At 35.7% G+C, this 72,089-nt stretch overlaps 4 protein-coding genes, 2 long non-coding RNA genes and 1 pseudogene across 6 annotated transcripts; 3 read left to right on the forward strand and 4 right to left on the reverse strand.

The window, feature by feature from the left end:
- Nucleotides 1–16,797: 16,797 nt before the first annotated feature.
- LOC133324145 (polymerase delta-interacting protein 3-like) lies at nt 16,798–17,922 on the forward strand (annotated as a pseudogene).
- A 19,962-nt stretch (nt 17,923–37,884) lies between these two features.
- LOC133324152 (uncharacterized) lies at nt 37,885–42,479 on the forward strand. The gene is made up of 2 exons (XR_009754116.1): nt 37,885–38,006; nt 42,271–42,479. It is a non-coding gene; the product is annotated as an uncharacterized LOC133324152 (long non-coding RNA).
- LOC133324151 (uncharacterized) lies at nt 40,165–40,950 on the reverse strand. The gene is made up of 2 exons (XR_009754115.1): nt 40,449–40,950; nt 40,165–40,381 (listed from the first exon to the last, which is right to left on the reverse strand). It is a non-coding gene; the product is annotated as an uncharacterized LOC133324151 (long non-coding RNA).
- On the reverse strand, nt 41,060–42,367 carry LOC133324149 (uncharacterized). Its single transcript, XM_061533034.1, has 2 exons — nt 41,837–42,367; nt 41,060–41,378 (listed from the first exon to the last, which is right to left on the reverse strand). Exons 1-2 carry the CDS (start codon nt 42,365–42,367, stop codon nt 41,160–41,162), a joined length of 750 nt encoding a protein of 249 aa, XP_061389018.1. The 3' UTR covers nt 41,060–41,159.
- LOC133324148 (proline-rich protein 36-like) lies at nt 41,409–47,723 on the reverse strand. Its single transcript, XM_061533033.1, has 2 exons — nt 46,405–47,723; nt 41,409–42,840 (listed from the first exon to the last, which is right to left on the reverse strand). Exon 1 carries the CDS (start codon nt 47,721–47,723, stop codon nt 47,046–47,048), a length of 678 nt encoding a protein of 225 aa, XP_061389017.1. The 3' UTR covers nt 41,409–42,840; nt 46,405–47,045.
- An 18,637-nt stretch (nt 47,724–66,360) lies between these two features.
- On the reverse strand, nt 66,361–67,278 carry LOC133324147 (protein catecholamines up). The gene has a single exon (XM_061533032.1). It carries the CDS (start codon nt 67,276–67,278, stop codon nt 66,361–66,363), a length of 918 nt encoding a protein of 305 aa, XP_061389016.1.
- Nucleotides 67,279–70,468: 3,190 nt separating this feature from the next.
- Nucleotides 70,469–71,416, forward strand: LOC133324146 (WD repeat-containing protein 82). The gene has a single exon (XM_061533031.1). The coding sequence runs from the start codon at nt 70,469–70,471 to the stop codon at nt 71,414–71,416; it is 948 nt and encodes a 315-aa protein (XP_061389015.1).
- The last annotated feature ends 673 nt before the right edge of the window (nt 71,417–72,089 follow it).

The raw sequence follows: 72,089 nt of genomic DNA on the forward strand, positions 1-72,089 counted from the left end.
GAAACACTTCTTACGCACCTTGGAGCCTGTACATACAATTCGGACAAAATCGGTGCAGAAGTTCTTGAATTACGTGCAGAAACACAAAAAAAAACTAAATATTGCGCCATCTGTCGGATGAACTTCAAACTACACAGAAACACTCCTCACGCCCCATAGTGTCTGTACATACAATTTTGTCAAAATCGGTGCAGTAGTTTTTGAGTTTAGCGATCACGAACATACACGTAATTTTTATATATATAGAGATAGAGATAGAGATGTTTTTGTAGTCAGTTTCCTTTAAATTTATTAGCAAAAAAATTCCGCACAAAATGTCATCTCATTCTCCCACGCCGTATAATCCAGAATAACTAATTTTTTTCCAAAAGCGGATTTCCAACTTCATTCAGAATAAGGCCAGAATGCGAAAAAAAAATCACTGTGGAATTCACTTAGAATAAGTCGAAGGTGAAGATCGAGTAAATTCACGTGGGATTGGCATCTATAATAAGACATGACTACTATTGTGCAAAACCAAAAAAAAACTGTTTTTCATATATTATAAAACTTAGTATAATTATTTATTTATTTTATTTTTTTATTTTTTGAGCATATTGATAAAATTCTTATTTTCCATCTCTATGCCGACTATAGAAAACGGCAACTTTTTTGTTTCTAAAGGCGGCATCAAAAAATTTCAATATTACAAATCGTCATCGTAAATGCAAACGGACGTAACTACACTTTTACTAATTTTACAGCAGAAGCAAAAAACGTTATAAAATCTATACAAATGGAGCATTGCTCGAAATTTTTTCATATTTTTAAAACTTCGGTAGTGTTTATTAGTGGGGAATGTATGGCATTGTTTGCCGAGGGGTAAGGCAGGGAAGACTATAGTTTCGGATGACGATGTAAAGATGTAAAGAAATAAGACAACTACATATCCAGCATGATGTAATGCAAAGAAGATTGAATAGAGCCAAAGTGATGGTTAATGGATTACCCGATAGAATTAAAGATCTCAGACAACCAATACTAAAAATTGCTTCCTTATGTGTTTTAGATTTATTTCCCCTTGACATACAACATTGTTGCTATTTTTTAAATGGGAAATCGGTATTAATAAAATTCAACTCGATTTATGTTCGTGATACTTTAATGGCGCAATATCACAAAGGAGGCACTCTTTATCTACGGGATGTCACTGGTGATGACATAGGCAGCAGAGTTTTTCTAAATGACCATCTTAATTCAACTTCTTCCAAATTAATGTAGGGTAAGTGCACCAATAGTCGGCATTTTAAGAATTTTCGCTTTTTAAACGTTTCACCATTCCAAGTGCATCTTTTCCACGATATTTTTACTTTCCGATGGAATACAAATTTGTTTAATTAACTTGTATTAAAGTAGATTGAATTAATAATTATGTAAAATAATGCCTTTGTGCCAATAGTCGGCACATTTTTCCAATTGTCGGCATGTTATGTTCCAATAGTCGGCACGTCACATTTTAGTTAAACAAAAATTATATATTTAATTGATTTTTCTGCTATTTGCAATAATAAATTATTACTATGGGACGTTTCCATCAGTGTTGTATTGAAAAAGTTATATAAAATGATATTATTTATTAAAATATTAGAATTATAAAACATGGTGCCGACATTGGGAACCTGTTATCCAATTCTCGGCATGGCTAAATAAGGCATTTCAGAGGTTAAAAGTATTTGAGATTAAAATCGTGTCTTCTAATATATAAAACACTCAAAACTATTTTTTTATAAGATAATCGTTATTTAGAGGATTTATTTAACATTTTTTTTCTTCATTTTGAGCCAAAATGATCGAAAAGGTGCTTATTATTCACCCATATGCCGACATTAGGAAAACCTTAAAATGTTTTGTTCCTAAGGTTGGCATCGATAAAAATATCATTATTAGAAATATTTTTTAATGATTTTAAATTCTAAAGTATTCTCCTCTATGTTCTTTACAATTATGAAGGAGATCCTTGTGAAAAAATATAATTTTAATATAGTTACAAGTCTTTTGAAATCGTCATGCCCACTATTTTATTTCTTAAGAAACATGAATTATAGCTAGTGTTGACAAACCTCATTGACAAAATGCCAATTTTTGACTGAATAAATGAACTTAGCTGGATTTAATTTTATACAGAGATAGATTGCAGTGTCATTGAAGATTATTCAAGGTATTTTTCATATTTAGTTATAGAATTTTGTCGTTATTTGAAGTTATATAAAACAGATGCCGATTATTGGTACATGCCGGAACTAGGTGCGTTTACCCTATCTATCTATCTTCTATATATATAAACATTACGTGTATATTCGTGATCACTAAACTCAAAAACTATTGCACCGATTTTGACAAAATTGTATGTACAGACACTATGGGGCGTGAGGAGTATTTCTGTGTAGTTTGAATTTGGTCAAAATCGGTGCAGTAGTTCTTTAGTTACGCTGTAAAAACATCAATCTAGGTTTTGTAAAAATTAACGAATGCATGAAAAATATATTTCAGAAACTTTTTAACAAAATATACATTTTTCAAGATTTTCGCGTATTTTTCTCAATTTTTTTTTTTCACAAAAACTCTTAGTCAAATCGGTCCCGCCGTTCTCAATTAATAAGTTGCTATACATTGTTAACATCATTTGTATATTTTTTTTTCGTTTGACTCCCACGCGCTTTTCACGAAGACAGATTATGTATGAATTGGTCGAAATACTTAACGTCGATTGCAGTGGTTCTTGAGTTACGGTGCAAAAAGACAAATAAATAAATACTGCGCCGTCTGTTGGATGAACTTCAAACTACACAGAAACACTTCTTACGCACCTTGGAGCCTGTACATACAATTTGGACAAAATCGGTGCAGAAGTTCTTGAATTACGTGCAGAAACACAAAAAAAAACTAAATATTGCGCCATCTGTCGGATGAACTTCAAACTACACAGAAACACTCCTCACGCCCCATAGTGTCTGTACATAGAATTTTGTCAAAATCGGTGCAGTAGTTTTTGAGTTTAGCGATCACGAACATACACGTAATTTTTATATATATAGAGATAGAGATAGAGATGTTTTTGTAGTCAGTTTCCTTTAAATTTATTAGCAAAAAAATTCCGCACAAAATGTCATCTCATTCTCCCACGCCGTATAATCCAGAATAACTAATTTTTTTCCAAAAGCGGATTTCCAACTTCATTCAGAATAAGGCCAGAATGCGAAAAAAAAATCACTGTGGAATTCACTTAGAATAAGTCGAAGGTGAAGATCGAGTAAATTCACGTGGGATTGGCATCTATAATAAGACATGACTACTATTGTGCAAAACCAAAAAAAAACTGTTTTTCATATATTATAAAACTTAGTATAATTATTTATTTATTTTATTTTTTGAGCATATTGATAAAATTCTTATTTTCCATCTCTATGCCGACTATAGAAAACGGCAACTTTTTTGTTTCTAAAGGCGGCATCAAAAAATTTCAATATTACAAATCGTCATCGTAAATGCAAACGGACGTAACTACACTTTTACTAATTTTACAGCAGAAGCAAAAAACGTTATAAAATCTATACAAATGGAGCATTGCTCGAAATTTTTTCATATTTTTAAAACTTCGGTAGTGTTTATTAGTGGGGAATGTATGGCATTGTTTGCCGAGGGGTAAGGCAGGGAAGACTATAGTTTCGGATGACGATGTAAAGATGTAAAGAAATAAGACAACTACATATCCAGCATGATGTAATGCAAAGAAGATTGAATAGAGCCAAAGTGATGGTTAATGGATTACCCGATAGAATTAAAGATCTCAGACAACCAATACTAAAAATTGCTTCCTTATGTGTTTTAGATTTATTTCCCCTTGACATACAACATTGTTGCTATTTTTTAAATGGGAAATCGGTATTAATAAAATTCAACTCGATTTATGTTCGTGATACTTTAATGGCGCAATATCACAAAGGAGGCACTCTTTATCTACGGGATGTCACTGGTGATGACATAGGCAGCAGAGTTTTTCTAAATGACCATCTTAATTCAACTTCTTCCAAATTAATGTAGGGTAAGTGCACCAATAGTCGGCATTTTAAGAATTTTCGCTTTTTAAACGTTTCACCATTCCAAGTGCATCTTTTCCACGATATTTTTACTTTCCGATGGAATACAAATTTGTTTAATTAACTTGTATTAAAGTAGATTGAATTAATAATTATGTAAAATAATGCCTTTGTGCCAATAGTCGGCACATTTTTCCAATTGTCGGCATGTTATGTTCCAATAGTCGGCACGTCACATTTTAGTTAAACAAAAATTATATATTTAATTGATTTTTCTGCTATTTGCAATAATAAATTATTACTATGGGACGTTTCCATCAGTGTTGTATTGAAAAAGTTATATAAAATGATATTATTTATTAAAATATTAGAATTATAAAACATGGTGCCGACATTGGGAACCTGTTATCCAATTCTCGGCATGGCTAAATAAGGCATTTCAGAGGTTAAAAGTATTTGAGATTAAAATCGTGTCTTCTAATATATAAAACACTCAAAACTATTTTTTTTATAAGATAATCGTTATTTAGAGGATTTATTTAACATTTTTTTTCTTCATTTTGAGCCAAAATGATCGAAAAGGTGCTTATTATTCACCCATATGCCGACATTAGGAAAACCTTAAAATGTTTTGTTCCTAAGGTTGGCATCGATAAAAATATCATTATTAGAAATATTTTTTAATGATTTTAAATTCTAAAGTATTCTCCTCTATGTTCTTTACAATTATGAAGGAGATCCTTGTGAAAAAATATAATTTTAATATAGTTACAAGTCTTTTGAAATCGTCATGCCCACTATTTTATTTCTTAAGAAACATGAATTATAGCTAGTGTTGACAAACCTCATTGACAAAATGCCAATTTTTGACTGAATAAATGAACTTAGCTGGATTTAATTTTATACAGAGATAGATTGCAGTGTCATTGAAGATTATTCAAGGTATTTTTCATATTTAGTTATAGAATTTTGTCGTTATTTGAAGTTATATAAAACAGATGCCGATTATTGGTACATGCCGGAACTAGGTGCGTTTACCCTATCTATCTATCTTCTATATATATAAAAATTACGTGTATATTCGTGATCACTAAACTCAAAAACTATTGCACCGATTTTGACAAAATTGTATGTACAGACACTATGGGGCGTGAGGAGTATTTCTGTGTAGTTTGAATTTGGTCAAAATCGGTGCAGTAGTTCTTTAGTTACGCTGTAAAAACATCAATCTAGGTTTTGTAAAAATTAACGAATGCATGAAAAATATATTTCAGAAACTTTTTACCAAAATATAAACTTTTCAAAACATATTTTTCAAGATTTTCGCGTATTTTTCTCAAAAAATTTTTTTTACACAAAAACTCTTAGTCAAATCGGTCCCGCCGTTCTCAATTAATAAGTTGCTATACATTGTTAACATCATTTGTATATTTTTTTTCGTTTGACTTCCACGCGCTTTTCACGAAGACAGATTATGTATGAATTGGTCGAAATACTTAACGTCGATTGCAGTGGTTCTTGAGTTACGGTGCAAAAACACAAATAAATAAATACTGCGCCGTCTGTTGGATGAACTTCAAACTACACAGAAACACTTCTTACGCACCTTGGAAGCCTGTACATACAATTTGGTCAAAATCGGTGCAGAAGTTCTTGAATTACGTTGCAGAAACACAAAAAAACTAAATATTGCGCCATCTGTCGGATGAACTTCAAACTACACAGAAACACTCCTCACGCCCCATAGTGTCTGTACATACAATTTTGTCAAAATCGGTGCAGTAGTTTTTGAGTTTAGTGATCACGAACATACACGTAATTTTTATATATATAGAGATAGAGATGTTTTTGTAGTCAGTTTCCTTTAAATTTATTAACAAAAAAATTTCGCACAAAATGTCTCATTCTCCCACGCCGTATAATCCAGAATAACTAATTTTTTTCCAAAAGCGGATTTCCAACTCCATTCAGAATAAGGCCAGAATGCGAAAAAAATCACTGTGAAATTCACTTAGAATAAGTCGAAGGTGAAGATCGAGTAAATTCACGTGGGATTGGCATCTAGAATAAGACATGACAACTATTGTGCAAAACCAAAAAAAAAAAAAAAAAACAGTTTTTTATATATTAATAAAACTTAGTATAATTATTTATTTATTTTTTGAGCATATTGATAAAATTCTTATTTTCCAACTCTATGCCGACTATAGAAAACGGCAACTTTTTTGTTTCTAAAGGCGGCATCAAAAAATTTCAATATTACAAATCGTCATCGTAAATGCAAACGGGCGTAACTACACTTTTACTAATTTTACAGGAGAAGCAAAAAACGTTATAAAATCTATACAAATGGAGCATAGCTCGAAATTTTTTTATATTTTTAAAACTTCGGTAGTTTTTATTAGTGGGGAATGTATGGCATAGTTTGCCGAGTGGTAAGGCAGGGAAGACTATAGTTTCGGATCAGGCCACTAATCCTCATCAGTTCCCTTAGTTTTTTCCCCACTAATAAATAGTGGTTTTTTATAAAAACAACAAACTGGGATTCAGCCTGAATATTTTGCAAAAACAAAAGATTTTTAAGACTGTTTAATTTAGAATTGTATAAAAACTACTTTTTATTGGCCCCCTCTTTTGGTCTTTAATTATTCATTAAAATGTATGCGCTACGGTTTATTACAACCTTGGGTTAGCGCCTTTGACATTTTAACGAGTAATTACTTGCCACTTGCCGCCTCCTTTAAGCATCCGGGGGTACCATACTGTCATTCGGACAGATAACACTGCAATCTCGTTTGCAAGCACATATCGTTGTGCATAGAAAGGTAATATTGTTTACCACTTCTCAACCAACTAAATAAACCATAGAATATATTGCATAGAAAACTCTTGTGTTTTTATTCTATTCTCTATTTTCACGGTCTCACTACACCCCTCCCTTACGGTCCACTGCTCCACGCATTCGGCGTATCGACTCCCATCGGCGGAGCCCCTCTGAGCTAAACATTTGGTCCAATTGAACCGGATTCCCCAGCCCAATTGGCCACTACTTGGAATCCAACAACATACAGTCCATTACATTAATTTACAAGGTACGTATAGTGCAGTGTTTGTGAGCCCGCGAAAATAAATGGTCGCGACCATAGCAAAACAATCGGTTCTGTTCAAAGGTCGCTTTGCAACGTCATAGAAACCCCTTTTTTGTTTTCGCGCCAATCGTGGCTTCTAATTGGATGCTTGCATTCGGCAGCATCATAATCGAAACAAAAATCGAAAATTCCATTGTTGCCAAAATCGTTCTCCTGTTTGTTTGGTTTCTTAAAACAACAAAACACATAATAATTCGTTTCCTTGATTCTCTCTTCAAGCATTGTTGTTGTTAAAAAGCTAAATTTTCTCCTTCAGCTTTTCTACATAAAGCAAAAAACTGCAATATTATTTCGTTTGTTTGTGTTCAATAATATTGCTAATTGTTGTTGTTACATTTATTCTCATTTCTTTTCCTTTTAGCAAGAGTTAAATTTCTCGTTTGTTTGCTTTGTCGTAAACAACAACACTGTTGGACCGTCCACCTACATCACTGCTAGCATTGTTGTGGTTCTCTGATCAGCACTTGTTGTTTGTGCTTTGTTAGATCAGTGAACTAACATAACAAACGAAGGAAGAATATTTTTGTTATTCTTCTTTCTGTTATGTCCGCTTAGGTCGAGTACTCACCTTTCGTTGGTTGTTTATTTGGTAGGAATACATTTGTTTATTCTTTTTTCAATCGTGTCCGTTTAGGTTGAGTAGCTACACTACCTTGGTCAGCATTATTGGTTAGCTAGATTGTTCGTAGTAGGTGTGTAGCAAAATAAATACTTAAAGAAAATACTATTGTGTATTTTATTGTTTTTGTTGCTTTTTTTAATTTTCAAATTGGCACACCCTATAGCCAGTCATATCAGTAAATAAACTAAAATAAACTAGTTAATTTATTTAATTTTGCATATTTTTCGAAATTTTTGGTGCTTCTTCTTTTAAAATGACCTTCGTTTCCAACATTTCTTTCGCTTGTGTTATCGTTCACAATTTTGCATTGCCCCCAATAGATATTGAAGTTTTCGATGGGGATTTTTCTGCTTGGCCAACCTTTCGGGATTTGTTTAGCGCGATATTTATAAATAATTCCAAGTTGTCTGATGTTGAACGTTTGTTCTATTTGCGACATAAGACAAGTGGTGTAGCTCGTGAAATTGTTTCGCAATTTCCTCTCACCGATCGTGGTTTCGTGCTTGCTTGGAAAGCACTCAATGACGAATTCGATAATACTCGGATTTTAGTGAATCGCCAATTGTCGTATTTATTTAATATTCCTATTGTGAACAAATAAACAATCTCCGGTTTGAAAGAGATTCGACGCGGCATCAATAGCTGCATATCTTCAATGTTGACATACAATGTACCAACGGATCAATGGGATCCAATTCTCGTATTCATTTGTCAACAAAGATTGCCTAGAATTACTCTGGCTTTATGGGAAGGAAGTGTTAAAAATAAATCAGCCCTTTCATCGTGGAAAGATTTAGATACCTTTCTTTCAGAAAGGATAAACACGCTCGTGTGTTTAGAAAATTTCGTGGATACATCCATTACTGTGGATAAATCTAAACCAAATGCAACTAGAAAGTCTGTTTCAAAACATTCGTCTCCACCTTCAATTCGAAAATCTTGTTCTCTATGTCGTGAGAAACCCCACCGACTACATTTGTGCCAGAAATTCATTGAATTATTCCCCGCAAATAGGTTTGCATTTGTAAAGCGCCAAGATCGGCGCATAAATTGTTTGGTAAAGGGACATAAACTAGTAAATTGTACTAGTAAAATAAATTGTTCGAAATGTGGTCAACGTCACCACACTTTATTACATCGCGAGTCTACAAAAACGAATAATTCAATTTCGGTTGTGACTCCAGCGGCTCCGTCAAGCTCGACAATATCGTTGTCAGCTTCAGCCCCCGTTTTTCGTCCCTTGCAATATACATCATCCACATCGTTTCGAGTGGAAAATAAATCTAAAAATCAGGATAATTCGAAACTATATTTCAACAAAATGTCAAAGAAGAAATTGATTAACTTCATTCATACGAATTTATTGGAAAATAATGTTGCAAAACGACCTTCAAAAAAAAAATCGGTATCGCGACAAATGCTGGTGCGTCCTATTTGGCTCAGCCCCCGAATATCGTTTCGGGTAAATAATAGCTCGATTGAAGTCCGAATCTGTAACTGCAGATTCATTTGCGACTTCATACTATTAAATGTCGTGCATTAATAAAAACTCGATTGAAGCCCGAATCTGTAACTGCAGGTTCATCTGCGGCTTATAATAAACTATTACGTAAATATTGCTTACGTAAGGTCCGAATCTGTTACTGCAGATTCATCTGAGGCCTTATATTATAAATTATGGTTGTAGCGGAGTTGGATCCCAAATCTGTTACTGCAGATTCTACTTTTTGTTCGAATAAAAATACTCACACTGCACTATACACATAAGGTACCTATTACTTAAACTATACTCCTGTCGTACCTATTGTGTACTTATTTGTATTGTTTAGAAACATACCTTGATGTTTCAAGGGGGTCGGAATGTTTAATTTAGAATTGTATAAAAACTACTTTTTATTGACCCCCTCTTTTGGTCTTTAATTATTCATTAAAATGTATGCGCTACGGTTTATTACAACCTTGGGTTAGCGCCTTTGACATTTTAACGAGTAATTACTTGTCACTTGCTTTTGCATCCAGGGGTACCATACTGTCATTCGGACAGATAACCCTGCAATCTCGTTTGCAAGCACATATCGTTGTGCATAGAAAGGTAATATTGTTTACCACTTCTCAACCAACTAAATAAACCATAGAATATATTACTTAGAAAACTCTTGTGTTTTTATTCTATTCTCTATTTTCACGGTCTCACTACACCCCTCCCTTACGGTCCACTGCTCCACGCATTCGGCGTATCGACTCCTATCGGCGGAGCCCCTCTGAGCTAAACAAAGACTTTTATGTCAGTTACGTTCTTTTGACTTGATATTTTCTGAAACAAAAGGACGTAACTACAACACAATTGGTAATATAACAAAGTGAATAATTATCAGATTGAAACTAAAATTTTTATAGCGTCCGGAGTGACGTGTGTTAAGTTTTTGTTAAAATCGGTTCAGATTCAGTCAAAGCTCCCACACATATTTTCGTCATATTTTGTGTAAATGGTGCATTAAAGCCCCAATATTTCTTTGGATTTGCACGAAATTTGCCATAGCATACTGAATTGAGTCTTGAGTGATGCGTGTGAAGTTTCGTGAAAATCGGTTCAGATTTCGATATAGCTCCCAAATGCAGTTTCCACCGATTTTATGTAAATGATGCACAAAAGGCATTAAATATTTCTCCGATAGCGATAAAACTTTGCACAGGGTACTTTTCCACCCTAATTAGTTAAAAAATAAGAAAAGCCTTAAATTTGGGATACCGCTATATGGGGGCTACCGTAAAAAATTGGCCGACATTTTCAATATCAAACATCCCAGAAGTAACATTAATATAAGTTCAGAATTTCGATCTTCAATATTGCGAGCTTTACAGGAGTGTGGTCTGGAGGAGTGTGTCTGTATACCAAGGCAATCAGATTGAACTGGGCTTACGGCTTTGATATCAAAGTAATGTTCCTAATTCCAAGCTGTTTCTCTGGAGTTGTGTAGGGAGGGTGCGCTCAATTAAGTCAGACAATCGATCTAAATAAGAGCAGACTTTAAAGATTTATAGAGAAACTAAAAGGGCTCATATTACCAGTTGTAATAATTGAAAAAAAGAATATGATGGAATGGTTAATGTTTCATCAATTGGTCTGAGTTTTAATCCGAAATTTGGCACTTATCTAAAAAATTGAGCACTAATAAATTTCTGAATAACTTTACTGAGAAATTGAGTTAAACTCACCAGTAGGCCTATTCTGTAACTTTTTAACAACATTCGACATTGTTTATTTTACAACAATTTAATTTGTTTGTTTTGTTGTTTTTACAATAACAAAAGAAAATTAAACAATATCGAATGTTGTTAAAAGTTACAGAATAGGCCTACTGATGATTAAATCAGAAAACAATATGGTTTTTGTGGTTTTAAATTCACTATTAAAATTTTATATGTTTCAAAGGTATTATTATAAAAACTTCTTAAGATTTCAACTTAGCACTGAGGTGATGGGTGACAAAATAGCCGAGTTTCTACAAAAATTGTGGGAAGAAACCTTGTTTAAGCTGCTATCTAATGCGATACTTCCAGGCCTAAAAATTGATGAATTTACTAATGAACAAAGGAAAATGGTAATAAATGATGTATGAGCGGGATCATGAGAAAGGAATTTGGCCGACAGATGTCCTTATGGTTAAACTGTTGATTTAAATCAATTTACAACAACCTAATCTGAAACATACAGGTCTGCAATAATGTGGCATGCTACAATTCCCCCACCAGAAAATCAGACTTTGGGTTGAGCAACGAATCCCAAAGCTGATCCCACCAGAAACATCATTGCCTGATATCCTTGGCGTGATAAGTACCAATAAGCTTACCTTTCAAGTCTTCCAACTCATAGTACGAGTTGCCAATATTTTTACGAACCCGAGATTTCAAGAAAGTTGGAGCCAATTTGGAGTTGTATCCATGTTCGAAGTTGCTCTGTTTGAAGTTTTTGCGGTAAACTTCTTGCCCAACAGAACACGAAACTTCTCGAGACCGCAAGTTATAAGTTTTCTCATTACGTTCGTCCCAGTTTTTCTGGTCCGGTTTAACATAGGACTTAATGGCCGATAAAATGGAGCGATTTACCCTCTCCGAGGCATTGGCCTGTGGAGAGTGGACAGCTGTATAAACATGACATATATTGTATCGTTTTAGTAAATTATTAAATTCTATAGCCCGGAATTGTGACCCGTTATCCGAAACTATAGTTTCGGGTACTCCGAACATATGGAATATATCTTTTTCAAGGTATTTAATAATTAAATCTGCCGAGAACTTTTTTACGGGCTTAATAAAAGGAAATTTGCTAAAATGGTCTAAAACTACAAAAATTCCAATATTTCCAGAACGTGAGCGGGGATAAGGACCCAAAAAAATCGACGTAAATCCTTTGCATAAATTGTGTTGTTACTGTAATTTGTCCCATAGGAGGACGTTGAACCTGATTGGGGTGTTTAGTACGTTTGCACACTTCACATTCATTAATATATTTTTTTACATCACTGGCTAGATTTGGCCAAAAGTAATATTTTCTGATTCGTTGCAGCGTTTTTGTTATACCACCATGAGAAGAGGTCGGGTTGTCATGTGCCTTTTTAAGAAGATCTAGAACTAAATCTTGTGGAATCCACAGTTTCCAGGTGAGATCGTCGTGTAATTGTTCCCCGGTGGCATGTTCAGTTCTCCTATATAAATAGCCATCCATAATCTTGAGGTCTGGCATTCTATCTAGGTTCTGCTTTATTTTCTCAAGTAATCCTAAGTATTCAGGGGAACGTAAACTAGGGGAATTCAGGTCTATAAAAAATCCAGAGTCTGACTCAAAATTTGCACCACTTTCTACCTCGAGTGATGAAATATCCTCTGTGTGTCTACGCGAAAGGGTATCTGGGAATATGTTCATAGAACCACGCCTGTGCTTAATATCAAATTTATAAGCTTGAAGTTTTAAGGCCCACCGAGGTAGCCGGATACTCAGGTCTGTCTGAGACATCAGCCACTTTAATGACGCATGATCCGTTATTACAGTAAACTGTTGTCCCTCGACATATGCTCTGAACTTTTTGATGCTTAGAATTGCTGCTAAGCATTCTTGTTCGGTCACTGTATAGTAGCGTTGGGCTTTGTTCAGTTTCTTCGACATAAATGCGATAGGAACTTCTTCACCCTCCACATTCTTTTGGACCAATACGCTTCCTATTCCTGTTTTACTGGCATCGCAATGTAGATAAAACGGTTGCGAAAAGTCGGGGCTATGTAAAACAGGGGCACTACTCAGTTTGGACTTTAAAACTTCAAACGATTGGTTTGCTTCATCAGTCCAGATAAACTTACGCTTACCTTGGAGTAAATCAGATAAATTTTCGGTACCACCCAGTCATTCCTAAAAATCTCTGTACCTGTTTTATTAAACGGGGAACCGGAAAATAGGTGATTGCCGAAACCTTGTCAGGGTCTGTTCTTAGAACACCTTTTCCAACAACATGGCCCAGATATTTCACCTCTGGAACGCAGAAGTGACTCTTGCCTATATTAATCGTTAATCCAGATTATCTAATCCTCCTAGCAACATAGCCCAGAACCTCAAGATGGCGATCAAACGAATAAGATATAATCAAGAGATCGTCAAGGTATACAAACACTTCCGTCCTGAGCGTCGTAATAACTTTATCCATTAACCTTGACATGGTTTGGGGGGCATTACAGAGCCCAAATGGCATGACTGTAAAATGGTAAAGTGGACGCCCAGGAACGGAAAATGCTGTCTTCTCTCTTAAGATCAAGGGTGGTTATAAACTCTGCTTTAGGGAGTCGGCTAAGGATTCCTTCAATATGGGGCATTGGATAGGCATCGCCAATAGTGACTGCGTTCAGCTTTCTACTATCCAAGCAGAGTCGGTTCTTGCCTGGTTTACGGTGAAGTACCACCCACGATGACCATGCACTATTAGACTCCTCGATAACTCCAAGGGCTAACATTCTATCTAATTCTTCGTATATGAGTTTCTCTATTGCTGTCGATACAGGGAAGTGCCTTTGTTTTATGGGAATGGCGGTTCCAGTATTTATGGTATGGAACAAAATGTTTGTTCTTCCAAGACCTTTCTCAGCAAAAGATGGAAACAGAGAAATTGTATTGTCCAAACGTTATTTTTGGGTCACAGATAGAGGTAACTGAATCTCTAATTCAGACAGAGAATGTTGCATCAACGATGTTTTTGCTAGACTAAGATCGGGGAGAATTAAGTTAAAAATGAGCCAAAAATCAATTCCTAGAAATAGTTCCCTATTCAAATTAGGAACTATAAACATAGTTATGGGCTTTTCCACACCCCTAAAAGAAATAGTGGTATCCACAAATCCCACTATCGAATGTTTATTCTCATCGGCTTTGGTGCACTCATCAGTGCAACCATCTTCGAGTTTTTTTGCTGACATTTAAGACAATTTGTTATGTAGATATTAGGGGCACCACAACCATAACAAAACACTGTCCTTTCAGCCAAGCAATCTTGATACCGATGGCCAGATTTACTACAATTCCAACACATGAGAGCTAAAGCTGAAACTTCTTCTTCAGACCTATCAAAGGAGGTAGGGCAGGGGCCAATATCACTGTCTACATCCACCTCAGCTATACGTTTGGAAAATTGTATATTTTTGGAATAAGACAATCCATGACGTCGCCGAACGTCCTGCATAAAAAACTCGCGTTTTCTACAAGTATGGCGAAGTTCTTGTATCGAATTGATTTCAATATTCAAGATCTCATGTTGAATCTCGGGTAAGAGATTCATACGCAATATATCTACTAAGGTTCTGTTGGAAATTGGTTCGCTTAGTCTATCGGTCAAATCCACTATCGAGTCGTAGAACGTATCGAATGACTGGGTTCTTAAAGCCTGACCAAGATTTGTCCAGGTGATGGCTGGTACGGATCGGTGGTAGCGCCAATACCAGTCGTTCGCTTTACCGTCGAATAAAGCACTGATATTACTACAAAGAATGTCGAAATTACCCTGGAGAGTCTGCGAAGTGAGAGCTTCGACTCGATAAATAAAATTTTCTGGGGTTAAACCACAATTCCCACCGTTAAATTTGATTTTCCAGTTGGAAATAATTTGAAGAACCTTATCAGGGTGGGGTCCGAGGACCATGAGGATCCAGAATTTTCAAAGTGTAGTGCAGTTGTAGGTTGGTTGTGACCACTACTGGAAGTCCTTCTGTTATTGTTAAGGTTGTTCGATTGAATTCCAAAAATGTCTCTGAAGGTAAGGTCACACTAGGCAAATATTTGACGAAAAGTGTCAAATATTTCTTTGCTATAATCTGACCACAAAATATTTTCAATGGCAAACACAAAAACAGCTGATTTTGGGCAAACAAAATTATTTGACAGTAAACAAAATTTTGCGTGTGAACGCCGACTAGCAAATATTTGCCTTATTTTTGGGCAAACATTTATTTGCCCTTACAATATTTTTGTACGGGCAAACAATGGAAAATAACAGCTGATGAATTCATTGTGTTGGCATTTATATTGTTGGAATTTCGTCATTTTGTTTGAAAACAAACCATTTTTGACACTTTATCCAATCAAATATGGCATTTTTATTAGTGAAAAACATAATTTCAGGCCCTAGGTGCGTTTTCAAACCGAATAAGCTTAATATTGGCATTTCGAATTCTTTTTGGGGAAGCCATCGCCTCGCAATGTTCAACATAGGTCAACATTTGTATATATGTAGCTGCGATATAATGACTGTTGTAGGCTTTAAACATATTTTCAAGCGATGTGGCCGTATTAAGTAAAATCCTTTATTTTGTATTTCAGGTTTTCAGATGGTAAATTATCTCGTCACATACAATTTTCAAATCTCGACATATGGTCTAGACAAACATGGAGTTTTGACATATTCTCCACATAAAGGTACAATCCGAATTTTATTTCCAAAGGGGATTTAATTTGTTGGAGGTTATTAAAATGTTCGGAACGGCTGAACTTAATCGCAAATTGTTTCATTCATAATTCAAATCCTGGCAAGATCTAGCTACAGCCTCCATATATACGTTACATCCGATTTAATATATAAGCTGATTCCGTGAGGGTAGAATAATTGCATATTATAACTTATTAATAACTTATAAAATATACAGGATTTGAAAAATAATCAAAGTTGGCCATAATTTCTCTTAATATTTGCTGGCAAATAAATTTATGCTTTTTGACAGTTTGATCAAACTGTTTCATGGTGCAAATATATTTTCCAATGTGACCACACGTGTTTTCCCATTTGATTATTTGACACTATTTGCTCACTGTTTGAGCAAACCAAATGTGTCAAATATTTGAGTGTAATGTGAACACAAAATCAAGAGTGTACAAATTTGAAATTTTTTTGGGGAAAATAGACATTTGAGTCAAATATTTGCGTATTGTGACCTTAGCTTAAGAGTCTGCTGTTCAAGGTCGGGCAGAGTTGGCATTTGATTGGTTGATGTACGATGAATATGTGGGGGTCCATGATTGGACTGAGGAGTCGCTCCATTATTGATATTAAAGGTAAGGTCACACTAGGCAAATACTTGACGAAAAGTGTCAAATATTTCTTTGCCATAATCTGACCACAAAATATTTTCAATTGCAAACACAAAAACAGCTGATTTTAGGCAAACAATATTATTTGACAGCAAATAAAATTTTGAGTGACTTGCCCACAATGTGAACGCCGACTAGCAAACATTTGCCTTATTTTTGGGCAAACTATTATTTGCCCTTACACTAATTGTGTAAGAGCAAACAAAGGAAAATAACAGCTGATGCATACCTTGTTGTTAGCGTGTATTTATTATTACCTCACAACCTCAACCTTAAAACTCAATTTTCCATTATATTCAAACACAAAAACTCCTATTCCATAGAAATAGAAACCATTCAAGATGGATATGAGCCTAGATGATATAATAAAGAGCAAGAAAATTGCTGTGGCCCCATCCTAACGATTGGCTGTGAAGAAACCACCATTGAGGAAAACATTAAATAGGCCGGCATTCAAAGAGGCTGCTCGTATGAAAATCATACAGAAAAATCGTATGAAAATCATACAGAAAATTTGTGATGCCAGAGATAAATTAATTGAAATAACCCGTAACAATGGTGATATACGCAAGAAGTTGTCACAGAAACAGGATTTGATCGTGTCGAAGGCACCATATAAGGCTAGCAGTTTTAAATACAGTCGATTGGGTGGCGGTGATGTTGGTGGTAAACTTGCAGCCAATGCTGGTGGTTTGAAGACCCGCAATGCTGGCATCATTGTCCTCAGCATCATTGCGCCGTAATGAGGTATTGGAAATACCCCGTGGCTATGTTGATTATGATAATATGGAGAAAATGGAAGAGGAGGAATATACTACGATCCATTCGATGTTTATGAAGTTCCTAATAATGAACGTCGTATATCCCCTGAATTGCCACCACCACCAGTAAAAGCCTAGCCCCGATCCCGACCAACGACGTTGTCCAAGTTAACACTCCTCACATATATCGTATGAGATGCGTTCACGTTTAGAACGTGCCCCAGATCCACATGCTCCCATGGGTATTTTTTAAAATCCCCTGACACCACCATCACCACCTAATGGTTCATCGTCATCATATGGTGGTCTGTCCAAATCATTGTCATCATCATCGTCGTCATCAGGCTATCGTATATTTTTTAGTCATTTACATCCCAGTGTAACACAATCGGATATTAAGGAACTATTCGAATATATTGGTGAATTGTATGATTCGCGAATTGTTCGGTCTGGTGTAGCTGAAATTATTTATAAGACATTGACTCATGCCGAGAAGGCTGTAGATACTTTTCACAATCGTCAATTAGATGGTCAACCAATGAAGTGTCTTTTGGTTAATCCCAGAGCCTCAAATAAACCCGCAGCACTTGCAATAAGAACTTCAAGTTCGCACTCATCAAATAAGACACCCCTAGAGATTGATATAGATGCTTTACATAAAGTGCTTTTCCGGCGTCATTACAAACAATTATAATTACAATTTTTAGAAAGTATATGACAAATAAATAATAAATATATATATTTTTTTATATTTTTTATAAAATTCATCTCCATTTCTATTTATATTGTACTAGCAGACCCGGCAAACGTTGTTTTGCCCTATCAGAATTGCATCAATCTAGGTTTTGTAAAAATTAACGAATTCATGAAAAATATATTTCAGAAACTTTTTACCAATTGTTAGTGGGGAATGTGTTAAGTAATATTATTATGGTTAACTATTAAATTATGTCAGTATGTTTGGTATTTCAGTTTATCAATTGGTGGAACTTATTCCACCAAACATAAGTAAGGATGGCGTAATTACTATTCATATTTTGATCACATACGATTCATAAGTCTTTGGAGTCATCAAAATTGGTGCAGACGTTCCACTATGTCGCGAGTTCATATAAACAGCGGCCAAAAATAGAAGGAGTTATCGTAAGTCAATGAAATTTGGTACATGTGCTTATTATTGGCCTAAAGAGCAACTGACAAAAAATTTGATAGATCGGACCGAGATTTCTTATACCTCCCATACAATGGGTCTTGAGAATGTCAAACTTTTTGGCCTATAAAATCTTTAATATTCAAACAAATTCAATGAAAATTGGCAATTTACATTTAAGTTGGCCTCTAAACCAACTGACCAAAAACTGGGTAGATCGAACCATGATTTGATATACCTCCCATACAAAGGGTCTTGAAAATTTTACTATTTTGGGCTATATAATCTTTAATATTCAACCAAATTCAATGAAAATTTACAATTTACATTACCTTATGCCTATAAAGCAATGGACCAAAAACTGGGTAGATTGGGCCAAGATTTGATATACCTCCCATACGAAGGGTCTTGAAAATCCGCTTTTTGGACCTATAAATTTTTTATATTCATCCAAATTGCAGGAACATTTTCATGTCTACTTCCAAATTACATCAAATTTGGGCGAAGAAAGTAATAGGTGCTGTAATTTAGTTGTTGGCCCATATTTCAGGTACCTACCATACCAAAAGTCCCTAAAAATTTAACTTTCTGTACTATAAAATCGTTATATGCAGCTAAATTAAGTATAGTAGTTTTATTTTTGTTGTTTTAGTTACTAATAAATTACTTTTTATCATTCACAAAATTTTCAAAACACATATCAGAGATATATTTATATCTCTATATATATAAAAATTACGTGTATGTTCGTGATCGCTAAACTCAAAAACTACTGCACCGATTTTGACAAAATTGTATGTACAGACACTATGGGGCGTGAGGAGTGTTTCTGTGTATTTTGAAGTTCATCGGACAGATGGCGCAATATTTAGTTTTTTTTTTGTGTTTCTGCAACGTAACTCAAGAACTTCTGCACCGATTTTGACCAAATTGTATGTACAGGCTCCAAGGTGCGTAAGAAGTGTTTCTGTGTAGTTTGAAGTCCATCCAACAGACGACGCAGTATTTATTTATTTGTGTTTTTGCACCGTAACTCAAGAACCACTGCAATCGACGTTAAGTATTTCGACACCAATTCATACATAATCTGTCTTCGTGAAAAGCGCGTGGGAGTCAAACGAAAACAAATTATACAAATGATGTTAACAATGTATAGCAACTTATTAATTGAGAACGGCGGGACCGATTTGACTAAGAGTTTTTATGAAAAAACATTTTTTTGAGAAAAATACGCGAAAATCTTGAAAATCATATTTTGAAGAAACGGCTGTACCTTCAATTATGTGGGACATATACCATAAAGTACTATACCGACAACTTACAGTTACTACCTTACCCTACATGAAATACATAATTAAAGGCAATTTATAGTGTAATAGCAGACCCGGCAAACATTGTTTTGCCCTATTAGAATTGCATCAATTTAGCACCCAATCTAATCGGGCAAAACGCAAAGAAACTATATAGCGCGCCATCTGTGGGACAAACTTAAAATTAAATAGAAACGCTTCTCACGCCCGATAGAGCAAATACATAAAATTTGGTCAAAATCGGTGCAGTAGTTCTTGAGTTTCGTTGCAAAAACACAAAAAAACTAAATATTGCGCCATCTGTCGGATGAACTTCTAACTACACAGAAACACTCCTCACGCCCCATAGTGCCTGTACGTACAATTTGGGCATTAGATGCTCTAGGTGTCTAAGTTATATGTGCTTTTATTGTTCCTCAAATATATTTTTCATGATGTTAAAAATGTTTCCATTGATAACGACTGCACCAATTTGATTCACATTTTCTTACGATTGTTTTTAATTGCAGTGGGAAGAGTTTTACCAACGAAAATTTTGAGAAAAACATAAAAAAGAAAAACATAACTCAAGAACGCACAGTGTCACGACCGCGGCCAAAAATGGTCAAAACCAAGTACCACGGAGGACAAATTTTTTAAGGAGGATTGATAGAATACACTCCAATTAGAATACATATGAAATTTTATATCGATATGTTAAGTAGTTTTGTATCTACAAAGGTTCAAATCTGATAATTATTTGTAAACTGATTTTTACCATATTTTCGAAAAATGGGTGTGTTTTTCTGATGCTCAAATATTTGAATATTCAAATTAACGGTTATTATAAAAGTGTTTATTTTGGTTGCTGTGGATGTAAAAACTAGGATTCGCTTTAGTTTGTATGTATATAGATATCATATGGTGTATACAGTCGTCCACACTTGTAGTACTTAGTTCATCAAATTTTTAAAACAAATTTTGAAATTAGTGGAGCAGAAAAAAAAAAGTTTAAAAAAGGTTAGCTCTAATTTTTTTATTTGAGTGGTGAAAATTGTGTTATTTAAGGAATAAAAAAAAAAATTAGCTGCGATCCTGCGGTCCTAAGAGTTATTTAACTTTTTTGGTGACAACCTTATTAAAAAAATATGGCATTTTCGTGAAATGGTTAGAAGCGAATGGTCAAATATGTTATGTATACAATTAAATAAGTTATTGAGGGTCAAATAGGAAGGAGAATATGTATTCAGAACATAGAAATAATACAATATTTTACATAAAATTTGCAATTAAGTGGTAAAAACGTTATTCGAAGCGAAGATATGGGAGAATTGAGCGACTTTCACAAGATGCTAACAAGTCATGCCAACAAATAATTAGTAGCAGCCCGAACTTTTGTTAAAACCGAGTTAAATAAGGATATTTAGAATTTTATATCCGACCTTGTAATATCCTTAAACAGCCATAAAGTACAGGCCCGAGATTATAACGTGGATAATACTAAATCGTACATTTGGGAAGACAATATTTTATATATATATATATATATAAATATAGCTCTGATATGTGTTTTCAAAATTTTGTGAATGATAAAAAGTAATTTATTAGTAACTAAAACAACAAAAATAAAACTACTATACTTAATTTAGCTGCATATAACGATTTTATAGTACAGAAAGTTAAATTTTTAGGGACTTTTGGTATGGTAGGTACCTGAAATATGGGCCAACAACTAAATTACAGCACCTATTACTTTCTTCGCCCAAATTTGATGTAATTTGAAAGAAGACATGAAAATGTTCCTGCAATTTGGATGAATATAAAAAATTTATAGGTCCAAAAAGCGGATTTTCAAGACCCTTCGTATGGGAGGTATATCAAATCTTGGCCCAATCTACCCAGTTTTTGGTCCATTGCTTTATAGGCATAAGGTAATGTAAATTGTAAATTTTCATTGAATTTGGTTGAATCTTAAAGATTATATAGCCCAAAATAGTAAAATTTTCAAGACCCTTTGTATGGGAGGTATATCAAATCATGGTTCGATCTACCCAGTTTTTGGTCAGTTGGTTTAGAGGCCAACTTAAATGTAAATTGCCAATTTTCATTGAATTTGTTTGAATATTAAAGATTTTATAGGCCAAAAAGTTTGACATTCTCAAGACCCATTGTATGGGAGGTATAAGAAATCTCGGTCCGATCTATCAAATTTTTTGTCAGTTGCTCTTTAGGCCAATAATAAGCACATGTACCAAATTTCATTGACTTACGATAACTCCTTCTATTTTTGGCCGCTGTTTATATGAACTCGCGACATAGTGGAACGTCTGCACCAATTTTGATGACTCCAAAGACTTATGAATCGTATGTGATCAAAATATGAATAGTAATTACGCCATCCTTACTTATGTTTGGTGGAATAAGTTCCACCAATTGATAAACTGAAATACCATACATACTGACATAATTTAATAGTTAACAATAATAATAATATTACTTAACACATTCCCCACTAACAATTGGTAAAAAGTTTCTGAAATATATTTTTCATGAATTCGTTAATTTTTACAAAACCTAGATTGATGCAATTCTGATAGGGCAAAACAACGTTTGCCGGGTCTGCTAGTATATATATATATATAAAATATTGTCTTCCCAAATGTACGATTTAGTATTATCCACGTTATAATCTCGGGCCTGTACTTTATGGCTGTTTAAGGATATTACAAACTCGGATATAAAATTCTAAATATCCTTATTTAACTCGGTTTTAACAAAAGTTCGGGCTGCTACTAATTATTTGTTGGCATGACTTGTTAGCATCTTGTGAAAGTCGCTCAATTCTCCCATATCTTCGCTTCGAATAACGTTTTTACCACTTAATTGCAAATTTTATGTAAAATATTGTATTATTTCTATGTTCTGAATACATATTCTCCTTCCTATTTGACCCTCAATAACTTATTTAATTGTATACATAACATATTTGACCATTCGCTTCTAACCATTTCACGAAAATGCCATATTTTTTAATAAGGTTGTCACCAAAAAAGTTAAATAACTCTTAGGACCGCAGGATCGCAGCTAATTTTTTTTATTCCTTAAATAACACAATTTTCACCACTCAAATAAAAAAATTAGAGCTAACCTTTTTTAAACGTTTTTTTTTCTGCTCCACTAATTTCAAAATTTGTTTTAAAAATTTGATGAACTAAGTACTACAAGTGTGGACGACTGTATACACCATATGATATCTATATACATACAAACTAAAGCGAATCCTAGTTTTTACATCCACAGCAACCAAAATAAACACTTTTATAATAACCGTTAATTTGAATATTCAAATATTTGAGCATCAGAAAAACACACCCATTTTTCGAAAATATGGTAAAAATCAGTTTACAAATAATTATCAGATTTGAACCTTTGTAGATACAAAACTACTTAACATATCGATATAAAATTTCATATGTATTCTAATTGGAGTGTATTCTATCAATCCTCCTTAAAAAATTTGTCCTCCGTGGTACTTGGTTTTGACCATTTTTGGCCGCGGTCGTGACACTGTGCGTTCTTGAGTTATGTTTTTCTTTTTTATGTTTTTCTCAAAATTTTCGTTGGTAAAACTCTTCCCACTGCAATTAAAAACAATCGTAAGAAAATGTGAATCAAATTGGTGCAGTCGTTATCAATGGAAACATTTTTAACATCATGAAAAATATATTTGAGGAACAATAAAAGCACATATAACTTAGACACCTAGAGCATCTAATGCCCAAATTGTACGTACAGGCACTATGGGGCGTGAGGAGTGTTTCTGTGTAGTTAGAAGTTCATCCGACAGATGGCGCAATATTTAGTTTTTTTGTGTTTTTGCAACGAAACTCAAGAACTACTGCACCGATTTTGACCAAATTTTATGTATTTGCTCTATCGGGCGTGAGAAGCGTTTCTATTTAATTTTAAGTTCGTCCCACAGATGGCGCGCTATATAGTTTCTTTGCGTTTTGCCCGATTAGATTGGGTGCTAAATTGATGCAATTCTAATAGGGCAAAACAATGTTTGCCGGGTCTGCTATTACACTATAAATTGCCTTTAATTATGTATTTCATGTAGGGTAAGGTAGTAACTGTAAGTTGTCGGTATAGTACTTTATGGTATATGTCCCACATAATTGAAGGTACAGCCGTTTCTTCAAAATATGATTTTCAAGATTTTCGCGTATTTTTCTCAAAAAAATGTTTTTTCATTAAAACTCTTAGTCAAATCGGTCCCGCCGTTCTCAATTAATAAGTTGCTATACATTGTTAACATCATTTGTATAATTTGTTTTCGTTTGACTCCCACGCGCTTTTCACGAAGACAGATTATGTATGAATTGGTGTCGAAATACTTAACGTCGATTGCAGTGGTTCTTGAGTTACGGTGCAAAAACACAAATAAATAAATACTGCGTCGTCTGTTGGATGGACTTCAAACTACACAGAAACACTTCTTACGCACCTTGGAGCCTGTACATACAATTTGGTCAAAATCGGTGCAGAAGTTCTTGAGTTACGTTGCAGAAACACAAAAAAAAACTAAATATTGCGCCATCTGTCCGATGAACTTCAAAATACACAGAAACACTCCTCACGCCCCATAGTGTCTGTACATACAATTTTGTCAAAATCGGTGCAGTAGTTTTTGAGTTTAGCGATCACGAACATACACGTAATTTTTATATATATAGAGATAGAGATTCTCATGAAAAATACTCATTAACATATTGGAAAATAGTGCTTGTTGCTGCTGTTGCTCCACCACCATCATCAATATCACTACTATAACCACTTTACGAGCAACGAGTTGAAGGGAAATTTTGAACAGAATCCACAGAATATTCTTGGATGGCCTTACAATATACACAAGCACGCACTCATTCACGAACCCATGACCTTTTCTTATTTTTTTAACTTTATTTTCTTCGTACAATACAATAATTGAAGCTGCTCCTCTTCCATAATTTCTTGGAAAATATCGAGCAAATATATTTTTGTTTTTTGACAGTTTGATCAAACTGTTATATTGTGAAAATATTTGCTCAAATGTGACCACACGTCAAGCATGTTTTCCGATTTCGTTATTTGACACTATTTGCCTGCTGTTTATCTTGATAAGTTGGCTTCTAAACTAGACTGTACCAAGCGAGAAATCTCATTCCCTAGCGAAGCCATCATCTGTGCTTGATTCGCAGCAAGCATTGTTGTTACCATTTCCCTAATATCTGAACTTGGATTCGTGTTTGTAGTATTCGAAGCTAAAGGGACGGTATTTAGAGAACCATCGGCAACTGTAGATGCGTGTTCTGTTTCTCGCACTTCCTGACTACCTGCTTTTTGGGTGGTCAATCTTTTCTGCGACCTAGTCGTGATAATGGAGGCACTAGGAGTGGGAGGTTCTAAACTGACCCTTGCGTTACAAACCGGGCAGTATGGTCTAGTTTTGGTGCACGATAGTAGACAGCTTTTGTGAAATACATGTCCACAATCTGTTTTGTAAATGTGTGACTTTGTGGTTACGGGATTAACGCAAGCATTGCACATAACCGATTCACCAGAATCGCCACTCACACTAGGGTTTTCAGTGTTGTTTGTAGCCATAGCTCCTAAGACCTTGGAAGGACTATAGACTTATTAAGCAAAGTGAAAGAAAATCTTTGAATAAGATCAAACTAATTACGAAGCGCTTAATACTATATGTCAATCAACGAAACTAAAACTAAGGAGGGTGCGCTCAATTAAGTCAGACAATCGATCTAAATAAGAGCAGACTTTAAAGATTTATAGAGAAACTAAAAGGGCTCATATTACCAGTTGTAATAATTGAAAAAAAAGAATACGATGGGATGGTTAATGTTTCATCAATTTGCCTGAGTTTTAATCCGAAATTTGACACTTATCTAAAAAATTGAGCACTAATAAATTTCTGAATAACTTTACTGAGAAATTGAGTGAAACTCACCTGATGATTAAATCAGAAAACAAAATGGTTTTTGTGGTTTTAAATTCACTATTAAAATCGTATATGATTCAAAGGTATTATTATAAAAACTTCTTAAGATTTCAACTTAGCACTGAGGTGATGGGTGACAAAATGGCCGAGTTTCTACAAAAAATCTGGGAAGAAACCTTGTTTATGCTGCTATCTAATGCGATACTTCCAGGCCTAAAAATTGATGAATTTACTAATGAACAAAGGAAAATGGTAATATATGATGTATGAGATGTCCTTATGGTTAAACTGTTAATTTAAATCAATTTACAAGAACCTAATCTGAAACATACAGGTCTGCAATAATGTGGCATGCTACACCTACGGTTGTTTTTGATTGCTGTGGGAAGAGTTTTGCCAAAGAAATTTGTGAGAAAAACATAAAAAGGTCGGAGATTGAAGTAATCGAATGTTGTATTACTTACACCTTTCATAACTCGAGAACGTCTGCACAAATTTTAATTACTTACTTACCTACTTACTTAGCTGGCTTGTTACAGAACGGTTGTTCCATAAGCCGAGCTTAAAAAAGATTTCCAAGCGCGTCGGTCTTGTGCGCAAGTCCACCAATTCGGAAGACCACGTTCCAAGATGTTGTTTTCTACTTGGTCTTTCCATCTAATTCGTGGCCTTCCCCTTCTACGGGAACCATCCGTAGGCTCATTTTTAATTACTCAAAGGATTTACGAATCGTATGTGATTAAAATAGGAATAGTATTTACGCAATCCATACTAAATAATCTTTTGAGGTGAGAGTAGTTAGATCAAAACTTGACCTTCTCCTGAAAAATGTTTGGTGGAAAAACTTAAATTGATGCAAATTTGATACGGAAAAACAACGTTTGCCGGGTCTGCTAGTATAATAATAATAATCTGTTCTCTATCTCTATATATATAAAAATTCCGTGTATGTTCGTGATCGCTAAACTCTTGGTCAAAATCGGTGCAGTAGTTCTTGAGTTTCGTTGCAAAAACACAAAAAAAAACTAAATATTGCGCCATCTGTCGGATGAACTTCTAACTACATAGAAACACTCCTCACGGCCCATAGTGCCTGTACGTACAATTTGGGCATTAGATGCTCTAGGTGTCTAAGTTATATGTGCTTTTATTGTTCCTCAAATATATTTTTCATGATGTGAAAAATGTTTCCATTGATAACGACTGCACCAATTTGACTCACATTTTCCTACGGTTCTTTTTAATTGCAGTGGGAAGAGTTTTACCAACGAAAATTTTGAGAAAAACATAAAAAAGAAAAACATAACTCAAGAACGTCTGCACCAATTTTGATGATTCCAAAGACTTATGAATCATATGTGATTAAAATATGAATAGTAATTACGCCATCCTTACTTATGTTTGGTGGAATAAGTTCCACCAATTGATAAACTGAAATACCATACATACTGACATAATTTAATAGTTAACCATAATACTATTATTTAACACATTCCCCACTAATAAATAGTTGTTTTAATAAAAACAATAAACTGGGATTAAGCCTGACTATTGTGAAAAACAAAACATTACTTAATATATCGGGGTATCAGTAAATAAAGGTTTACCGTAGCGAGGAAAATATTATGCGTATTTTTTATTGCGGAAATTTGACATAAATTAAATGGTAAAAAGTTTCTGAAATATATTTTTCATGAATTCGTTAATTTTTACAAAACCTAGATTGATGCAATTCTGATAGGGCAAAACAACGTTTGCCGGGTCTGCTAGTCTTTTTCATAAATATATTTATTACTTATGTTTTTGTAGTCAGTTTCCTTTAAATTTATTAGCAAAAAATCCGCACAATATGTCATCTCATTCTCCCACGCCGTATAATCCAGAATAATTAATTTTTTCCAAAAGCGGATTTCTCCTTCCTATTTGACCCTCAATAACTTTTTTAATTGTATACATAACATATTTGACCATTCGCTTCTAACCATTTCACGAAAATGCCATATTTTTTAATAAGGTTGTCACCAAAAAAGTTAAATAACTCTTAGGACCGCAGGATCGCAGCTAATTTTTTTTTTATTCCTTAAATAACACAATTTTCACCACTCAAATAAAAAAATTAGAGCTAACCTTTTTTAAACTTTTTTTTTCTGCTCCACTAATTTCAAAATTTGTTTTAAAAATTTGATGAACTAAGTACTACAAGTGTGGACGACTGTATACACCATATGATATCTATATACATACAGACTAAAGCGAATCCTAGTTTTTACATCCACAGCAACCAAAATAAACACTTTTATAATAACCGTTAATTTGAATATTCAAATATTTGAGCATCAGAAAAACACACCCATTTTTCGAAAATATGGTAAAAATCAGTTTACAAATAATTATCAGATTTGAACCTTTGTAGATACAAAACTACTTAACATATCGATATAAAATTTCATATGTATTCTAATTGGAGTGTATTCTATCAATCCTCCTTAAAAAATTTGTCCTCCGTGGTACTTGGTTTTGACCATTTTTGGCCGCGGTCGTGACACTGTGCGTTCTTGAGTTATGTTTTTCTTTTTTATGTTTTTCTCAAAATTTTCGTTGGTAAAACTCTTCCCACTGCAATTAAAAACAATCGTAGGAAAATGTGAATCAAATTGGTGCAGTCGTTATCAATGGAAACATTTTTCACATCATGAAAAATATATTTGAGGAACAATAAAAGCACATATAACTTAGACACCTAGAGCATCTAATGCCCAAATTGTACGTACAGGCACTATGGGGCGTGAGGAGTGTTTCTGTGTAGTTAGAAGTTCATCCGACAGATGGCGCAATATTTAGTTTTTTTGTGTTTTTGCAACGAAACTCAAGAACTACTGCACCGATTTTGACCAAATTTTATGTATTTGCTCTATCGGGCGTGAGAAGCGTTTCTATTTAATTTTAAGTTTGTCCCACAGATGGCGCGCTATATAGTTTCTTTGCGTTTTGCCCGATTAGATTGGGTGCTAAATTGATGCAATTCTAATAGGGCAAAACAATGTTTGCCGGGTCTGCTATTACACTATAAATTGCCTTTAATTATGTATTTCATGTAGGGTAAGGTAGTAACTGTAAGTTGTCGGTATAGTACTTTATGGTATATGTCCCACATAATTGAAGGTACAGCCGTTTCTTCAAAATATGATTTTCAAGATTTTCGCGTATTTTTCTCAAAAAAATTTTTTTCATAAAAACTCTTAGTCAAATCGGTCCCGCCGTTCTCAATTAATAAGTTGCTATACATTGTTAACATCATTTGTATAATTTGTTTTCGTTTGACTCCCACGCGCTTTTCACGAAGACAGATTATGTATGAATTGGTGTCGAAATACTTAACGTCGATTGCAGTGGTTCTTGAGTTACGGTGCAAAAACACAAATAAATAAATACTGCGTCGTCTGTTGGATGGACTTCAAACTACACAGAAACACTTCTTACGCACCTTGGAGCCTGTACATACAATTTGGTCAAAATCGGTGCAGAAGTTCTTGAGTTACGTTGCAGAAACACAAAAAAAACTAAATATTGCGCCATCTGTGCGATGAACTTCAAAATACACAGAAACACTCCTCACGCCCCATAGTGTCTGTACATACAATTTTGTCAAAATCGGTGCAGTAGTTTTTGAGTTTAGCGATCACGAACATACACGTAATTTTTATATATATAGAGATAGAGATAGAGATTCTCATGAAAAATACTCATTAACATATTGGAAAATAGTGCTTGTTGCTGCTGTTGTTCCACCACCATCATCAATATCACTACTATACCCACTTTACGAGCGACGAGTTGAAGGGAAATTTTGAACAGAATCCACAGAATATTCTTGGATGGCCTTACAATATACACAAGCACGCACTCATTCACGAACCCATGACCTTTTCTTATTTTTTTAACTTTATTTTCTTCGTACAATACAATAATTGAAGCTGCTCCTCTTCCATAATTTCTTGGAAAATATCGAGCAAATATATTTTTGTTTTTTGACAGTTTGATCAAACTGTTATATTGTGAAAATATTTGCTCAAATGTGACCACACGTCAAGCATGTTTTCCGATTTCGTTATTTGACACTATTTGCCTGCTGTTTATCTTGATAAGTTGGCTTCTAAACTAGACTGTACCAAGCGAGAAATCTCATTCCCTAGCGAAGCCATCATCTGTGCTTGATTCGCAGCAAGCATTGTTGTTACCATTTCCCTAATATCTGAACTTGGATTCGTGTTTGTAGTATTCGAAGCTAAAGGGACGGTATTTAGAGAACCATCGGCAACTGTAGATGCGTGTTCTGTTTCTCGCACTTCCTGACTACCTGCTTTTTGGGTGGTCAATCTTTTCTGCGACCTAGTCGTGATAATGGAGGCACTAGGAGTGGGAGGTTCTAAACTGACCCTTGCGTTACAAACCGGGCAGTATGGTCTAGTTTTGGTGCACGATAGTAGACAGCTTTTGTGAAATACATGTCCACAATCTGTTTTGTAATTGTGTGACTTTGTGGTTACGGGATTAACGCAAGCATTGCACATAACCGATTCACCAGAATCGCCACTCACACTAGGGTTTTCAGTGTTGTTTGTAGCCATAGCTCCTAAGACCTTGGAAGGACTATAGACTTATTAAGCAAAGTGAAAGAAAATCTTTGAATAAGATCAAACTAATTACGAAGCGCTTAATACTATATGTCAATCAACGAAACTAAAACTAAGGAGGGTGCGCTCAATTAAGTCAGACAATCGATCTAAATAAGAGCAGACTTTAAAGATTTATAGAGAAACTAAAAGGGCTCATATTACCAGTTGTAATAATTGAAAAAAAAAAAGAATACGATGGGATGGTTAATGTTTCATCAATTTGCCTGAGTTTTAATCCGAAATTTGACACTTATCTAAAAAATTGAGCACTAATAAATTTCTGAATAACTTTACTGAGAAATTGAGTGAAACTCACCTGATGATTAAATCAGAAAACAAAATGGTTTTTGTGGTTTTAAATTCACTATTAAAATCGTATATGATTCAAAGGTATTATTATAAAAACTTCTTAAGATTTCAACTTAGCACTGAGGTGATGGGTGACAAAATGGCCGAGTTTCTACAAAAAATCTGGGAAGAAACCTTGTTTATGCTGCTATCTAATGCGATACTTCCAGGCCTAAAAATTGATGAATTTACTAATGAACAAAGGAAAATGGTAATATATGATGTATGAGATGTCCTTATGGTTAAACTGTTAATTTAAATCAATTTACAAGAACCTAATCTGAAACATACAGGTCTGCAATAATGTGGCATGCTACACCTACGGTTGTTTTTGATTGCTGTGGGAAGAGTTTTGCCAAAGAAATTTGTGAGAAAAACATAAAAAGGTCGGAGATTGAAGTAATCGAATGTTGTATTACTTACACCTTTCATAACTCAAGAACGTCTGCACAAATTTTAATTACTTACTTACCTACTTACTTAGCTGGCTTGTTACAGAACGGTTGTTCCATAAGCCGAGCTTAAAAAAGATTTCCAAGCGCGTCGGTCTTGTGCGCAAGTCCACCAATTTGGAAGACCACGTTCCAAGATGTTGTTTTCTACGGGAACCATCCGTAGGCTCATTTTTAATTACTCAAAGGATTTACGAATCGTATGTGATTAAAATAGGAATAGTATTTACGCAATCCATACTAAATAATCTTTTGAGGTGAGAGTAGTTAGATCAAAACTTGACCTTCTCCTGAAAAATGTTTGGTGGAAAAACTTAAATTGATGCAAATTTGATACGGAAAAACAACGTTTGCCGGGTCTGCTAGTATAATAATAATAATCTGTTCTCTATCTCTATATATATAAAAATTCCGTGTATGTTCGTGATCGCTAAACTCTTGGTCAAAATCGGTGCAGTAGCCTGTACGTACAATACGGAAAAACAAGTTTCGTTGCATAAAACACTATATATATAAAAAAAAAACTAAATATTGCGTTGCAAAAACACAAAAAAAAACTAAATATCTGTCGGATGAACTTCTAACTACACAGAAACACTCCTCACGCCCCATAGTGCCTGTACGTACAATTTGGGCATTAGATGCTCTAGGTGTCTAAGTTATATGTGCTTTTATTGTTCCTCAAATATATTTTTCATGATGTGAAAAATGTTTCCATTGATAACGACTGCACCAATTTGACTCACATTTTCCTACGGTTCTTTTTAATTGCAGTGGGAAGCGTTTTACCAACGAAAATTTTGAGAAAAACATAAAAAAGAAAAACATAACTCAAGAACGTCTGCACCAATTTTGATGATTCCAAAGACTTATGAATCGTATGTGATTAAAATATGAATAGTAATTACGCCATCCTTACTTATGTTTGGTGGAATAAGTTCCACCAATTGATAAACTGAAATACATACTGACATAATTTAATAGTTAACCATAATACTATTACTTAACACATTCCCCACTAATAAATAGTTGTTTTAATAAAAACAATAAACTGGGATTAAGCCTGACTATTGTGAAAAACAAAACATTACTTAATATATCGGGGTATCAGTAAATAAAGGTTTACCGTAGCGAGGAAAATATTATGCGTATTTTTTTATTGCGGAAATTTGACATAAATTAAATGGTAAAAAGTTTCTGAAATATATTTTTCATGAATTCGTTAATTTTTACAAAACCTAGATTGATGCAATTCTGATAGGACAAAACAACGTTTGCCGGGTCTGCTAGTCTTTTTCATAAATATATTTATTACTTATGTTTTTGTAGTCAGTTTCCTTTAAATTTATTAGCAAAAATTCCGCACAATATGTCATCTCATTCTCCCACGCCGTATAATCCAGAATAACTAATTTTTTCCAAAAGCGGATTTCCAACTTCATTTAGAATAAGGCGAAAGCGAGAACGCGAAAAAAACACTGTGAAATTCACTTAGAATAAGTCGAAGGCGAAGATCGAGTAAATTCACGTGGGATTGGCATCTAGAATAAGACATGACTACTATTGTGCAAAACCACAAAAAACTGTTTTTTTATATATTAATAAAACTTAGTATAATTATTTATTTTATTTTTTTTTTTTTAGTTTAACCGCACTGTAGAGACGTATTTATTTAATTTTTTTTTAATTTTTAAAACTTCGGTAGTGTTTATTAGTGGGGAATGTATGGCATTGTTTGCCGAGGGGTAAGGCAGGGAAAACTATAGTTTCGGATCAGGCCACTAATCCTCATCAGTTCCCTTAGTTTTTTCCCCACTAATAAATAGTTGTTTTTTATAAAAACAACGAACTGGGATTCAGCCTGACTATTTTGCAAAAACAAAAGATTTTTAAGATTTTATGTCAGTTACGTTCTTTTGACTTGATATTTTCTGAAACAAAAGGACGTAAATACAACACAATTGTCATACAACAAAGCGAATAATTATCAGATTGAAACTAAAATTTGTATAGCGTCCGGGGTGACGTGTGTTAAGTTTTTGTTGAAATCGGTTCAGATTCAGTCATAGCTCCCACACATATTTTCGTCATATTTTGTGTAAATGGTGCATTAAAGCCCCTATATTTCTTTGGATTTGCACGAAATTTGGCATAGCATACTGAATTGAGTCTTGAGTGATACAGTTTCCACCGATTTTATGTAAATGATGCACAAAAGGCATTAAATATTTCTCCGATAGCGATAAAACTTTGCACAGGGTACTTTTCCACACTGATTAGTTAAAAAATAAGAAAAGCCTTAAATTTGGGATACCGCTATATGGGGGCTACCGTAAAAAAATTGGCCGACATTTTCAATATCAAACATCCCAAATACTCATTAACATATTGGAAAATAGTGCTTGTTGCTGCTGTTGCTCCACCACCACGATCAATATCACTACTATAACCACTTTCCGAGCGACGAGTTGAAGGGAAATTTTGAACAGAATCCACAGAATATTCTTGGATGGCCTTACAATATACACAATCACGCACTCATTCACGAACCCATGACCTTTTCTTATTTTTTTAACTTTATTTTCTTCGTACAATACAATAATTGAAGCTGCTCCTCTTCCATAATTTTTTGGAAAATATCGAGCAAATATATTTTTGTTTTTTGACAGTTTGATCAAACTGTTATATTGTGAAAATATTTGCAAAATAAAAAAGCTGCGTTTATTTGGTTTGTTTGTTTGTTTACAAATAGTGAGTTTAGTTGTAGTTGTTTATTCTCTGTAAGAATTAAAAATTTAACAAAAATTAAGTTTACAAAAAAAATAAAAATATTTAATTTAAAAACAATAAAAATTAACACGACTTACTTATTTTTGGGTTCTAACAAAAAAGGGAATAAACAATGGCCAGAAGGGCCTATTTATATAAAAGGTGGCATTAAGCAAAACAACAAAAATAAACAAAATGAAGATGTTGGCTTAAATTTAGTTTCGTCTCCCTCTTCGCTTGGGATATTTCGGCCATTTATGACAGTGGTATTTCAAATTTGGCTACACTTTTTTAGCTTTGGTAATTGCAGGGTTACCATCTCCAACATCCCCACCCCCGTGAACTGACCCAGAGGGGGAGGCTTCACCAACTCCGTCTCCAGCCGCTTCCACGTCCAAAATGGCAAGTTTGGACACAGGTCTGTGGTATACACCGGCACTCGTTCTCACCTTGGCTGATCGTGCCACTCCGTCTTTGCCCCTGAATACTTCGATGACTCGTCCTCGTCTCCATTGACTCCGAGCCATCTCTGGATCACAAACAAACACAAGGCAACCAACATCCAACGACCGAGAAGGAAGACACCATTTTGTTCTTCGAGTTAATTCTGGAAGATATTCCCGAAGCCACTGATGCCACATGCCATTCTTCAAATTTTGGGTGACGCGCCACTGCTTCCTTAAACACATCAGTCTAGGCTCAAACGGTGCTGGAGTCTGGGTTGAATTGGTACATCCTAGCAGAAAGTGGTTTGGAGTCAATGGATCTGGGTCTTCTGGAGTAACTGGCAAATGTGTAAGTGGCCTGCTGTTGACCATATTCTCCGCTTCAATCAGGAATGCTTGTAAAGTCTCCAGTTTTGGGGCTTGCTCCTTTAGCATGATGTAAAGAGCCTTCTTAACAGATTGGACAAGACGCTCCCATACTCCGCCTTCGCTGGGATTCACTGGCGTATTGTAGACCCATTTTATTCCAAGAGCTGTCAGACCAGAAGAAACGGAATTAGTGTCTAAAAAATTGGTTATACCTTGAAGCTCCTTTGCTATGCCAACGAAATTCGTCCCATTGTCGCTTCTTATCACCTCTGGGACGCCTCTTCGATTGATGAAGTTCCGAATACACATTAGGCAGGAATCACTCGACAGGTCTGTTGCAATTTCCAAGTGGACAGCGCGAACTGAAGGGCATGTAAACAGTGCCACCCACCTCTTTTCGCGTTGTCTCCGGATTGACACTGTTACAGGACCAAAATAGTCAAGTCCTGTGTAGGTAAAGGCTCTGACATAAGGTGTGACACGTTCCAAGGATAACGGGGCCATTTGCGGTTGAATTGGTTTGGCTCTACGAATCTTGCAGACAAGGCATCGGGACTGAACGCTTCTTAGAAGTTGACGAAGTGACGGAATCCAAAATCTCAAACGAATTTCGCTCATTGTAGTGGCAACATTTATGTGACAAAAACGAGAATGGTAAAATTCCACCAGCAAAGTGTAAAGCGATGACCTTTGTGTAGAATTATTGGTCGTCTGGTATCCAGGGACAAAAAAGCAGCATTTTCTATTCTTCCAGATACCCGAAGCAAACCATCACTTCCAATTTGTGAATTTAAAGACTTTATGGAGCTGTTGGCAGACACTGATCCAGTTCTCTGTATGTCAAGAATTTCATCCCCATATACTTCTTGCTGTACGCAGCGACAGAGATACATTTCTGCCCGTGCTTCTTCTTCCACCGTCAAATCAGCCGACACCACTGATTTTCTCTTCATATTTTCAAAGAATCGGAATGTCCACGCCATTGCCCGTTTCAGCCTACGATATTTTGAAAATCTATTAATATCTGGAATACAAAAACATACCTGGCAAGCCACCAAAACTTTGTATTTGTTTCTTAGCTCTGTTTTGCTGTGATCCACACAGGTTCCAATTTGTCCCTCGTCCGGCCAATACTTCTTTTCTCAGGAATTCTGGCCCATTTTTCCAACGTCCTTCTGGCTGGTACTTCTTGGGTCCTTTAGCACGGGTCCCTTCGTCAGCTGGGTTATCCGCTCCTGGACACCACCGCCACTGCTCCATACGACTGCTTTCCAGAATCTCCTACACTCTATTTGCCACATATTGTTTGTATGTACGGTGTTCTGAACGGATCCAACTTATCACTGTTGAGGAATCTGACCAAAAATAAATGTTATTAATATTCTTCAAATGATTTTCCAAAATTTTTTCCTTCATTCGCACTCCAATTACTGCTGCTTGTAACTCATGCTTAGGTATAGTATGGTATCTTGCTGGGGCACAGCTCGTCTTGCCCATAACGAACACAACACTTACACCACAATTTGTTACTATACGCCAGTATGCCACAGCAGCCATTGCATCTTCACTGGCATCCACAAACACATGCAAATCTACTATACCATTAAAAAATCAATCACTGTAACACCTCGGAACTTTGAAATCCTTTAATTTAGGCAATTCCTCCAGCCAGGTCATCCAGCGGCTATAAATCGCGGCCGGCAACTCCTCGTCCCACTTTATACAACTTTTCCACACATTTTGCATAATTATCTTCGACGTCACCATGAAATCACCAAGACACCCGAATGGATCGAATACGGACATATTTAAAGACAACATTTCGCGTTTCGTTGGCACTTTTTGCAACTTCAATATTTTTTCATCCACTTTGTGCAATTTTAATTCAAAACAAAAAACATCTGATTTTGGCAGCCAATGAATACCGAGTACCCGTTCCATTCCATCATCAAAAATGGAGTTGCCATCAATTTCATCAGAAATAGGGTTGCCAAACATACGTTGTAAAACAAGGGAATTAGATTTGATGTTGCGGAGATTAAATCCACCCTCTTTGTGAATTTTTATGACATCACGTACCACATCAACTGCCTCACCTTCAGTCTGGAAACAGTCGACGTAATCGTCTACGTAATGACGATCGATGATTCCTTGTACTGCTCTTGGCGACTCATTTATAAACCTTCGGGCATTTAGGTTTTTCACATATTGGGCTATGGTGGGCGAACAAGTGCCTCCAAAAATCATCCGTTCCATTACATAAGTTTCTAAGGGTTGACTGGGATCCCCATTTCTCCATAGAAATCGCTGACTGTCCTGATCTTCTTTGGCGATAACAATTTGGTGGAACATCTCTTGTATATCTCCGCACACGGCTACAGGGAATTCCCTGAATTTAAAAAGAATAGAGATTAGAGAGTTATTTATGTCAGGTCCAGGTAATAAGTCTTTATTTAATGAAAATTGTTGAACTTCAGCAGCAGAATCGAAGACGATACGAATCCCATCTTTGTTGGGATTTTTAACGCCAAAATGTGGCAAATAAAACGTTCGATCGCTCCTTCTTTCTCGTTCTGCTACTGAAAGTTTACGGCAATATCCTTTTTCCTCGTAATCTCTTATTTTTTTGCAATATTGAGCTGCATATACACTGTCCTTTGCCATTTTTCGTTCCACACACAGCAATCGGTTGTACGACAAATTGTACGATTCTGGAATTGGAGAAAAATGTTCTTTCCACAAAAGCGGACACTTCTTTTAATATCGCCCATCAATTCTTTTCGTGTTTTCTTTTAATATTTTTAACGCTCGTTCATCATCTATGGACAGAATTGGTGTCACATTTACCTTGGTACCCAATGTCTCCACGTCGAAATATTGCCGCATCATGGTATGCATTTCCTGAAGCAAGTCACAATTTTCTTCCTCGAAACGTTTCCTAACGTGTAAAGCCCGCTTAAGATTGGAACTCTTCTCGCCTGGGATCGGTCCATATATTACGGCGCCTAATCTCGTTGGTCCAACATCGGTCATCATACGAGGAGCTTCCAAGGGAACTGTCAAAAATGAATGTTGCAAGCTTAATATTAGTTTAGGTTGAACATTCGAATAATCCCGGAATGGGATTTCGGCGATTTGGTCGATTTCACGGGATTTAATTAAATGAGCTAGATGGCAACTCTGTATTGGCAATGACAGATTGGACGAAATGTAAACATTGGTTATCGGGTACTTGTTGTTGTACTCACCGACACCACTAATTGTCAGATTAATTTTTTTCAGTTTTTTTCGCTTACGCTTTGGTTATTAAGCCACTGAATTTCTAAAAACTCCGGTTTTCCGTGTATTCCGAGTTGGCGAGCAACGCCCTCGTCCAGCATGGACACATTGGCGCCGTCGTCAATGAACGCGTACGTCGTTATCTGTTTGTGTGTTCCGTATAACGTCACGGGCAAAATTTGGAACAATACGTTTTCGGTGTAGTGGGCGGCATGACAATTTCTTCGTTGTGTTTGAGACGGTGGTGCGTCGGGAAGAGATGGGGTGTTCGTTCGTGGCTCCAAATCGTGTGTAGGTAATGTTCGGTTCTGTTCCTGGGATGGCGTCGCGAGTGTTTTGTGCAACAATTGGTGGTGTGATTTTTGGCAATCATTTATGCCACAACGACGCTTATAGTGGCAATTTTTAAGCTGGTGGCCTCTTTTTAAACAACAAAAACAAGTTTTAATTTGATTTGGTCATCGATGGTCATTTTTAAAAAGTGTGGACAGATTTTTATATTGTTGCACTCTCCCTGACAAATTGGACAGCTCGAACTGACAGCGACATATGCGTATTTATACCCTTCACCACACTGTGGTACAGGGTATTATGTCTTTGTGCATATGTTTGTAACAGGCAAAAATAATCGAGATAGACACATGGTTCCTTTTGAGAATATGCATAGAATCACTTTCTAAGTCGATTTATGCATGTCCGTCCGTCCGTCTGTATGTCCATGTTAAATTGTAAACAAAGTACAGGTCGCATTTATGATCCGAATTGGATGAAATTTGGCACAGGTCACGGCTTAACTCTAGTTTAGTAAAAACGATCAGATTTTTCTGAAAATTTTTCCAGAGGTAGGTATTTTTACCCTAATTATGGGGATATCTTTTTTCCTTGGGGGACGTACCCGGTTACCCGGTTATTTGACCCGGAAGTTCGGGTACGGGTACCCGGTTATATCCGGTTCTACGGATCCGGTTAATATAATATGGGTATCATTTTAAAGGTTATAAAAATACCTTTCCATTGAGTGGTAATATGATGAGGTTATCTCAAACCATTTTGGAGATATAGTCAAAAAACTGGGTTTTGATCCCCGATTTTTTTGAAAAACTCCCTAAAAGTCGAACTTGGGCCCATTATAGTACCTCTCTAACCCAAACTCAAATGATAGACCACAATTTGCCCTTTCCAAAATGGTGCGATATGTGGCTGTATCTATTGTGGATCAAAAGATATGGGCCTTAGAACCCTACAAAAACAAGAAAATTCTGTCGCGTAGCCGGTGTTGGTATCTGTCCATAGGAGAAAGTCTTAAATCCCCGGCCGAAGGCCGGCTACACAAAAAATATTCTATTTAGAAGGATTTTCTGCCGCGTTAGCCGGTGTTGGCATCTGACCATAGGAGAAAGTCTTAAATCTCCGGCCGAAGGCCGGTCACCCAAAAAAATATTCCATTTAACAAGAGATTCTGTCGCGTAGCCGGTGTTGGTAGCTGTCCATAGGAGAAAGTCTTAAATCCCCGGCCGAAGGCCGTCTACACAAAAAATATTCTATTTAGAAGGATTTTCTGCCGCGTTAGCCGGTGTTGGCATCTGTCCATAGGAGAAAGTCTTAAATCCTCGGCCGAAGGCCGGTCACCCAAAAAAGTATTCCATTTAACAAGAGATTCTGTCGCGTAGCCGGTGTTGGTATCTGTCCATAGGAGAAAGTCTTAAATACCCGGCCGAAGGCCGGCTACACAAAAAAATATTCTATTTAGAAGGAGTTTCTGCCGCGTTAGCCGGTGTTGGCATCTGTCCATAGGAGAAAGTCTTAAATCCCCGGCCGAAGGCCGGTCACCCAAAAAACACCATGCTATTTAAAAGGAGATTCTGTCATGTAGAAAGATTTTCCTTGTTTTATAGGGTTCTAAGGCCCATATCTTTTGATCCACAAAAGATACAGCCACATATCGCACCATTTTGGAAAGGGCAAATTGTGGTCTATCATTTGGGTACTGTTTGGAGAGGGACTATAATGGACCGAAGTTCGACTTTTAGGGAGTTTTTCAAAAAATCGGGGACCAAAACCCAGTTTTTTGACTATATCCCCAAAATGGTTTGTTTCTTAGCTCTGTTTTGCTGTGATCCACACAGGTTCCAATTTGTCCCTCGTCCGGCCAATACTTCTTTTCTCAGGAATTCTGGCCCATTTTTCCAACGTCCTTCTGGCTGGTACTTCTTGGGTCCTTTAGCACGGGTCCCTTCGTCAGCTGGGTTATCCGCTCCTGGACACCACCGCCACTGCTCCATACGGCTGCTTTCCAGAATCTCCTACACTCTATTTGCCACATATTGTTTGTATGTACGGTGTTCTGAACGGATCCAACTTATCACTGTTGAGGAATCTGACCAAAAATAAATGTTATTAATATTCTTCAAATGATTTTCCAAATTTTTTTCCTTCATTCGCACTCCAATTACTGCTGCTTGTAACTCATGCTTAGGTATAGTATGGTATCTTGTTGGGGCACAGCTCGTCTTGCCCATAACGAACACAACACTTACACCACAATTTGTTACTATACGCCAGTATGTCACAGCAGCCATTGCATCTTCACTGGCATCCACAAACACATGCAAATCTACTATACCATTAAAAAATCAATCACTGTAACACCTCGGAACTTTGAAATCCTTTAATTTAGGCAATTCCTCCAGCCAGGTCATCCAGCGGCTATAAATCGCGGCCGGCAACTCCTCGTCCCACTTTATACAACTTTTCCACACATTTTGCATAATTATCTTCGACGTCACCATGAAATCACCAAGACACCCGAATGGATCGAATACGGACATATTTAAAGACAACATTTCGCGTTTCGTTGGCACTTTTTGCAACTTCAATATTTTTTCATCCACTTTGTGCAATTTTAATTCAAAACAAAAAACATCTGATTTTGGCAGCCAATGGAGTTGCCATCAATTTCATCAGAAATAGGGTTGCCAAACATACGTTGTAAAACAAGGGAATTAGATTTGATGTTGCGGAGATTAAATCCACCCTCTTTGTGAATTTTTATGACATCACGTACCACATCAACTGCCTCACCTTCAGTCTGGAAACAGTCGACGTAATCGTCTACGTAATGACGATCGATGATTCCTTGTACTGCTCTTGGCGACTCATTTATAAACCTTCGGGCATTTAGGTTTTTCACATATTGGGCTATGGTGGGCGAACAAGTGGCTCCAAAAATCATCCGTTCCATTACATAAGTTTCTAAGGGTTGACTGGGATCCCCATTTCTCCATAGAAATCGCTGACTGTCCTGATCTTCTTTGGCGATAACAATTTGGTGGAACATCTCTTGTATATCTCCGCACACGGCTACAGGAAATTCCCTGAATTTAAAAAGAATAGAGATTAGAGAGTTATTTATGTCAGGTCCAGGTAATAAGGCTTTATTTAATGAAAATTGTTGAACTTCAGCAGCAGCATCGAAGACGATACGAATCCCATCTTTGTTGGGATTTTTAACGCCAAAATGTGGCAAATAAAACGTTCGATCGCTCCTTCTTTCTCGTTCTGCTACTGAAAGTTTACGGCAATATCCTTTTTCCTCGTAATCTCTTATTTTTTTGCAATATTGAGCTGCATATACACTGTCCTTTGCCATTTTTCGTTCCACACACAGCAATCGGTTGTACGACAAATTGTACGATTCTGGAATTGGAGAAAAATGTTCTTTCCACAAAAGCGGACACTTCTTTTAATATCGCCCATCAATTCTTTTCGTGTTTTCTTTTAATATTTTTAACGCTCGTTCATCATCTATGGACAGAATTGGTGTCACATTTACCTTGGTACCCAATGTCTCCACGTCGAAATATTGCCGCATCATGGTATGCATTTCCTGAAGCAAGTCACAATTTTCTTCCTCGAAACGTTTCCTAACGTGTAAAGCCCGCTTAAGATTGGAACTCTTCTCGCCTGGGATCGGTCCATATATTACGGCGCCTAATCTCGTTGGTCCAACATCGGTCATCATACGAGGAGCTTCCAAGGGAACTGTCAAAAATGAATGTTGCAAGCTTAATATTAGTTTAGGTTGAACATTCGAATAATCCCGGAATGGGATTTCGGCGATTTGGTCGATTTCACGGGATTTAATTAAATGAGCTAGATGGCAACTCTGTATTGGCAATGACAGATTGGACGAAATGTAAACATTGGTTATCGGGTACTTGTTGTTGTACTCACCGACACCACTAATTGTCAGATTAATTTTTTCAGTTTTTTCGCTTACGCTTTGGTTATTAAGCCACTGAATTTCTAAAAACTCCGGTTTTCCGTGTATTCCGAGTTGGCGAGCAACGCCCTCGTCCAGCATGGACACATTGGCGCCGTCGTCAATGAACGCGTACGTCGTTATCTGTTTGTGTGTTCCGTATAACGTCACGGGCAAAATTTGGAACAATACGTTTTCGGTGTAGTGGGCGGCATGACAATTTCTTCGTTGTGTTTGAGACGGTGGTGCGTCGGGAAGAGATGGGGTGTTCGTTCGTGGCTCCAAATCGTGTGTAGGTAATGTTCGGTTCTGTTCCTGGGATGGCGTCGCGAGTGTTTTGTGCAACAATTGGTGGTGTGATTTTTGGCAATCATTTATGCCACAACGACGCTTATAGTGGCAATTTTTAAGCTGGTGGCCTCTTTTTAAACAACAAAAACAAGTTTTAATTTGATTTGGTCATCGATGGCCATTTTTAAAAAGTGTGGACAGATTTTTATATTGTTGCACTCTCCCTGACAAATTGGACAGCTCGAACTGACAGCGACATATGCGTATTTATACCCTTCACCACACTGTGGTACAGGGTATTATGTCTTTGTGCATATGTTTGTAACAGGCAAAAATAATCGAGATAGACACATGGTTCCTTTTGAGAATATGCATAGAATCACTTTCTAAGTCGATTTATGCATGTCCGTCCGTCCGTCTGTATGTCCATGTTAAATTGTAAACAAAGTACAGGTCGCATTTATGATCCGAATTGGATGAAATTTGGCACAGGTCACGGCTTAACTCTAGTTTAGTAAAAACGATCAGATTTTTCTGAAAATTTTTCCAGAGGTAGGTATTTTTACCCTAATTATGGGGATATCTTTTTTCCTTGGGGGACGTACCCGGTTACCCGGTTATTTGACCCGGAAGTTCGGGTACGGGTACCCGGTTATATCCGGTTCTACGGATCCGGTTAATATAATATGGGTATCATTTTAAAGGTTATAAAAATACCTTTCCATTGAGTGGTAATATGATGAGGTTATCTCAAACCATTTTGGAGATATAGTCAAAAAACTGGGTTTTGGTCCCCGATTTTTTTGAAAAACTCCCTAAAAGTCGAACTTGGGCCCATTATAGTACCTCTCTTACCCAAACTCAAATGATAGACCACAATTTGCCCTTTCCAAAATGGTGCGATATGTGGCTGTATCTATTGTGGATCAAAAGATATGGGCCTTAGAACCCTACAAAAACAAGAAAATTCTGTCGCGTAGCCGGTGTTGGTATCTGTCCATAGGAGAAAGTCTTAAATCCCCGGCCGAAGGCCGGCTACACAAAAAATATTCTATTTAGAAGGATTTTCTGCCGCGTTAGCCGGTGTTGGCATCTGACCATAGGAGAAAGTCTTAAATCTCCGGCCGAAGGCCGGTCACCCAAAAAAATATTCCATTTAACAAGAGATTCTGTCGCGTAGCCGGTGTTGGTAGCTGTCCATAGGAGAAAGTCTTAAATCCCCGGCCGAAGGCCGTCTACACAAAAAAATATTCTATTTAGAAGGATTTTCTGCCGCGTTAGCCGGTGTTGGCATCTGTCCATAGGAGAAAGTCTTAAATCCTCGGCCGAAGGCCGGTCACCCAAAAAAGTATTCCATTTAACAAGAGATTCTGTCGCGTAGCCGGTGTTGGTATCTGTCCATAGGAGAAAGTCTTAAATACCCGGCCGAAGGCCGGCTACACAAAAAAATATTCTATTTAGAAGGAGTTTCTGCCGCGTTAGCCGGTGTTGGCATCTGTCCATAGGAGAAAGTCTTAAATCCCCGGCCGAAGGCCGGTCACCCAAAAAACACCATGCTATTTAAAAGGAGATTCTGTCATGTAGAAAGATTTTCCTTGTTTTATAGGGTTCTAAGGCCCATATCTTTTGATCCACAAAAGATACAGCCACATATCGCACCATTTTGGAAAGGGCAAATTGTGGTCTATCATTTGGGTACTGTTTGGAGAGGGACTATAATGGACCGAAGTTCGACTTTTAGGGAGTTTTTCAAAAAAATCGGGGACCAAAACCCAGTTTTTTGACTATATCCCCAAAATGGTTTGAGATAACCCCATCATATTACCACTCAATGGAAAGGTATTTTTATAACCTTTAAAATGATACCCATATTATATTAACCGGATCCGTAGAACCGGATATAACCGGGTACCCGTACCCGAACTTCCGGGTCAAATAACCGGGTAACCGGGTACGTCCCCCAAGAAAAAAAGATATCCCCATAATTAGGGTAAAAATACCTACCTCTGGAAAAAATTTCAGAAAAATTTGATCGTTTTTACTAAACTAGAGTTGTTCCCAGGTCACTTATTCGGCCCAAGGACGAACCCTATTGAAATTGGGAAAAATCGGTTCAGATTTAGATATAGCTCCCATATATATATTTAACCGATTTAATGTAAACGGTCCCTATATGTCTTTCGATTTGCACGAAATTTGGTACAGGCTAATCATTTAGGCCTATAATGATGTCTGCCAAGTTTCGTGAAAATCGGCCCAGATTTAGATATAGCTCCCATATATAGTTTCGTCCGATTTCATGTAAATGGTGCCCCAAAGTCCCTGTATATCTTTTGATTTGCACGAAATTTGGCATAACGTACTGAATTAAGCCTAGAGTGACGTCTGCCAAGTTTCGAGAAAATCGGTCCAGATTTAGATATAGCTCCCATATATAGTTTCGTCCGATATCATGTAAATGGTGCCCTAAAGTCCCTTTATATCTTTCGATTTGCACGAAATTTGGTATAACGTACTGAATTGGGCCTAGAATGATGTCTGCCAAGTTTCGAGAAAATCGGTCCAGATTTAGATATAGCTCCCATATATAGTTTCGTCCGATTACATGTAAATGGTGCCCCAAAGTCCCTATATATCTTTTGATTTGCACGAAATTTGGTACAGCCTAATCATTTAGGTCTAGAATAATGTCTGCCAAGTTTCGTGAAAATCGGTCCAGATTTAGATATAGCTCCCATATATAGTTTCGTCCGATTTCATGTAAATGGTGCACCAATCTTCCTATATATCCTTCGATTTGCACGAAATTTGGCATAACATACTGAATTGAGCCTAGAATGATGTCTGCCACGTTTCGTGAAAATCGGTTCTGATTTAGATATAGCTCCCATATATAGTTTTGTTCGATTTTATGTAAATGGTGCACCAAAGTCCCTATGTATCCTTCGATTTGCACGAAATTTGGCATAAAGTACTGAATTGAGCCTAGAGTGATGTCTGCCAAGTTTCGAGAAAATCGGTCCTGATTTAGATATAGCTCCCACATATAGTTTCGTCCGATTTTATGTAGATGGTGCACCTAAGTCCCTATATATCCTTCGATTTGCACGAAATTTGGCATAACATACTGAATTGAGCCTAGAATGATGTCTGCAAGTTTCGTGAAAATCGGTCCTGATTTATATATAGCTCCCATATATAGTTTCATCCGATTTTATGTAAATGGTGCACCAAAGTCCCTATATACCTTTCGATTTGCACGAAATTTGGCATAACGTACTGAATTGGGTCTGGAATGATGTCTGGCAAGTTTCGTGAAAATCGGTACAGATTTAGATATAGCTCCCTTTTATTATAGATTGATTTTAAGTAATTGACGCACCAAGGAACCAGTAGGAACAAAACGTTCTGAAATTAGTATAACCTATCCTGTGACAAGTTTGTTTGAAATCGCTTAATATTTGGATAGAGCTTCCATATATATTTTCGCCCGATTTCAAGTAAATTGGGCATCAAACTTCCCATGTTAGTCAGTTTGACATCAAATTTTGCACAACGTACAAAATAGAGCATAAAATTATGTAGTTGCGTTTTCTAGAAGTACAGACATAGCCCAACGGATGACCTATTTATATTTGTTTGAAGTCGATTTACATACTTTATGGATAGATCTACGTAGATTCACTTTTAGATAAATATCACATATTTTATTTCATCCAATTTCATGCTAATAGTCCTGTTTAATATACCCATAGTGGTGAAGGGTATCATATAGTCGGCCCCGTCCGACTTTACTACTTTCCTTACTGGTTTTTTTTTGTTGTGTTTGTGTGTGTCGGCGATTGGACGAGGTTGGTGAAATTGGCTGTGCGTCGTGGACCATATGTGCGAGACGGCGTAATATTCCCAACCAATCGCTGAAATCAACTATAGTGGCGGGGTGCTGGAGTTGCAGACATTTTTCGGCCCATTGCATTTGGCGGTTTATTGGCAGTTTGGACACTAGCTCACTCAGCAACGATGGATTGGATACATGGTGTTCACCCTTGGCGTTTTTTAGGAAAGTGGCCATATTGGAGAGTTTGTTGGCAAAGTTGACAAGTGCATCCAAATTATCATCTACCAGCGGGGGAATGGCTCGGACTTTTTCTACTTGGCTTCGGATAAGTTGCTCTGGTCGACCAAATGTTTCCTGCAGAATTTCCAAAATGGCGCTGACGTTGGCAGAACTTCCCAACATGGATTCCACTGTTTCCCTTGCACGGCCCTTCAATGCATCTCTCAAACGCATGATATTATGAAGATTGGAGTAACCAAATTCTGCTGTGGTGCTCTCGTAGGCTTCGAAAAATGCCTGCCACTCCTCTGGAAGACCTGAAAAAATAGGCAAGGGATACATTTTTTTATGTGCATTTCCGTTGGAGTTATTAGAAAGTGAATTTGGAAAAGACTCATCTGTGTTGATAGACAATGGCGGCAGTTGATGCACTTAAGTCTGCAAATGTTGACTTGTTGGTGGCGGTACTGTTTGTGTTGGCAAAACTACTGAATGTAATGGCAGATTCAATGGCGGCTGTGGCGGCAGACTCAATGGCGGCTGTGGTGGCAGATTCATTGGCGGCTGTGGTGGCAGATTCCTTTGTGGCTGTTGCGGCGTATTCAATGGCGGTTGTTGTGTCGTTTGTTTTGAGATTGGCGGTTGTGACGTCAGTGTAGGCAATGCTTGCTGCGACATTGTGTTTTGCAAAGAAGCAAACTGCTGTGACGTATTTAATAGTTGTGCTTGCATTTTTGCTTGTGTTGCTAAAAATTCGTCTTGCATTGCTTTCATCTGACGTTGCATCTGTTCCATTTCAAATTTCATGAGTTTTCTCATCTCGGCAAATTTATTTGCAGGATTTGGTGTTTTGGCTGGTGTATTTGAAGGCGGTTTTTGGAGCTGTAACTGAGAAGAAGAAGAAGATTTAGAAGTATTGGCGGGCGGTGTATTGACTGCTGCGGCTGCAGCTGGCATTTGTTGCTGTTTTTGGTGGCTGCTGGTAGGCGTATCTCCTGTTGGTGAGCGAACGACAGACATATCGTAAGTGTCAGGGTTATATCGGGCTGGCGGAATTCCTTGAGTGCTGCGTCCACTGGTTCTTCTGGTCAGATCTTGGTTTTGTGGCATAAAACCGGCAGAATTTCTTGAATACAGGTAAGAATTATTTTTTTTTTTTGTGACTTAAAGTGGTGACAGCTGTTTTTATAAAATGTCCGTCCGTTTCAAAAAACAGCAACAGCAAACACAAATTCAACAAGACAATTGACGACAGAAATTAAATTGACAAAAAACAAATAAACAAAGAATAAAAATAAAGAATAAAGTTGTCCTTTTTTGTTATTTCCAGGAATAAACCTAAACTCGGCTGGCTCCCAAATGACAAGACTGGCAGGATTTCGGCAAAATAAAAAAGCTGCGTTTATTTGGTTTGTTTGTTTGTTTACAAATAGTGAGTTTAGTTGTAGTTGTTTATTCTCTGTAAGAATTTTAAAAATTTAACAAAAATTAAGTTTGCAAAAAAAATAAAAATATTTAATTTAAAAACAATAAAAATTAACACCACTTACTTATTTTTGGGTTCTAACAAAAAAGGGAATAAACAATGGCCAGAAGGGCCTATTTATATAAAAGGTGACATTAAGCAAAACAACAAAAATAAACAAAATGAAGATGTTGGCTTAAATTTAGTTTCGTCTCCCTCTTCGCTTGGGATATTTCGGCCATTTTTGACAGTGGTATTTCAAATTTGGCTACACTTTTTTAGCTTTGGTAATTGCAGGGTTACCATCTCCAACACCTGCAGTTTATCTTGATAAGTTGGCTTCTAAACTAGACTGTACCAAGCGAGAAATCTCATTCCCTAGCGAAGCCATCATCTGTGCTTGATTCGCAGCAAGCATTGTTGTTACCATTTCCCTAATATCTGAACTTGGATTCGTGTTTGTAGTATTCGAAGCTAAAGGGACGGTATTTAGAGAACCATCGGCAACTGTAGATGCGTGTTCTGTTTCTCGCACTTCCTGACTACCTGCTTTTTGGGTGGTCAATCTTTTCTGCGACCTAGTCGTGATAATGGAGGCACTAGGAGTGGGAGGTTCTAAACTGACCCTTGCGTTACAAACCGGGCAGTATGGTCTAGTTTTGGTGCACGATAGTAGACAGCTTTTGTGAAATACATGTCCACAATCTGTTTTGTAAATGTGTGACTTTGTGGTTACGGGATTAACGCAAGCATTGCACATAACCGATTCACCAGAATCGCCACTCACACTAGGGTTTTCAGTGTTGTTTGTAGCCATAGCTCCTAAGACCTTGGAAGGACTATAGACTTATTAAGCAAAGTGAAAGAAAATCTTTGAATAAGATCAAACTAATTACGAAGCGCTTAATACTATATGTCAATCAACGAAACTAAAACTAAGGAGGGTGCGCTCAATTAAGTCAGACAATCGATCTAAATAAGAGAAGACTTTAAAGATTTATAGAGAAACTAAAAGAGCTCATATTACCAGTTGTAATAATTGAAAAAAAAGAATACGATGGGATGGTTAATGTTTCATCAATTTGCCTGAGTTTTAATCCGAAATTTGACACTTATCTAAAAAATTGAGCACTAATAAATTTCTGAATAACTTTACTGAGAAATCGAGTGACACTCACCTGATGATTAAATCAGAAAACAAAATGGTTTTTGTGGTTTTAAATTCACTATTAAAAACTTATATGATTCAAAGGTATTATTATAAAAACTTCTTAAGATTTCAACTTAGCACTGAGGTGATGGGTGACAAAATGGCCGAGTTTCTACAAAAATTCTGGGAAGAAACCTTGTTTAAGCTGCTATCTAATGCGATACTTCCAGGCCTAAAAATTGATGAATTTACTAATGAACAAAGGAAAATGGTAATATATGATGTATGAGATGTCCTTATGGTTAAACTGTTAATTTAAATCAATTTACAAGAACCTAATCTGAAACATACAGGTCTGCAATAATGTGACATGCTACACCTACGGTTGTTTTTGATTGCTGTGGGAAGAGTTTTGCCAAAGAAATTTTTGAGAAAAACATAAAAAGGTCGGAGATTGTGTTGTAACTCACTCTGTTATACATGCACGTTCTCAAAACGAGAGGTCGATATCGTTTAAGTATACCTAGATGACAGTGGTATCGATCTATTTATGTTTGCTCCGGCTCTTCTCAGTCGGCACTCTCAGTGGTGTGCATAACAGAGACAACAAGAAATTGCGTTACTAATATAAAATAAAATTCAAAAAAAAAATAGAAATTGTTGTTGCGTTATATTCAAGACAGTGCTGTTTTCTGGTATCCAGGTGTTGATGGATACCTTCATCGCCCACCCTATGGATTCCGACGTGAATCCCCTTTTTGGTCTCTCACTATGGTGAGATACCCCCATGACCTATATTGACTTCACCCTTATTTTACATTATCCCCTTTGATAATTTATTAAAACATATTATAATATTTAATTGCTTTCATTTTTTTTCATTTCATAAATTCTTTTAAGTTTTATTCCATTAATTCAAAGAAAAACAAGTCTTAGATTTACTTAAATCTAACGTATAATACAAATGAATTCAAAACGATGATTACAATTAAGGAAAGTTCATACAAAATTTGAATTAAATTTGTATGTTCATCCCAATTCTCGTGCCACTGTGCACTAAATTATTTTATAAAGGACGTATATATAACCTATCGAGCTCAATGGGTCTATCCTGAAATATTCACACTAAATTTGGTTGCGAATAGGGATCAACATTTAACAGAAAATATTCAAAAAGGAAAAACTTATATATATATAAATTATATAAAAAAAGAGGTTTAAATTAAAATTAATAAAAATGAATAGAAGAAATATTGGGTTGAGAATTTTTCTCTTTAAATTTATATATATATGAATACATACATACTCAAGTACATACATATATACATAACGGTTGATGGAGCCAACTTAAACTTCATATGGCCTAATTTTACACATTAATATATATTACATACGTATATATATAGGTATGCACCATGTATATATGTATCAGTATATATATTAAATACTGTATATTATATAATATATTGAATAATTATTATGTAATATATCCTTATATTAACATACATCTATGTGAACTTATATATGTATATATATGTTCTAAATATATGTATGTCGACACAGGCAATTACACTTAAATATTATTATTGAACAGAAAATTAAATTTTAGTATTAAATGTTGCAAAAGAAAAAAAAATAGATTACATTAATTTTGGTTGAAATTGTTGACTTTTAAATTGACACATGATGATGTAATGGAATTTGGACGAACTGGATTATTTCGAGTGTAAAAATTGAAAATACATATTGGTGGCATATGGAGTATTTTGGTATAGACCATAAATGCCTAACTGTACTCGGCTGACCGTCGAGGATATGTGGTAAAAATATGTGGTCCCTAACCTTCCCGTCTGTGACTGGTTGGATAGGGTACCAGATGACACAAAAGATGGACGCAGACTGTCTCTTTACTTACAGTTGTACGTAACTCAAAACATTACCGGGAGCCTGATGCATCTATTTGCTATGTCCAGCAGGATGTACTTGCGCTGTGGACGACGATGGAGTTGGTGGTGGTAATTGATTTTACTAAATGTTTGATGATCCACAAAGGTGTTCAATTTTGATATTCCGTTATGCACAATACACAAATTTACTGCTGCTTCGGTGTGGCTAAATGACATCCACAATTGATAGCCGGCATCAACAAGTTCTGACTTGAATTGGGTTTGATTCACTTTTCAGAAATTTGAATGAAATACCGCTATGAATGAGGGCACGTGGTTTCCAAAACTACACACTGAGGTGCTCACGCGGTTGGGTACCGTTGGAAATACCGCTATGCCAATTTCAAGAAAAACTCAAATAACCTGCCAAATATAATAATACTCCAATTGGGGTATTAATTAAAATTTCAATTGAGGCTGTACCTTTTCACTTCACTACTATTAATTTAGTTACTTTGCACAACTGCAGATTTATTGGCCTGTACGTCTTTCTTTTTCGCTTTGCACTTTTGAAATGACGCCAAAATTGCAATCAATGCAAAAAGAGAAAGAAATAAGGGCACCTTAGTCCGATAAAAAGCTTGCAAGGAATCGACTAATCGATATCATAATCGATCATTGCCTGATGACAGATGGTCTATGGTATGTTTACACGAGGGTGACATAACAAACCCGAACACGTTGGTGGAGGCCTGCCGGAAGCATACTGATTCGGGAAGTCAACCGAAGAATAAGAGAAGTGGGGAAGAACCGGGACCCTGATAAATCAAAACAAAAGCCGGGCGAATCTATTTCGTCGGTACCATATGCTGCAAATCTTTCGAATGATAGACCCCTAATTTCTTTCCCTGGAGGTCTTCAATTTCGTATAGTGAGGTCCCTATCTTCCGTACAACTCTACACTTCACAAACTTCTGACACAACTTCGAATTAAGATGGCGGGATGCGTCACTCAAAATGAAGTTCCGTCTCAGTATTTCCTGCCCCGGTTTAAAATTAACTTCGCGTGATCGTGTGTTGTAGTGTGTGGCAGATTTTTCAAAAACATCGTGCAGTTTATTTTTAATCCTATCTCGAACCAATTGCAAAATGTCGTGTTTCGTGACTATATCTACTGTACCGTCTTCTAAAGTCCCAAGTTTGTGTGCCAAATCGTATTCACTCGCGTGTGTTATCATGTGTGTCCCAAATAGTGAAAAATATGGTGTAAATCCGGTTGATGTGTGCAAAGTGGATCTTAAAGAACATTCGATTGCGGAAAGATATTTATCCCAATCCTTTTGATCCTCCGAAACGTACGATCTGATCGCCGCGATAATTGTCCGATTGACCCTCTCGGAAGCATTCGCTTGGGGAGAGTACACCGCGTTTCGAATCTGTTTGCAACCATATTTCTCTAAAAATGAAGTGAACTCAACAGATACAAATTGTTTGCCATTATCAGAATGGACTAATTGTGGCACACCAAATTTTTGAAAAACTTCAGACTCTAAAAATTTAATGACATTTTTCGAATTTGCTTTGGCCATTGGTTTCAAAAGAACAAATTTCGTCAAGTGATCTAACACGATGAAAATAAATGTGTTGCCTAACCTCGGAAATGGACCAATAAAATCAATAAAAATCTTTTGCCATGGCCTGTCCGTAACGGTTTCATTGCCCATTTTGGCTCTTAAGATTTTATTTGGAGCTTTTGTCTCCTTACAAACAATACAACGATTTACAAAGTCTCGTACTTGTCTTGCCATCTTAGGCCAATAAAAATATTGTCTAAGTGCAGCGATAGTTCTACCAATACCACAATGACTTTTTACTATAGACTTATGCGCATTCTCAATAAGTGATTCGGTTAAACCAGTAGGAACCCAAAGTTTCCAAGTGAAATTCTCATGAACTGGATTGCCATCCGACGGAAGAGTTTTCTTGTAAACAAAAGAATCGACAATTTTTAAATCGGGAAGTTTATCTTCGTTCTCGCGTATTACTTCAATCAACTGTGTATACTCCTCACATTTAAATTCATCAGATTCTAAATCAATTAATGGCTTTTCGGAAATGAACATATTTATTTCATCCATATGTAAACGAGATAATGTGTCGGCGACAACATTTTGCGATCCTTTACGATGCTGAATATCAAAATTGAAAGTTTGGAGCTTCAGACTCCATCTAGCTAAACGACCACTGAGATCCTTCTGTCCCATAAGCCATTTTAAAGCACTGTGATCCGTAACAACAGTAAAAGGCATTAGTTCTATAAACGGGCGAAATTTCTTAATGGCACTGATAACCGCTAAACATTCACGTTCAGTGACACTATAATTTTGTTCAGCCTTCGATAACTGTGCGGAATGAAAAGCTATGGGACGTTCCAGACCTTCAGCGTCTAATTGGTATAAGACTGCACCAATGCCTAGATTGGAAGCATCGCACTGGACATAAAATCTCTTATCGAAAACGGGATGACTTAGAACGGGACTAGTAGTCAAAGCTACTTTCAATTTATTAAATGAGTCAATCGCTTGTCCATCGAAACAAAAAGGTTTTCCTTTCTTCAAAGTACTTGTAATTGAAGCAGTGATTTCGGCATAATTCCGAATAAAACGTCTAAACCAAGAAGCCATTCCTAAAAATCTGCGGACATCACGAGTTGTTTTAGGAATTGGTATATCCGTAATACTGTTTATTTTGGAAGGATCTGGCTTGAGTTTACCTTCACCGACTATATAGCCTAAATATCTTAACTCTCGACGACAGAACTTGGACTTTCTTAAGTTAATGGTCAAATTCGCTCTGGACAGCATCTCTCCTACCTTGCGCAACAGATCAACATGAGTCTCAAAATCTGGCGATACGACTAATAGGTCATCAAGGTATACGAAAACCTTGTTTTTCAGGACCGGCGAGATCACTCTATCCATCAATCGACATAACCGCTGAGCTGCGTTGCACAACCCAAACGGCATGACAGTAAATTGATAGTGTGGTCTCCCCGGCACTGTAAACGCAGTCTTCGGACGGCTGTCAACTGCCAGAGGAACTTGCCAAAAAGCATCCTTAAGATCAATACTAGAAATAAAGTAGGTGTCCTGAAGTCGGCCTAAAAGAGAATCGATAAACGGGAGAGGATAAGCATCCTTCACGGTTACCTCATTTAACTTGCGTGCATCTAAACACAGCCTATTCTTCTCTCCACGTCGAACGAGAGTGACCGGCGAATTCCATGCAGACATACTGGGTTCAATAACACCTAAACTTAACATGCGATCTAATTCTTGATAAATTAGTGACTCAACAGCTGGAGACACAGTATAATGTCGCTGTTTAATTGGAACCGCATCACCAGTATCAATGATGTGCTCCTCTAAATGGGTTTTACCGAGACCATACTTATCAAAATCTAGAAAACATTCCTTAGCCTTTTCCAGCTGAGCTGATTGATCATCAGATAAAGAATGCATATCAGAATCATTAATTACAGAATTGATCTCTATACTGCTAATAAGTTTCGGTGCTATGTTAAATTTCTTCCAGAAATCAACGCCACAATACATGAAATTCTCAAGACCCGGAATTAAATATACTTCCATGGCCTGCGTCTGATCATCGAACGTGAGATCTACTTTAACTTTTCCGGCACAGGAAACACGTTGTCCATTTGCCGTACCAACACTACATTTATAAACAGGAATAACTTGGATATTTAGTCTGTCGATCAGAGAAAAACAATCTTTGCCTAAGCAAGTAACAGTTGCACCACTGTCAAAAAGTGCTAACACAGATTCACCATTTACTAAAACTTCTCGAAATGGTCGAGGATCATTAGTTTTGAATTCAGAAAAGGTTGCTGACGAAATCGATATTCTTCTAAGACGTCTACGCTTGTATCGTTCGCGAGTATTCAAGATTCGTTTGGAAATAAAATCAACAGGATTTGCAGATATTTCAGCATTAAAAATTCTATCACGGGTTTTCAAATAGTTAGCCATGCGGACATGGAAAGGCAATGTTAAATTTGGTTTGGATTTATGTGTATAATCGGAGGTTACAATCTGGTCAGTAAAATTTTGGTCTATGGAAGTGGAAACATCTTTCGAACCTAGTCAATCTACAGTCTGAGTTGAAACTGATTCTGTTTTTGAGGAATTACCTGCTCGGCTTTGCTGTTTGCAATTGTTGCATTGTGGAGCTGTAACACCGGAGTACCACATCGAAAGCAAAATAAAGATCGTTTGGAACTGGTGCATTGTTTAAAAACATGGCTATGATCTCCACAGTTCCAACAACGAGAAGAATCTTTATTGGTAGCAATTGCTGCTTTCGATCTAAATCTCAACTCATCAACTTCATTAACCATATCGTCAGTTTCGGATTCGAAAATTTCATTCAGCATTCGAGAAGGTGCGTTTGGTCTTATTCTTTGAGAAGATTCTCGTTCTAAAAACTCTTCGGCTTTTCTAACTTCATTACGAAATTGTTCAACAGAATAAAAACTACCACTAAAAGTCAGATGTGCAAGTTTGGGTTTTAATCCTGCTTTCAAAATGTCTATGACTTCAAAATCCTTTAAAGGTTCTCTTAATTGAGTACGCAAACTGGTTATCGCATCTATATATTGAGTTGCAGACTCATCCCTTCCCTGCTTCCTGTCCATAATTTGACGCATGACGTCCAAATTGGATTGAAAACGCTGGAATTCATGAGTAATATTAACCTTCAAATTCTCCCAGTTCATATTTGGATACTGCCGGATTTGACCCCAATACCATTGGCTGGCACAGCCTTCCAATAAATGATGAAATCCATCAAGAAGTTCTCTTTCCGAACATCCATAACTTCTACGCAATCTCTCAATTCTAAAAAGGAAATCTTCAATCTGTGGTGTCTTTGGCGTTGCATCGAATTTAATTCCCCACTTATTAATATACGGATATTTTGACCTATTAAAACAATCTCTGCCATCAAAATTCTGAAATTCACTATTTTGTCTACCGGAAGCTACATGCCTAGTATCGGTTTGCATTGGTGGTAAGTCGTGTGGCCAGTTTATATTTTGCGCCGGTGAAACATAACCGTCAGAAGGATTACACGGAGTAATAGGGGATTGTGAAAGAGCAACTTTCACTGCTGCCGCTACTGCCGACTGCATTTCTTTTCTCATGACTTCTATCATCGAGGCTTGAGAAGCTTCTAACGCTGTCTCCACCACTTCAACAATACCTGTACTACTCAATCGTTCAGCTCGGTCAACACTATTTCCACGAATTGTGAGTGGACTAAAAGAAGTTCTAGTAACTGTACTGTTATCACCAGTTACTTCCGCTGGTAAAGATCGACATTCATTATCATCTACATTTGTCGGCGTAATGCCGTTACCACTATCTAAATCTTCTGGCTGTGTATTACCCTGGTTATCTATCAAATTTCCTGCGGCCCTACTATTGGAACGAGTGGTCCTGCCGTGAGGCTTCGGTATCGCTGAGGCTGCTGGTTGCATGATGCCAAACAATCAGGAAAATAATTTAATTCAATCCAAATGTAAAATCCGAAATAAATTCCAATAAAAATTTTTAAATTTTAAAAATCAAAAAAAAAAATGTATTTAAGGTCCAACAACAGAGTTAAATTTATAAAAATTTCATCAAAAGGTTATACTCCAAAATTGTAGTCAAAAACAAATACTCAAAAAGCCAAAATGTGCACTAAAATATTCGTCGAAAACAAATATTAAATTTTCATCTTCAGAAAATCAAGTATATAAATCTCATTCAATATAAAGGGAAATGTAAAAAGGTTAGTTTAAAGAAGTCAATATAGGAAAACAACAGCATATCTGAAACGCAACAAACAATATGATCTTAGACAGAAATTCTAATTAGTAACTCAAAAATGAAACACATTAGTTATCGCAAATTCAACTGTTGGTCATATATTTACCACAGCGAATGACTATATAACTTTATGTTCCAAATAAAAATTCAGAATTTGCTGTATTTTATCGCAAAATTGATACCGTAATAAAAACGACAATTCAATGACATATAAAATACCATTCTATACGATGGAAATCTAGAATAAAATATTTATCAATCACGCTAAGTCGCTATTGAGTGTTATCATTAGGTAACAACTCAAGTCGAAAACAAAAACGTAATCAAAATCCAAAAATTCAAAAGAGGTACCAGGATGGACCTGGCCTTCACGTTGGGCGCCATTTTGTTGTAACTCACTCTGTTATATATGCACGTTCTCAAAACGAGAGGTCGATATCGTTTAAGTATACCTAGATGACAGTGGTATCGATCTATTTATGTTTGCTCCGGCTCTTCTCAGTCGGCACTCTCAGTGGTGTGCATAACAGAGACAACAAGAAATTGCGTTACTAATATAAAATAAAATTCAAAAAAAAAATAGAAATTGTTGTTGCGTTATATTCAAGACAGTGCTGTTTTCTGGTATCCAGGTGTTGATGGATACCTTCATCGCCCACCCTATGGATTCCGACGTGAATCCCCTTTTTGGGCTCTCACTATGGTGAGATACCCCTATGACCTATATTGACTTCACCCTTATTTTACATTATCCCCTTTGATAATTTATTAAAACATATTATAATATTTAATTGCTTTCATTTTTTTTCATTTCATAAATTCTTTTAAGTTTTATTCCATTAATTCAAAGAAAAACAAGTCTTAGATTTACTTAAATCTAACGTATAATACAAATGAATTCAAAACGATGATTACAATTAAGGAAAGTTCATACAAAATTTGAATTAAATTTGTATGTTCATCCCAATTCTCGTGCCACTGTGCACTAAATTATTTTATAAAGGACGTATATATAACCTATCGAGCTCAATGGGTCTATCCTGAAATATTCACACTAAATTTGGTTGCGAATAGGGATCAACATTTAACAGAAAATATTCAAAAAGGAAAAACTTATATATATAAATTATATAAAAAAAGAGGTTTAAATTAAAATTAATAAAAATGAATAGAAGAAATATTGGGTTGAGAATTTTTCTCTTTAAATTTATATATATATGAATACATACATACTCAATTACATACATATATACATAACGGTTGATGGAACCAACTAAAACTTCATATGGCCTAATTTTACACATTAATATATATTACATACGTATATATATATAGGTATGCACCATGTATATATGTATCAGTATATATATTAAATACTGTATATTATATAATATATTGAATAATTATTATGTAATATATCCTTATATTAACATACATCTATGTGAACTTATATATGTATATATTATATATGTATATATAAATATTATTATTGAACAGAAAATTAAATTTTAGTATTAAATGTTGCAAAAGAAAAAAAAATAGATGACATTAATTTTGGTTGAAATTGTTGACTTTTAAATTGACACATGATGATGTAATGGAATTTGGACGAACTGGATTATTTCGAGTGTAAAAATTGAAAATACATATTGGTGGCATATGGAGTATTTTGGTATAGACCATAAATGCCTAACTGTACTCGGCTGACCGTCGAGGATATGTGGTAAAAATATGTGGTCCCTAACCTTCCCGTCTGTGACTGGTTGGATAGGGTACCAGATGACACAAAAGATGGACGCAGACTGTCTCTTTACTTACAGTTGTACGTAACTCAAAACATTACCGGGAGCCTGATGCATCTATTTGCTATGTCCAGCAGGATGTACTTGCGCTGTGGACGACGATGGAGTTGGTGGTGGTAATTGATTTTACTAAATGTTTGATGATCCACAAAGGTGTTCAATTTTGATATTCCGTTATGCACAATACACAAATTTACTGCTGCTTCGGTGTGGCTAAATGACATCCACAATTGATAGCCGGCATCAACAAGTTGTGACTTGAATTGGGTTTGATTCACTTTTCAGAAATTTGAATGAAATACCGCTATGAATGAGGGCACGTGGTTTCCAAAACTACACACTGAGGTGCTCACGCGGTTGGGTACCGTTAGAAATACCGCTATGCCAATTTCAAGAAAAACTCAAATAACCAGCCAAATAAAATAATACTCCAATTGGGGTATTAATTAAAATTTCTATTGAGGCTGTACCTTTTCACTTCACTACTATTAATTTAGTTACTTTGCACAACTGCAGATTTATTGGCCTGTACGTCTTTCTTTTTCGCTTTGCACTTTTGAAATGACGCCAAAATTGCAATCAATGCAAAAAGAGAAAGAAATAAGGGCACCTTAGTCCGATAAAAAGCTGGCAAGGAATCGACTAATCGATATCATAATCGATCATTGCCTGATGACAGATGGTCTATGGTATGTTTACACGAGGGTGACATAACAATTGAAGTAATCGAATGTTGTATTACTTACACCTTTCATAACTCGAGAACGTCTGCACAAATTTTAATTACTTACTTACCTACTTACTTAGCTGGCTTGTTACAGAACGGTTGTTCCATAAGCCGAGCTTAAAAAAGATTTCCAAGCGCGTCGGTCTTGTGCGCAAGTCCACCAATTTGGAAGACCACGTTCCAAGATGTTGTTTTCTACTTGGTCTTTCCATCTAATTCGTGGCCTTCCCCTTCTACGGGAACCATCCGTAGGCTCATTTTTAATTACTCAAAGGATTTACGAATCGTATGTGATTAAAATAGGAATAGTATTTACGCAATCCATACTAAATAATCTTTTGAGGTGAGAGTAGTTAGATCAAAACTTGACCTTCTCCTGAAAACTGTTTGGTGGAAAAACTTAAATTGATGCAAATTTGATACGGAAAAACAACGTTTGCCGGGTCTGCTAGTATAATAATAATCTCTTCTCTATCTCTATATATATAAAAATTACGTGTATGTTCGTGATCGCTAAACTCTTGGTCAAAATCGGTGCAGTAGTTCTTGAGTTTCGTTGCAAAAGCACAAAAAAAAACTAAATATTGCGCCATCTGTCGGATGAACTTCTAACTACACAGAAACACTCCTCACGCCCCATAGTGCCTGTACGTACAATTTGGGCATTAGATGCTCTAGGTGTCTAAGTTATATGTGCTTTTATTGTTCCTCAAATATATTTTTCATGATGTGAAAAATGTTTCCATTGATAACGACTGCACCAATTTGACTCACATTTTCCTACGGTGGTTTTTAATTGCAGTGGGAAGAGTTTTACCAACGAAAATTTTGAGAAAAACATAAAAAAGAGAAACATAACTCAAGAACGTCTGCACCAATTTTGATGATTCCAAAGACTTATGAATCGTATGTGATTAAAATATGAATAGTAATTACGCCATCCTTACTTATGTTTGGTGGAATAAGTTCCACCAATTGTTAAACTGAAATACCATACATACTGACATAATTTAATAGTTAACCATAATACTATTACTTAACACATTCCCCACTAATAAATAGTTGTTTTAATAAAAACAATAAACTGGGATTAAGCCTGACTATTGTGAAAAACAAAACATTACTTAATATATCGGGGTATCAGTAAATAAAGGTTTACCGTTGCGAGGAAAATATTATGCGTATTTTTTTTATTGCGGAAATTTGACATAAATTAAATGGTAAAAAGTTTCTGAAATATATTTTTCATGAATTCGTTAATTTTTACAAAACCTAGATTGATGCAATTCTGATAGGGCAAAACAACGTTTGCCGGGTCTGCTAGTCTTTTTCATAAATATATTTATTACTTATGTTTTTGTAGTCAGTTTCCTTTAAATTTATTAGCAAAAATTCCGCACAATATGTCATCTCATTCTCCCACGCCGTATAATCCAGAATAACTAATTTTTTCCAAAAGCGGATTTCCAACTTCATTTAGAATAAGGCGAAAGCGAGAACGCGAAAAAAACACTGTGAAATTCACTTAGAATAAGTCGAAGGCGAAGATTGAGTAAATTCACGTGGGATTGGCATCTAGAATAAGACATGACTACTATTGTGCAAAACCACAAAAAACTGTTTTTTACATATTAATAAAACTTAGTATAATTATTTATTTTATTTTTTTTTTAGTTTAACCGCACTGTAGAGACGTATTTATTTAATTTTTTTTTTAATTTTTAAAACTTCGGTAGTGTTTATTAGTGGGGAATGTATGGCATTGTTTGCCGAGGCAGGGAAAACTATAGTTTCGGATCAGGCCACTAATCCTCATCAGTTCCCTTAGTTTTTTCCCCACTAATAAATAGTTGTTTTTTTATAAAAACAACAAACTGGGATTCAGCCTGACTATTTTGCAAAAACAAAAGATTTTTAAGATTTTATGTCAGTTACGTTCTTTTGACTTGATATTTTCTGAAACAAAAGGACGTAAATACAACACAATTGTCATACAACAAAGCGAATAATTATCAGATTGAAACTAAAATTTGTATAGCGTCCGGGGTGACGTGTGTTAAGTTTTTGTTGAAATCGGTTCAGATTCAGTCATAGCTCCCACACATATTTTCGTCATATTTTGTGTAAATGGTGCATTAAAGCCCCTATATTTCTTTGGATTTGCACGAAATTTGGCATAGCATACTGAATTGAGTCTTGAGTGATACAGTTTCCACCGATTTTATGTAAATGATGCACAAAAGGCATTAAATATTTCTCCGATAGCGATAAAACTTTGCACAGGGTACTTTTCCACACTGATTAGTTAAAAAATAAGAAAAGCCTTAAATTTGGGATACCGCTATATGGGGGCTACCGTAAAAAATTGGCCGACATTTTCAATATCAAACATCCCAAATACTCATTAACATATTGGAAAATAGTGCTTTTTGCTGCTGTTGCTCCACCACCACGATCAATATCACTACTATAACCACTTTCCGAGCGACGAGTTGAAGGGAAATTTTGAACAGAATCCACAGAATATTCTTGGATGGCCTTACAATATACACAATCACGCACTCATTCACGAACCCATGACCTTTTCTTATTTTTTTAACTTTATTTTCTTCGTACAATACAATAATTGAAGCTGCTCCTCTTCCATAATTTCTTGGAAAATATCGAGCAAATATATTTTTGTTTTTTGACAGTTTGATCAAACTGTTATATTGTGAAAATATTTGCTCAAATGTGACCACACGTCAAGCATGTTTTCCGATTTCGTTATTTGACACTATTTGCCTGCTGTTTATCTTGATAAGTTGGCTTCTAAACTAGACTGTACCAAGCGAGAAATCTCATTCCCTAGCGAAGCCATCATCTGTGCTTGATTCGCAGCAAGCATTGTTGTTACCATTTCCCTAATATCTGAACTTGGATTCGTGTTTGTAGTATTCGAAGCTAAAGGGACGGTATTTAGAGAACCATCGGCAACTGTAGATGCGTGTTCTGTTTCTCGCACTTCCTGACTACCTGCTTTTTGGGTGGTCAATCTTTTCTGCGACCTAGTCGTGATAATGGAGGCACTAGGAGTGGGAGGTTCTAAACTGACCCTTGCGTTACAAACCGGGCAGTATGGTCTAGTTTTGGTGCACGATAGTAGACAGCTTTTGTGAAATACATGTCCACAATCTGTTTTGTAAATGTGTGACTTTGTGGTTACGGGATTAACGCAAGCATTGCACATAACCGATTCACCAGAATCACCACTCACACTAGGGTTTTCAGTGTTGTTTGTAGCCATAGCTCCTAAGACCTTGGAAGGACTATAGACTTATTAAGCAAAGTGAAAGAAAATCTTTGAATAAGATCAAACTAATTACGAAGCGCTTAATACTATATGTCAATCAACGAAACTAAAACTAAGGAGGGTGCGCTCAATTAAGTCAGACAATCGATCTAAATAAGAGCAGACTTTAAAGATTTATAGAGAAACTAAAAGGGCTCATATTACCAGTTGTAATAATTGAAAAAAAAGAATACGATGGGATGGTTAATGTTTCATCAATTTGCCTGAGTTTTAATCCGAAATTTGACACTTATCTAAAAAATTGAGCACTAATAAATTTCTGAATAACTTTACTGAGAAATTGAGTGAAACTCACCTGATGATTAAATCAGAAAACAAAATGGTTTTTGTGGTTTTAAATTCACTATTAAAATCTTATATGATTCAAAGGTATTATTATAAAAACTTCTTAAGATTTCAACTTAGCACTGAGGTGATGGGTGACAAAATGGCCGAGTTTCTACAAAAACTCTGGGAAGAAACCTTGTTTAAGCTGCTATCTAATGCGATACTTCCAGGCCTAAAAATTTATGAATTTACTAATGAACAAAGGAAAATGGTAATATATGATGTATGAGATGTCCTTATGGTTAAACTGTTAATTTAAATCAATTTACAAGAACCTAATCTGAAACATACAGGTCTGCAATAATGTGGCATGCTACACCTACGGTTGTTTTTGATTGCTGTGGGAAGAGTTTTGCCAAAGAAATTTTTGAGAAAAACATAAAAAGGTCGGAGATTGAAGTAATCGAATGTTGTATTACTTACACCTTTCATAACTCGAGAACGTCTGCACAAATGTTAATTACTCAAAGGATTTACGAATCGTATGTGATTAAAATAGGAATAGTATTTACGCAATCCATACTAAATAATCTTTTGAGGTGAGAGTAGTTAGATCAAAACTTGACCTTCTCCGGAAAAATGTTTGGTGGAAAAACTTAAATTGATGCAAATTTGATACGGAAAAACAACGTTTGCCGGGTCTGCTAGTATAATAATAATAATCTCTTCTCTATCTCTATATATATAAAAATTACGTGTATGTTCGTGATCGCTAAACTCTTGGTCAAAATCGGTGCAGTAGTTCTTGAGTTTCGTTGCAAAAACACAAAAAAAAACTAAATATTGCGCCATCTGTCGGATGAACTTCTAACTACACAGAAACACTCCTCACGCCCCATAGTGCCTGTACGTACAATTTGGGCATTAGATGCTCTAGGTGTCTAAGTTATATGTGCTTTTATTGTTCCTCAAATATATTTTTCATGATGTGAAAAATGTTTCCATTGATAACGACTGCACCAATTTGACTCACATTTTCCTACGGTTGTTTTTAATTGCAGTGGGAAGAGTTTTACCAACGAAAATTTTGAGAAAAACATAAAAAAGAAAAACATAACTCAAGAACGTCTGCACCAATTTTGATGATTCCAAAGACTTATGAATCGTATGTGATTAAAATATGAATAGTAATTACGTCATCCTTACTTATGTTTGGTGGAATAAGTTCCACCAATTGATAAACTGAAATACCATACATACTGACATAATTTAATAGTTAACCATACTACTATTACTTAACACATTCCCCACTAATAAATAGTTGTTTTAATAAAAACAATAAACTGGGATTAAGCCTGACTATTGTGAAAAACAAAACATTACTTAATATATCGGGGTATCAGTAAATAAAGGTTTACCGTTGCGAGGAAAATATTATGCGAATTTTTTTTATTGCGGAAATTTGACATAAATTAAATGGTAAAAAGTTTCTGAAATATATTTTTCATGAATTCGTTAATTTTTACAAAACCTAGATTGATGCAATTCTGATAGGGCAAAACAACGTTTGCCGGGTCTGCTAGTCTTTTTCATAAATATATTTATTACTTATGTTTTTGTAGTCAGTTTCCTTTAAATTTATTAGCAAAAATTCCGCACAATATGTCATCTCATTCTCCCACGCCGTATAATCCAGAATAACTAATTTTTTCCAAAAGCGGATTTCCAACTTCATTTAGAATAAGGCGAAAGCGAGAATGCGAAAAAAACACTGTGAAATTCACTTAGAATAAGTCGAAGGCGAAGATCGAGTAAATTCACGTGGGATTGGCATCTAGAATAAGACATGACTACTATTGTGCAAAACCACAAAAAACTGTTTTTTATATAGTAATAAAACTTAGTATAATTATTTATTTATTTTAGTTTTTTAGTTTAACCGCACTGTAGAGACGTATTTATTTAATTTTTAAAACTTCGGTAGTGTTTATTAGTGGGGAATGTATGGCATTGTTTGCCGAGGGGTAAGGCAGGGAAAACTATAGTTTCGGATCAGGCCATTAATCCTCATCAGTTCCCTTAGTTTTTCCCCACTAATAAATAGTTGTTTTTTATAAAAACAACAAACTGGGATTCAGCCTGACTATTTTGCAAAAACAAAAGATTTTTAAGATTTTATGTCAGTTACGTTCTTTTGACTTGATATTTTCTGAAACAAAAGGACGTAACTACAACACAATTGTAATACAACAAAGTGAATAATTATCAGATTGAAACTAAAATTTGTATAGCGTCCGGGGTGACGTGTGTTAAGTTTTTGTTGAAATCGGTTCAGATTCAGTCATAGCTCCCACACATATTTTCGTCATATTTTGTGTAAATGGTGCATTAAAGCCCCTACATTTCTTTGGATTTGCACGAAATTTGGGATACCGCTATATGGGGGCTACCGTAAAAAATTGGCCGACATTTTCAATATCAAACATCCCAGAAGTAACATTAATATAAGTTCAGAATTTCGATATTCAATATTGCGAGCTTTAGTTCTTTACAGGAGTGTAGTTACGTCCGATTGCATTAAAAAATACATGCTATTGTAGTTACGTCCGTTTGTATTTCTTTAATTAGATCGATGTTTTTGACGTTAGATGTCTAAATTTTTGTGGGAAAATGTAGTTTTATTAGACGAACAATAATCAAACAAAAAGTCAATTTCGAATTTTTCGTAGTTACGTCCGTTCGCATTTATGATGACGAAATATTGGAGTGGAGTTAGAGCCTCATCTCGGAATTTTCATGGGGCAAGTCCATACTACCCGAGATAAGGACCTCTGAAGTTCCAAACTTCGTCATTTATGGACCGATGAAGGTAATATTCGTGTGATTGTAAAGCGTACACAATATATTTGTATTTAAATTCGTTTTAAAAAAACATTATCCAAAATAGGAGGCCTTCGATCGGGGATTGAAGACTTTCTCCTATAGATAGGATGAATATTTTCGATAATGCATCAACATTTTTTAAACTAATCGGTTACTTAAGACTTTCTCCTTTTATATAAACATTTTTCTTCGATAGCCAGCCTTCCTACGGAGATTTAAAACTTTCGTGATCAGGGAGGCGAGATCTAAACTCAACTTAGCCCGTTTGGAACACTTATCACATTTGACTCAAACAAAAATGTTTTTTTTAATCAAATATTTATATTATTCAAATTTTGCTATAAAAATCATTATCGCTACCCCTAGTAATAACGCAGTAATTTCCTTTATTGATTGCCATAGCTTAGTCGTCTCTTCAAGCAATTCTGGAAGTACGCTTACAGCTGCAATGTAAATGAAGCCACCAGCTGTGAATGGTAACACCCAGGGTGCCGCATCAGATTCATCGCCAATGCCAACTAATGCCAATGCATTTCCACTTAAAGCACCTAATGCTGTTAAAAGTTGGAGACATATCGCCTTTTTCCTGGAACAACCAGATTTAATAAGAATGGCGTAATCGCCAATTTCATGAGGAACTTCATGCAAAAGAATAGTTATGGTGGTAACTAAACCAATTTCATTGCCAGCCAAATATGAAGCTCCAATAGCAAGACCATCCGTAAAATTATGAGCAAAATCTGCAGCAAGATTTAAATAGCCTGATATTTCCACTCCATCTTCTTTTGGCGTAACATTCGTTATCTTCGTCTTTTCTGATTTTCCATGGTTATGACTGTGACCCGATCCTTGTTTCAACAGCCGAACCATTTTTTCCACAGTTAAAAATGCGATAATTCCTGCGAGTACCCATAAGCCCGTTGTAATGTCATGGTTGTGATGTGCATGAGAACCTTCATGACTGTGAGGTCCATGAAAATCTTCATGGCTGTGATGTCCATGAGCATCTCCATGACTATGAGAGTGATGTTCACTATCATGCTTGTGATGAGGGTGTGTCGAATGAGGAATTAGATGAAGAAAAGCGTCTCCAAGTAGACCACCCGAAGCAAACGCTAAAATTATTTTAAGTCTTGGTCTCATAGCTTCGCTGTTATCCAAAGGTATCAGAAATAGAATTAAGAAGGGTGCAGCGCTTATAAGCAATGTGGATCCCAACGAATACAACCACACGCTTCCCATATCTATTAAATACATCGTTGTTAATACACACAAATTCCAATACACATTAACCATGGGTAATACATACCTAAAGGCAACCTCCTATAAGAATGTAATTTTTCTTCGACATCTTTATGTACGTGTTTATTCTCATTTGCTTCTTTTGAGTATTTAAAACTAGGATTCTCATGACTGTGTCCCTGGCCTGTAGTGACGGGAGGTAAAGAAAGCAACGCTCCAAAAAACAAAATAGCCAATATCCATATTCGAATGGAGGAGCACCAGCCAAAGGAAGATCTTGCAACCATCTTAGAATCCTATAAAATGTCGCTCCACGTCACGAATTGTGAAGTTAGAAACTGTGTAGAGTTCTAGGAGCCGAATTTAGTACTTTGATTTTTACACAAGGTTGCTTCCATGGCACAATGAATAGGTAGTCCATTTAGAGCAGCTAATGTCTCGATTAACTGTCAAAGTGGATAATTTCTGCTTATATTCGATGTGCAGTGTTGCCAACCATGTTAAATATTGTATTTTCTTTCTTTCATTTTCATTTCAATTAATGCCATGTACAGACGGGCGTCGTTTGCTCTCTCATTCGTTGTTCGACCCTTAATTATGAAGTAATTACTTAGTTCCCCATATAAAATTGTCTGAGCGAACACCGACTTTTGTACGTTGTTCAATTTGAATCACTCTCCGAATAACCAAGAAATTTGTCCCATCCCTAACAATTGAGAGTATTTATCGAAAATAAATTAATTTTGACAGTTTGAAAATATTTATGAAATTTTCAAACTTTTTCAGTAAAATTGAAAATCATGAATGAAAAGTAAAAAATTGTATAGTTTTTATATATGCAGCAGGATGTAAATTTTGTTTTCTACATAATGCAATATATATTTCTTTTCCCTTGGTTCTAATTAGCGTACAAAACAAGAAACAAATGCGGGGCAACTCAAACAAAAAATTCTCCAAATTTGTATATGTGACAGTATGTGACATTTGAATTGAGAAAATATAAAAATGTATTAAAAACAATAACATTTTCAGAAAAAATGGAAAACATGAATGAAAAGTAAATCGATATGGGTTCATACTATATTCTGGAGAAAGAGAATTATTTTTTCTATTTAGATCCCTATGTATTTCACTAAAATATGTTATATTTTTGGTGTAAAACAAGAAACAAAAAGATTGAAATTAAAAACTCTGATGACATGAATTATGAATAGTGTTGTATGAACGGGTTAATTCATGTACGTAATTCTGAGAGCGAACTACGTTGTTCGGATGACCGTCAGAACATGGCATAAATTAGAATATATGTATTTTGATTTGATGGAACAAGCCACCTAGAAAAAAAATTGTAATCAGTTGGTAGCTGTGCCCTATCTTGTAATAATCAAGGTGTATTTAATAAGGTGTAAGCATCAGATAGAACAAATATTTTACAAAAACAACATTGTTGTTATAGAAATTAAATTGTCATGCTGACAATTAGTTTTTGTCAAAAATGAACAAAAACAAATATTTATTTGTTTTAATTTTTTGTCAACAAATAATCTATGAGGAATTGAAATCTTTTGTTTTTGAAAATTTACCACATCCTGCCCGTTGCTCCTATATATGTATATATTTATTTAATTGTGGCTTCCAAATCAGCCCTTCTCAAAGACCACAACATAATGAAGATTGTGTTACGTAGCCAGTATACCGATATTGTCTTAAGCGTATGTGAAATTCTTGGGCCGAGGTACGGTTTTTCAATTTAAATTAATATACAAAGATCCACTACGGAATCTATCTTTAATTGCAAAGATTTTGTGCCTAACTATGAGTTAAGCTGGACATCCGTCGAAGATTTTGCAAATACCAATGGGCAGATTCCAATATAAATTTTCCTTGCTTTTGAGGGTGGTTGAGGATTTATATCAGTGTTAAACAGAACTAAATTAAGAGTAAGTGTGTGAGAGCGTAATGTCATGTTCTGACGGGCATTCGAACAACGTAGTTCGCTCTCAGAATTAGGTACATGAATTAACCCGTTCATACAACACTATTCTTAATTCATGTCATTAGAGTTTTTTTATTTCAAACTTTTTGTTACTTGGATCTAAATAGAAAAAATAATTCTCTTTCTCCTGACTATAGTATGAACCTATATCTATTTACTTTTAATTCATGTTTTCCATTTTTCCGAAAATATTGTTGCTATGAATAAATTTTTATATTTTCTCAATTCAAATGTGACATTTAAAAAATTGGAGAATTTTTGTTTGGGTTTCCCCACATTTGTTTCTCGTTTTGTACGCTAATTAGAACAAAAGGGAAAGAAATGCATATTGCATTATGTAGATTACAAAATTTACTTCCCTCTGTATATATAAAAACTAGACAATTTGTTACTTTTCATTCATCATTTTCAATTTTACTGAAAAAGTTCCAAACTGTCAAAATTAATTTAATTTCGATGAATACTCTCAAATGTTAGCGTGGTTTTATATTTGTCGGGATCGGGATCGGTGTTGAGAGTTTCTCTCTCTCTCTCAGTGGTAAATTGTGAATTGTGTTGGGAAACATGTTGTTGTACAAAAAACGATACAACAGCAAAAACGATAATGTATTCATAGATTTTCATTCATGTTTTTCAATTTTTATTTTGAGGATTCGAAAATATTTCATTTTCAAAATAAAAATAATTTGATGATAATTTGTTTGTTTGTTTACATTTTTCTGTCAAATGAGTTGACACTAGTAGAACTTACAACAACAAATTTCCATGTGGTTGTGGTATCGTTTGTTGTACAACAACACTTGCTGTTACCTTCTATTATTATACCATGGGCCTATAACAAGATCTATTAATAAGGTCACCAAGATAGCAATCGAAATCGGAAAACAGCTGTTTTTTCTCAAGTCTAATGTCAAAAATTTCAACTCTGTGTACGTTTTCATAATGGAAGTCAATTCACAATAATGCATTTTGACAGCAAACTTGAGAGGTATCGATAATCAGCTGGTCTCCCTTGGTGACCTTATTTATAGGCCATGTTGGTGACCTTATTAATAGATCTTGGAATATACCATGGTTCCGATAGTTCATAACTCGGAATAGATCGTATGAACTAGTCCGCTTTGGAACGACGCATATTTTAAGTACATGAATTAATATTGGTATAATAATAAAAAATACAAACAGAAGTAAAAAATGAAACTAATAGATCCTGTAGTAAGAAGTTTCAAAGTTGCGAAAGTGTTCAGGGAGAATACAGACAAAATCAATGCTATTGATTTTTCACCAAATGGAGAACATTTAATATCTTGCAGTGAGGATGACCAAATTGTCATATATGACTGTGAAAAAGGGACTCAATCGAGAACAGTGAACTCTAAGAAATATGGTGTGGACCTAATACATTTTACACACGCTAATAACACTGCAATACATAGTTCCACAAAAGTAGATGATACAATAAGGTATCTAAGTCTGCATGACAACAAATATTTACGATATTTTCCTGGTCATACAAAGAAAGTAATATCGCTCTGCATATCTCCAGTTGAGGATACGTTTTTGTCCGGATCTTTGGACAAAACTTTACGTTTGTGGGATCTTCGTTCGCCAAATTGTCAAGGATTGATGCACCTTTCAGGAAGGCCCGTAGCTGCGTACGATCCAGAGGGTTTAATTTTTGCTGCCGGTGTAAACTCAGAAAGTATTAAACTATATGATTTAAGATCATTTGACAAGGGTCCATTTGTTACATTCAAATTAAATCAAGAAAAAGAATGTGACTGGACCGGCTTGAAGTTTTCCAGAGATGGAAAGACCATACTTATTAGCACCAATGGTTCCATAATAAGATTGATTGATGCATTCCATGGAACTCCACTTCAGACTTTCACAGGTTACCCCAACACAAAAGGAATCCCAATTGAAGCCAGTTTCAGCCCAGACTCTCAATTCATATTTTCCGGAAGTACTGATGGCCGTGTTCATGTGTGGAATGCTGATACAGGCTACAAGGTTTGCGTCTTGAATGGTGATCATCCTGGGCCAGTTCAGTGTGTTCAGTTTAATCCGAAATACATGCTATTGGCTTCAGCTTGTACAAATATGGCTTTTTGGCTGCCCACATCCGAAGAAGGACTTTAATAGATGACATTAACATTAATGTAATAGAGAAATAATATTCACATGAATTGTTACAATATTCTATTTTTTATAATCGCTATGAATATTAAAAAGCGAAGTAATAAAAGAGGAAAACTGTAAACATTTCTAAGAAATCAAAAATTAAATTGGCTTAAGTCAACATTAGGGGCTCCATTCGGATTGATTGATATGATCCTTTAAATCAGGGAAACCAAAGCAATGTGACTATCCTTTATAAGCTATACTGCACAATATGTAATGTAAATAATATTACAAAACTTAAAAAATTTATGTAAATGCAATTATTCATATGTGACTGGGGACATCGAAGGTCAAATGCATTAAAAAATGTCGTACTTAAAAAATGTTGGATTGCGTGTCCATACGATATTCTTAACCCATTAAAGGCCAGCTGCCTTTAAAATTAAAAAATATCCATTCTGTTCATATAGTATGTATGAAGAGAACATATAGAACTCAAAAATATAAAATTTTATAAAAAAGTATTTTTATGATTTTTAGTCTGTACCCAAGCAGGTACAGTGGCTCAATGAATACAATTATGTATATTTGCTTAACCCTAGTCCAATTAACCCAAAATCAAATCAAAAACAGAAAAAATAAATTTCTTGGAGGATTTATGACATTTCAAATATGAATATTTTTCTGTACC

This window comes from Musca vetustissima, unplaced genomic scaffold, assembly GCF_032173495.1.
Source record: "Musca vetustissima isolate MV318-11 ecotype Yass unplaced genomic scaffold, APGP_CSIRO_Mvet_v1 utg2114, whole genome shotgun sequence".
Taxonomy (NCBI): Eukaryota; Metazoa; Arthropoda; class Insecta; order Diptera; family Muscidae; genus Musca; species Musca vetustissima.

Bases quoted from the DNA above. Each gene is read 5' to 3' on its own strand.
- LOC133324148 (XM_061533033.1), bottom strand. From the start codon at position 47,723: ATGCCACAAAACCAAGATCTGACCAGAAGAACCAGTGGACGCAGCACT.
- LOC133324147 (XM_061533032.1), bottom strand. From the start codon at position 67,278: ATGGGAAGCGTGTGGTTGTATTCGTTGGGATCCACATTGCTTATAAGC.
- LOC133324149 (XM_061533034.1), bottom strand. From the start codon at position 42,367: ATGCTGGACGAGGGCGTTGCTCGCCAACTCGGAATACACGGAAAACCG. The intron at 41,379-41,836 runs GTAAATGTGACA...TTTTAAATTCAG, and splicing joins TGGAGACATTGGGTACCAAG to GGAATTTCCTGTAGCCGTGT.
- LOC133324146 (XM_061533031.1), top strand. From the start codon at position 70,469: ATGAAACTAATAGATCCTGTAGTAAGAAGTTTCAAAGTTGCGAAAGTG.